Source organism: Telmatherina bonti (genome assembly GCF_933228915.1).
Source record: "Telmatherina bonti genome assembly, chromosome: 23".
Taxonomy (NCBI): Eukaryota; Metazoa; Chordata; class Actinopteri; order Atheriniformes; family Telmatherinidae; genus Telmatherina; species Telmatherina bonti.
This window is the reverse complement of record NC_136632.1, coordinates 13083370-13155458: the sequence shown is the minus strand read 5'-3', so window position 1 is coordinate 13155458 and position 72089 is coordinate 13083370. Positions and strand designations below refer to the sequence as shown.

Genomic DNA, 72089 nt, shown 5'->3' with positions numbered 1-72089 from the left:
TGTGTTTGGTAATTATTTAGTTGCTGTAACAATTCCTCCTGACAATAAATCTGACATGGTCATAAAGCGTCTTTATTTACCTTTTTAAATGGGGCCTCATTTATATGGAAAATGCATTTGACATTGAATAAAATATGTCCTTTTGCCACTGCTGCAGTGTTTCCATCCATCTGAATATTATACAGAACTACTAATGGTAGGTTTTCTTGTAGAATTTTGTCCAGTGACACCTCAGGGCCACCATACTTTCATGGTTATACTGTTACTTATTATGTTTAAAACATCCAGAAGTCAGCCTAGCTTTAAAAAATCAGGATCTGTATTGAAATCAGCCAGTGAGTTGCCAAAATGGGATTTTTGGAACATGTACATTTTTTAAACAGCAACATTAAAATAATTTTAAATGTAATATATTCCAACAGCCTGAAATGATAGAAGGTGATTATATTATCCAGCATGTGTTTTGATGCAGTTTGAATATAACTGGAAAAATAGGAGCCATGTGTCCACACATCACCTGCTGCTCACCTGCTGCTGCACACACACACACACACAAAAAGGATGGCGGTGCACTCATGCAATTTAATATAACAACACAAACAGTGTTGGGAATTTAAATTTCAGTCACCTTTTAGAGGTTTGTGCTGCTGTAAATAATATAAACTTACATGGGAAACATACTCTTGGTCTGGAACAGAAACTACCACAAAGTGTTTATTAATGACCACAGATGATAAGCTACTAGTTTGTAGCATGCTGTGTTCACCATGAAACATATTTGCCAGCAGTGAGCAATAGTCTAAGTAGAGCACACTCAGTGGAGTATTACATAACACATCACTTCATCGTTTCCACCTTCAATTACCATCATTGTTACCTGAATGGTCCCACGAGGGCTTTCTATATTACACCGAGCTATGATTTAAGCAGAGTCGTTATCACAGCAGTTTATTCTACTGACAAGAAGTCAAGGAAGAGTGGTTTAAATTCAGTCATTGCTGGTTGTAATGATGGATCTCCTCTCTGCTGTCCTGCAGCTCCCTCTCTCCACCTGCCACCCCTCACCATGAGTAATCCTGATGAACAGATGGGTGGAGGAGGAAAAAAAAGGGGCATGCCAGCTTGTTGCGCTGCTATAACACTGTCAATCAGCCCCCTCCCCCTCTCACCTTCTGCCCCCCTTTCCCATCATTCTTTTTTTCTATTCCAGTCAGCATTTCTGCCTGCTCTGCCTCAGTCTTTCTTCCTGTTCTGTATCTGTCATATTGCTTGGATAGCTGCTGCAACGATATTGTCGGTCCGTATGAAGAACATGACGATGCCCCTTTCCATCTTTCCATCAATCAGCACCACAACTACCAGATATGCACTGATTTTAGCCATACTTTTAACAGTGCTGCCATGAAGTGAAGCACAAACACACATCACACACAATAATATGCCTAGCAAAGCTCAGTCACAGACCAAGGCCACGTGCATCTCCCAGCTCATCAATACCTTTTACTTTGCAAAACCACTCAGGAATACCAATGAGACTTGGCTCATCTACAAGCCCAGATAGATTTACAATGTTTCTACAGTCATGCTGCGTTTGAATGGAACTGATATTGATTGCTTTTATCCAACATTAAATGCATAATTTCTACCTTTTCAGTTCATACAGTCGCACCAGGGAATGCACACACATACACACAGCTGCAATCTTCCTCAGTTTGCTTCTTATAGAACAGCAGAGTGCAACGTAGAGTGGATTGCTGGCAGTGCTTGACATTGGCAGTAATGGATGCTAAACTGTGATATCATTATGGAGAATTTTTTATAGCAGCCATTTCCATTCATGGACGATATATAGATGCATTGAGCAAATTCAAACAAGCTTTCACATCTGAAAAAAAAAGCATTTTCATGCTGATGTTGCAAGCCTAGATCATTTTTAGGGGTGAGTTTCTGTCATTCTACCTGTCACTTAAGGTTAAAAGAAAAGACATAAAAAAAGAAATGAACCAACTAAAAACAGGTTATAGACTGAGTTACTAAAAATTTTGATAAGATGACCTCAGAGACATGCACTTTTGCCAGCATCTACATTCTGCCAATGGAAACTCATCAAAACAAGCTGCAGGCAACTTGCAGACTGGTCCAATGGAAGTTACCAGCAAAGTTCTGGACTTTAGTTTAACAAAATGACCACGTTACAAGCCGTTCAAGATGAACTATATAGCTTTGGTAAGACAAAATTATCCTTTGGAATAATATAAATGGTATATTGTATGCTTGCAAACAGATTCCTTTCTTATATCCTGTTCTTCCAGTCTAATATTTTTTGCATTTTTACTTTGGCCATCCCTATAAACTTTAATTTGGCACAAACATAAAGAAACTCCATTTAAAATAAATACTCAGAGGTGTGGTTCCAATACTCAATGACTGATGCTTGGTAAATGGACGTGCAGCCTCTAGCTGCCTCCAGTGAAAGTGCATGACACTGAAGTACAGTTCTCCATTGACCTCTTGAAGGTTTACCTCATGTTTTATCCAGTACGTAACAGGATGTCTGGTAACTGCCTACAGCTCATAAACAGAATAAACTACATTATGCACAAATTCTTTGTAAAATGGTCACAGCTTCAATTGAGCTATGTGTTTTGAAATTTCAGAGAGCAGGGAGTATGTACAGGCTGCATGCAAATATGCAGGGCTGCATGGTGGTGTGGTCGTTGGAGGTCTTTTTGAGTTTGCACGCTCTTCTCAGGTACTGACCTGTCCAGTGTGCACCCTGCCTCTCACATGTTGCTGCTAGGATAGACTCCAGCAACCCTGAGTTGGAATAAAACTGTATAGACAATGGAAAGATGCAAATATCCAGTCTGTATTATTTGCAGCCTTTCTCTGCTTGAGTGTCAGTATTCAGAAGGTATTTGACAGAAGTATATCAGCGTGTGTAGCAGAAAATACTGATTTGGTATTCATTTTATGCAATGGAAATGCATCTGTACTTCCTTACATCCCCTAAATTACAAGAATGTAAAAAAAAAATATAACAGTGAAAGTTTTTTCTCTTGTTTGAGCTATCATGGTTAAATTGTAAAGTGGTTTTAGAGTAGGGATCAACAAATCTGTAGCTTATGCCCCTTTGATGCAGGCCCCACATTTATAAATAATTAATAAAGACCTTGCCCTCACCTTTAAATGTCAGTGGTACAAAGATGCTTAAAGGTCAGTACATGTGTTTTAATCAAATGAATATTATTCTAAATCAAAGAGCACTCTAAGCTATCACTTGCTTCAGCAGCTAAAGAGCCCAGAACATTTAATGGATACTTAAGTGATCAAATTTTAATGCCTTTTTAGTGATCAGTTATGCCACTATATGGCATTTTGTAGCTTTTAGACACAATAAATATACTGCTAGTTCTTTTAAAACCTTAAAACTGTTTATGAGAAAGCTATTTGACAGTATGTAGTGGTGCTGTGTTCTTTTTTTTTTTTTTGCCCAGTGGTGTCACCTTGTGCCCTGAAACACCCCTGCCATTTCAGCATTATCCCAGTGGTAAACAGTGTGGAAGGACAATAGCTCCCATTGGCTAGTATTAGAGGAGTGGATGGGACAGGCAGGGCCTGCTGCATGCTGACTATCAGCACTTCGTAAAGCCTTAGAGAAAAGCGGGCGCTTGGGGATTCTGCGGATGATGCTGGAATGACTGACCCTAAAAGCTAAGGCCCTGTGAGAGTATGTGCATGTGTAAAAGAGGCTGAGATAGTTTGTTTTGATTAGGTGGCTGAGTGTGATCCGGTCTGTGTCAATCAGAGACAAAGGGCCTACCGGCTTGCTCTTTCACAGTGAAGAAGTGGTGTTAGTGGAATGAAAGGTCCTCTGCATTTAACTTCCAAAGGCGGACAGTGTCTCATTAGGTCAGCAGATTATCCATAAGGCTGAAAGACAAATGTACAAACTGGTTTATAGGATCTGTCTTTGCTGCACTAGAAAAAAGGATACACAAGCATCACTAGTAGACATTACCTCATCTAAATCATTGTGTTTTTGCAATAAACTCAGCCAATGACTTGTGCAGTTCCTAGTCGAACTCCATGGATATCTTGTCAATAAGTGCTTTATTTCCATTGTTCATCTTTGGTGTTCCCTTACCATCCAAGGTAAGAAATATGCAATGTTATCCATTTATTATGTAAACCATAATTATGCTTGACGGCTGACACAAAAATGACATGCATTAGTCAGGCAGTAGCACCTGTTGTTTTGCTGATTAGAGTGAGTTTGTCAAAAAGGTAAATGAGAAGAACTGAGTGGGTTGGTGTTTTTGAACCCTCGATGAGATTGATCCCCAGGTTTTCTCCAGATCCTCACACTGAGAACTCACAGATTAGTAAGTTTGGTTGTCCTGTTGTCTGAGATAGCCTACGTCTCTGTGGCATCCACTAGCTATCAGCAACGTACTGCCAAGTCTGTCTCGCAAGAACATATTAAATGTAGCACCTTAATAGTCAAATGACATGTCTACCCTTAGAGGTCTTTGAGACTTGTGGAGGAAACTTAGCTACAAGGAAAGTTTTCTTCTTGGGGTGGGGGGGGCAAAATCAGTTTTATTTCTTAAATTATAGAAAAAATCATAGTGTTGATTTATCCTCAACTAGTCCAGACTAAACATGGAGAAGCAGCATTTAGTTGTTTAAGCTGCAAATGAGTGGCACAAACTGCCAGTGGAGATTAAACTCTCACCAAATGTAGATACTTTTAAATCAATCTTATACTTCTTTACACCATCTGTAATGCTGTTAATGTTTAATGTAAAGCACTTGAATTGTCTGGTACATGAAAGGTGCTTTACATATAAGCTTGCCTTGCCTTGTTGCATGACTTTTTAACCCTGATTGCAGGATAATTTTATACTGAAAGCCACTGAGGTAAAGTTCTTACCTCAGGCTCTGGATGTACAAAGGCAGTTGTTTGGCATGTGAGCATTGGTCTTTGTTCTCTGTACTCTTTTTTTTTTTTTCCTTCTTTTTTCTACATTGCTTACAGGATGCCATCTCTGTCCTTTTCTTCAGCAGTACATTAACTTGAGTTTGGAGTTTCATTTCAGCTTCTTCAATGTTTTGCAAAAGTGCCATTTGTGTTTTGATAGAAGTCCAGAATGGATTCACTTTCCCTCCTCTGGTATCTGATGATGGCACAACTAAATACAAAGTCTGTTTTTTCAAACGTCAGCACTTAATAATTAATGATGTGGCATTTACTGTCAAGCAGAAGCTCCTTCTCACAGTGCATGACAGCCTGGATTCTGGACACTGATGTAAAATCCCTGCCTGAAAAGTTTCACCTTAACAATTAAGGATTGTGTTACCATGGTATCAGTAATGTACACATGGTGATGTATCCATGCACTGAAAAACAGATTAGACAACTTCCACTTCAGTCCATTTTCGCTTAAAGCAGTCTGACTTTACTGTCTCATAAATGTCTCTGTCTCTATGATTCAGTGTGACTCTACATGATTGTGTTTGCCTTTAATTATCTTTCTCCTTGCCTTTGCTTCCCTTTATGTTTACTCAGGCTGTCACTCTTGCAGTGTGACTGAAGGCTGTGTAGTGACCAACTTAGCAAGCTGCTGCAGGCTTCTCAAACTGAGGGGCAGGGGGACTTTTGAGTTTGTGTCAGCATATTTCATGTCATCTTTTGTTGTTAGATGTTTTTATTCTGGGTGATTTCAGTAACAGCAAATAGGGAAGAAGAGTCTTGGTTAAAGAGACTAGGTCAACATAAATGACTGCCAATTTAAATGGGTTTAATCCTTTTACTGACAGTCCAGCCAGAAAGATAAGATAATAAATTGGGTTTTTGAGGCCTCAATTATGTATTTATACTGAATATTAAGTTATTCTCAGATACCTAAAATTGAAAACCTCAAATCTGTACATTTAAGTCATCTTAAAACAAAACAAAAAAAAAAAAAAAAAAAACACAAATAGCAGTAAGACCCAACATGGATGGTTTATTTTACAGCTGATAGTAAGCTATACATCAGTAAGTGCAAAGAGCAAAGTGTGGAGCAAAAAAGCAGAAATTACAAAAGTGTTTTCAACTTCATAAAATTAATTTATTTAGTAACTTCTGTGGGCTAAATGCACAGGTTGAAACTGAAAGTAGTTTGAAAGCCGTGAGTAATTTTTTGGATAAAAGATGAAGCAGTGTTGCCAACTTTTTCAGATGCTAAAATCTTATGTAATCTTGGGTCATGTAATGCTAAATGGTGCTGACTTCATACTCTAATTATAATGTTCACAATGTTGTTGCATCCAACTTTGCTTGGCTCAGCCCTTAACATATTTTTTTCCCTCCTGTTCTGTGTTATCTTCAACTTCAGCAGAGCCTTCACTGGGGCTGCTCTCCAAAACATTTCTGCATGAGCTTTAGTTCCAAAACCTGGTGGCTGCGTTCAGCATTTTTAGAAAATCTGTGTGTTGTACTGTTCTGGCATATTGACGCTTTGTATGTATTTGTGGAATTCTAGTTTGTAGAAGAAGACTCATCATGTTGCATTGCAAAGAAAGAAAACTACATTTGTAAGGATAACAATGTGTAGACATCTTTTGGTGGATTGCACATAGATTTTGTTTTTGAAGGACAAACAAGATATCCTGGCATAAATGGCATTTCCTAAGATACTGAACCGTTTTGAGCTCCATTTGCAGAATTTCCAACTACCCAGTCCTCCTTGTAAATGCTTAAAATATATATTAAAAGATAAACTTACCATGATTGATGTGACGATTGACTCCATTATGCTTATTGGTTTGTTTCTAAAACCTATTTAAATGTTACAAAAAAGTTATGATAGTAGATGAAAAGTGGAAAAATTGATTGATCAAAAGGGACAGACAACCATATCTAATCAACACATAATCTTTGACCCTCTCAGTCAGTAAGAAGATGAAAGGAGGAGACAAAAGATGACCCCAACACAAGCCAGTCATTACCACTCATCCTTTCTGTTATTATTGTCTTTGTATTACTAATTTATTTGCTGCCTGTGAGAATAAAAGAAATGAAAACTTAAGTTTACTCATTTAGCTGGAGGACAAATGTCAGTTTTTGTTTGTGTGTGTATTTATGCCGTTCTGTGGAGAATATTGTTGCCAGAGAAATGTCTTCCACCCCGCTGCACAAGTACAGCCCTGTGGCAAATGACTTTTCATGGTAAAAGAGTCACATAAATATTTCCATAAGCATGTTAATGTAACTGGGTGTGCAGCATACTGGTATGCAGTATTGTCCTTGTCCCTCAGAAATTAAAAGTTCAGTTTTAGGTTGTGTGATCATGCAATGCACAAGCAAGCAATATTCCAGTTAACAGCGAGTGACACTCCAGCTGTTGGAAAGGTTGACATTTCCACATCGTATCTTGGTATGAAAGACTTTCTGTGGCAAAGCTTAGGGAGTCATCTGTGTTTTATGATTTACTGTAATTGCTAAGGGGGTGTCCTCATTGTTCAAACAAAGAAAAGCACAACTGTTACAGATAAAAAGCAGTGATTATTCATTTTTAGGGAATTTAGCTGGAACTGATTTGTGCGGAAATGATCATTTGACAAACAATATGCTATTTCATTAGGGATGATAGGAAACTATATCACTGTCCTCTGACGATGTAGCTAAAGTTTGCAACTTTCCCTGACTTTAAGCCTGGCAAAAGGGATTAAATTAAAATGGTGTAACCTGTCTAAGGATAAAAAAAAATCCACCTGCTACCATAAACTGAGCTCGGTAAATCCTTTTTCAGATACTTCTACGTCTGTCTGTTGTGTAAGACACGTCATTTCTTCTGGAAATGCTCCCGAATAGCATCTGCATCCTATGAATTAGCTGACCTTAACTTTTCTGTGGGAAAACCCCCTCATAGCAGCTTAATACAGCCACTCTCGCTGTGGGGTAAAGCCATATCTGCTTCAGCTGCATGGAGCATTATTGTAATTAATCCGAAAATGGGATATTGCATTTGCGTGATCATATTGGCATTTTTCACAATGAGATTAAGAGATTTAGCATGCATGGACTACATCTGATGAATTCAGGAATGTGGCTCTATCTCTCCGCCTTTTCCATCCCCTAGCGAGAGTAACATGCAATGGGATGTGTCAGCGTAATTAGCTGTGTCCTGGGGTTGTATCGGCTCACACTCACTGCCGAGCTCAGCTGGATAAAATCTTAGTGAGTATTCATTACCTCACTCTTCCTCTCTAGGCCATCAGACACGCGTCTTCTCCTGCAGAGTTGTAACTGGCCTGAGTCAAGCAGTCGCCTGATAGTTTCACCTTCAGATGCCTTTGAACACTGAAGTAACTCTATGTGTGTATGCAGCTGTGCTTGTGTGTCTATATTATGTGAATGTGCATGTGTTGGTTATAAGTAATGAAGATGTCAGCGTGCACCTAAACACTTTCCTGATAGCAAGCCAACAAATTTCAACAGAAGCTGTTGATGCGCTCCAGCTATGCAAATTCCATCTCATACGGGGGTGGGAGGGAAACAAAAACAAACAAGTAAAACAGATAAAAAGCACAGAATGAGGATTACTTAGTTCTGTAATATCTGCTGCACCTCTCATCCAGGACTGCTTTATTCAGTTGCAGCAACAGTTCTGCAGGCTTACATTATGTCCCCACTTAAACACATCTGACTCGAATGAAATGGATCCAACAGCCTAGTAAGTTGTGCACAATGGCTCATTAATTTGAGTCGGGTGTACTGGAGGAGGGGTACACCTGGGGTACCCGATTTAAAATTCTGGTCCAGTCTTTGTCATATTATGTAAAATCTAAAAACTTAAATGCTTAATGGTTTGTGAGACACAATTTCTCATGGCAGTTATGCAGTAATATAAAATTAATTGAACCATGCACATGAATGTTTACACACTGTAAGCAGAAGAGATAAATGCGAGCCCAAACACAGAGTTTAATCTTCTAACAATGCAGTTTACAAGAGGCCATTATTGCAAACATGATTTTGCACATTTGTGATGCATCAGTCGGTCTCACTTTGTGATCCACTACATAGCAGAATCTCGCAGTTGTGGGTCTGCAATCATGTCTGACTTGATCCTGCACTAGTCTGTGTGCAGCTGTATCTTTAACAGAGCTTTGACTTTTTTTTTTTTTTTTTTTTTTTCCAGCTGAGTGCACTCACGTGTTCTGTGTTTACAGGCAAACACGTGGTAAACGGGGCATCTCAGATGTGCTCAGGGGATGAATGAGTGACTGCTTGTTCTGGAGAGCACAGTAAAAAGCCAATTAGCTGTAGAAACTGGTCTTGGTATTTTTTTAAAGTATTTATGACCCAACTGATGGAGTTTGCCATCACCAACGCTATTATGAACAAAATAAAGTGAGTGCTATGACTATGTATGTTAAGAAACTGTGCCTTGCTTTCCTCTTAATCATCAGTAAATGTAAATAACAGGAAAGAGGACAGACATGCACAGTTCTTGAATTGTTTAAGTTACAAGAATCAATGTCGTTTCAGCTTCCCATCTTGCCACAGTCTTAATGTTGGCAGAATGACATTTGCAGTGCTTGACTTAAAACATGCCACACAGAGCACTGAGCCATGAGAACACTCAGACTAAATATTTACACCTGAACTGCAGTTTCATTTCATAAACAAATCATATATAAATGACAATTTACACCATTTGCCTTTCAAGATCTTTGTTGCCTTTATGTGTATATATTTATGCAATATATTAATTGTTTTTAACTATTTTTACTTAAAGGCAAAATATTTCATGTTTTATATGGCAAAATAACTGAGCTTCCTTTTTAAACTTAAATCACTGTGTAAACAGATATATAATCTGCTAGTATTACAGTTGTAGCAAGGTATCATATTGTGATATCATTGATATCATATGCTATTCTATGCTATGCTATAGTAGGTTTTGCTAATTGCTTATGTTAAGCTAAGCTCTTCCATGCTAGGCAGTGCTATGTTATGATACTTTATCATGTTATCCACCATAAAATAATGTGTTAAACATTTAATACATTGATTATTTTCACTAAAATAGAAAAGAAGTTGTACTTTGTTTGGCTAGCAAAAGAATTTTGCCATACTATTGACAGCGCCATACATAATTGATGAATTGATTAATTGATCACTTTCAAGTATATATGACTAAACTTAGACTTGAATGAAAACTTTTGGAGAGATTTTATTATTTGAACACATACTAAAATATGATGAAACAAATACTGGATAATAACATTCTTACAGCTGATGCTAACATTTTACGCACATGCTAACATACTTTTTTGCTCAAAAGCTGAAATTGAAGATGTTTAAACATTTAGAAAAGCACAATAAAGAATGAGGACAATAAACAAAAAAGAGTTTTAGTTTAACTTTTTTGGGGAAAACAAAGTGGGGGAGGGGTGACTTGTTTTCACTTTTTTAGCAAAAGAGTATCTTTTTCATTTAAATATCAAAGATTATTTCTGTGACGCTAATGGACATGTTTATGTCTGTGAATGATAATGTCACAGGATAACAGAAACATTTAATGTAAAGGTGTATTTTGTAGTCATGTTGATGCTATATATAATAAGAATATTGCCAAAAATTAGATTATGTACAGGTTAATAAATATTATATTCTCCTTTCTTTTGTTTCTCTGTGTAGAGTGTTTTTTTTCCCACCCTGTCAACCCTGACTCTGCTGTTGAACCTGGGAGAAAGATCATCATTGTGACTCAGTATCACCCTTACCATGGACAGAAACAGGAAGGGGAGTCCAGACTTTGGAGCTTTGCTATTGATACTCTTCAGTCACATGACTTCAGCGCTTGAAGTGCCTCTTGATCGTAAGTATTATTCATGGATGTAAATTTTACATGCATACGTGATCATAATGGGAATAATAATTCACTTTATTTGAAGAATTGTATATCATGGTTTGAGGATGATGGTCAGTTCATTTCAATATGTTCTTATTACAGTTTAAAATGAAAATGTTTACTTTGACTGGCCAGGCAGAACGGGTGTCCCTCTATTTCTTATTTGCATGTTTCGGCATGGGTTATGTCTATTTTTTTTTCCATTTACAAAATATAAAGATATTTGGGGAAAAAAATTAAACAAAACAGACTTGATCAAAATTATTAAGTTCACCTGTTTTTCCTCAACCTTCTTCTTCTCCTCCAAACTAACCCCTTCCCTTAATATTCTAATACTGTGGTACGGCTTGTCATGATGGACAAAAAGCTAAAGTACTGGAAGGATGTAAGTTTGCCCAATTACTGCCGTGACCTCCAGTGTGCACTTTTTGCTTTTGAAATGTAATAACTTGCTTCAGTGTGATTTTAAGCTACGATGTGCATGCAGTGATGTCAGCTATATATTAACTGTGATGAGTGCTTTGCTTGGCTTGGAGTGTTAGTAGATGTCAATTCATGTTATGGTAAGTGTGCAGCTCAAGGTGTTTTCGGTGTGTTTCAGCTTCGCAATTCTTTTTTGTTGCGTTTGGTTGAACTTGTTGCATGTTGCTTGCTTAATTATGCTGTACTTGTACACGTATCCTCTGCAACACGCCTGCATTGTGCTGTTTATTATTTTGTGTGTTTGAATTACACTTCTCTTCATATTTCTTCATAGTGCCTCAACCACCTACTATAACACTGCAGTCCCCAAAGGATTACATATTTGATCCACGGGAGAACATTGTCATCCACTGTGAGGCCAAGGGGAAGCCTCAGCCCGGGTGAGACCATGAATACTTGTTGAATTTTTACACCCAGTGCTGCTGTTCCCTGTTAAATTATAGCTATGTTTCTGAACGCAACTTAACCTGGAGCAAAGTGGAAATACAAAATGCCATAGCAACTGTTGTCCTGGAGACTAGGCGCTTGAGAAACACCTAGAGGAATAAATTAGCTGCTTCCAGGCTGTCCATCAGATGAGTTAGGTTATAATTAAAGCAGTAATTCAAACGCATTAAGACACCTAAACCCATTTAGATTGTCAGTGAATTTCTTCTTTGATACGTTTCCTTCCTGCTTCAAACCTGGGAAGTCGTATTTATTGCTTTTGTTGATGCAGTTTTTCATGGACAAGAAATGGGACCCACTTTGATGTGGAGACGGACCCCAAAGTCCTAATGAAACCCGGTTCAGGAACTCTGGTCATCGACATCAGTGGGGAAAAAGCTGAGGCTTATGAGGGAACGTACCAGTGCACAGCTCACAATGAGCATGGCACAGCTTTGTCCAACAACATTGTCATCAGGCAGTCCAGTAAGACATCTCAATACTTTATGTCAAAATATTTTTGAAATTTGCTTGTTTTTTCTTTGTTTTTTATGTCAATTAATCCGATAAGTGTTGAGTGTTGTAGATGTTGAGGAAACCTTGCATTCTCTTTTTGTGCTGATTGTGACTCACAGGGTCCCCCTTATGGTCAAAGGAGAGAAATGAAGCCATCGTGGTGCAGAAAGGGGTCTCCCTTGTGCTGCAGTGCAGACCCCCTGCTGGACTGCCCCCTCCTGTCATCTTCTGGATGGATAACAGTGAGTTATTTGCATGCAGATACTGCTGAATGCTTATCAAAAACATAACAAGATAAATAAGCAGCTGTATTCATGTCTCCTCTTACAGACTTTCAGAGGCTGCCGTTGGATCAACGGGTGTCCCAGGCCCTGAACGGAGACTTGTACTTTTCCAATGTTCTACCAACAGACACCAGGAACGACTACATTTGCTATGCTCGCTTCCCCCATACACAAACGATCCAGCAAAAGCAGCCCATCTCAGTCACTGTGCTGGACAGTAAGTTGAGACACTCAAACAGCTTGAAATAACAAATGATGTCACTAAAAAGAAAGTTTTCATCAGTCATGTTTGGACGAAGGTCAACAGCAGCTCTAGTATGTCATTATCTGTTATACAAGCACTAACCCACATTTGTAGATGTTTGTTTTTTCCATGTGTTCTAGTCTTATGCTGCTTAAAACTAACTTCTAATGCTTTTGTCTTCTATTGGCCACACCTCAGTGACACAGTGATGTTAGTCTAGAGCTACACAATATTGAAAAAAAGTTACATTGTGATATTTTCAAACCCTGAGACATATATTGTGATTTGGAAAAAAAATAGAGGAATTTTCAAGAGGTGCCTTGAATAGAACTTTAATTCCTGCTGCCCTCCTGGCATCTTGTTGACATTAACCTGTACTGATCTTCCCTCTAATTGTGAGTCTGACAAGTATGATTTTATGTATTTGACAGTTATTTTTTATTGAGCTAGGCAAATGTTTCATTTTATATTTTTCAAAGGTGAATTTTGTTTTACCATAAAGCTTTTTTTTCTCTTGAAATTGACAAAAGCCCATTCAGTTATTTGTCTTCTACACTGAGTGACCTGTGATGTGACTATTGCACACATGTGCATTGCAATGATGCTCAAGCGAGCAACTCTGGTAGTCTGCATAATATATCGATGCACTTCTTGTGCGTCCAAATGTGTGCAACAACACACTTATTAAAGTATATTTTAAAAGCTGACAAGGACACAATGAAGTCAAACGTTCACCTGCTGATTTCCTAGTTTTGCATGCTTCTGATTTTCTGTTATATTACAGTGGAAACAATGAATGAGACTGTGGCTGCTTTGTACAATATCACTGATTTCTATAGTGGTGAGTGATACTGGTTTATTCCCATCTAGCCCGTCAGTGTAAATCTTACCCTGTTTCGATCCCCTGGCATAAGTGCTCACCTTTAACTTGGCCTCAGCCCCTCCTGTGATTGAATTAACATGGACTTTTCACCAGGTTTTTCCTGTTTTCATCCATTTGCAAATTCAATGTAAAAGGGAAGAGAATATCAGAAAATCTTGTGATTTTGGACAGAAAGGATAAACCTTTGATAAAAGATTGATTTCTTGACAAAAGCTGAATTTTTAGCCTAACATGGATGGTTTGCCATCAACTAACTCCAGCTCCTGGGTTGTTCTGTGCATAGAACTCCAACATTTACATAGCAACAAGTGGATTGTTACCGCTCTCAGGGAGGCTGCTCTTGCCCCCTCCTCATTTTGACCATTCGGTATTGAATGCGATTCAGCAGAAAACACTAGCAATTTTTTTCTACATTGTGGCAGTTCACCACTAACTCATCTTCTATCCTGTCTCACCATTTTAGCAAATCATCCTTACCTCCTTCCTGATCCCTGTAAACTTTGTGCCGAGTCTCTAAGTGAGCTTTTTTAGTCTGTCTCTGAGTTGTATCTTCATGTGTTCAGACAACCCAGAGGGAGAGCGCCTGCCTAGTTTTATGTTGCCTCTCGACGCCACCAGCACCAAAATGGTTCTGAGAGGGGAAACTCTGGAGCTGGAATGCATTGCAGAAGGACTGTAAGTTTGCAGTTGCCACAAGTAGTTAACATCTCTCGGATAACTGTAATTTTAAAATGTCAAAAATAAGATAAAGCATTGTTTCTGTGACAGGCCGACTCCGGACATTTCCTGGCAGAAGGATGGGGGAGAGCTGCCAAGCAACAGGATGTCCTTCCACAACTTGAAGAAAACACTGAAGATTTCTGACGTGAATGAAGCTGATGCTGGCGACTACCGCTGCACTGCTGCCAACAAGCTGGGCACCGTGCACCACATCATCAAGGTCACCGTCAAAGGTACAGGCTCCAAAAAACTACGACACAAACCAATAATTACACTAAATATGTCATTTAACTACTAATGATGCACTGTGGAGAAAGAAAGATACTTTAGTTTTAAAATTAGGCAAAATGCGAAGATTTTTCTGCTTGAATCTTTTTATCCTGTACACTCACTCTTGTTCATTGTCCCCAGCTGCTCCTTTCTGGGTCAGTGCTCCCAGGAACCTGATCCTCGCTCCAAATGAGACTGGTATCTTAACTTGTCGTGTTAATGGAGAACCGAAACCAGACATTCACTGGTTTGTCAATGGTGTTCCCATAGAGAGTAAGTTATAAAGAAAGTGAACTATTTTTTTTTAAAGAAAGTTTTATGTAAAGATGACTACAAAACGTACTAAATTATACAATAAGAAATAATTAGTTTCTTTTTTTCTTTTTTTTTAATAAAGTGTAAATTTTGTTTTCCCCTTTGGCATAACGGCATGTTACAAAGGTTGCTGATATTGTGTGGTTAAAAGAATACAAGATGACAAAATTCTGTTAAATATATATAAATATTTGGTTTCTTCCTGTGGCAGATGCTCCTGAGGATCACAGCCGCAAAGTGGACGATGACACTGTGATTCTCAGCAGCGTACCATCAGGGTCCAGTGCCGTCTACCAATGTAATGCATCCAATGAGTTTGGCTACCTGATGGCGAACGCATTTGTCAGCGTTCTTGGTGAGTTTATTTAGAAGCAATGTGGGTGATCCCAAATCTGCTTCAGTTCTAGTCTTTTTATTAACTGTTTTTTTTTACACCTAATTTTACACCAGTTTGAACACACCGGCTTGTGTGTGGTGAAATAAAACAACTGATTCAAATATTCATTTTTGTTTCCAATAGCGGAGCCACCAAGAGTGCTCACTCCACCCAACCAGGTGTACATGGTGATCACTAATCACCCTGCTTTACTTCACTGTGCCTCTTTTGGTTCACCAATCCCAACTATCACATGGTAAGATTCAAAACCCAATTTCACCAGCAGGTCTTAAACTAAATTGATCTCAGTAAGATCCAATATTTGGTCCGGTTCTTGCAAAGATCCGGCATAAATTTTGTGTTTGATCAGGAGCAGGAATACAATAAAATGTAATCCTTTTTATGTAGCTGTAATTAAAAGTAATGTTACAGCTTATTCAAAACAATCAGATTCATACAACAGAATAGATAATTGAGCTTACTACATTTTTATAGCATTTTTAAAAAATGTTTTACAGCATTCAGTCTTTCCTTGCAAGTCCACTTTATTTTTATTTGTTTTAGTGCTAAACATGGTTTTTATTTGTTTTGTTTTTTTTACAGTAAGATATAGTCAAAATTATGTCCTAGCAGCAGCAATGAATTATGTTGGCATTCAGATGAACACATAGATATTTTAATAAGCAATCATTGTTAAGACATGACTAAATTTTGGTTAGTGAAACAGACATCAGGTCCATTTTAAAGTCCTCTTTTAACCACTGACAAATATAAAGTCGGTGTTAAATTCTAAATTTGAGGCCTCAAAATATCACAATGATGTATAAAAAGTCCATGCTCTTAACACAGATCTATTTTGAGACTAGATTCAGGCTTAATGATCTTCGCAAAGCTTTATAGTCTTATCTTCTGCTTTGCAGAAGTAAAAGCCTCTTTTCTTTTAAAAATCAAGTATTGATTATCCAACCATTTAGCTGGGACATTGAGAGCTATTTAAATAGCTGGATAACCACCAAAACTTCATATAGAAAAAAGGGCACTTGAACTCGTGCAAGAATGAAAAACCAAATGGAAATTGTAGCTAAAGAGAGAAAATGAGATCATGCCTTTAAATCAGTGGGATTTTATAACAACAACAACAAAAAAGGTTTGTTGGATTTTGATTCGAATATTCACCGAATTACAAAGCGGAAACCACTATATCACTGTCATGTATTTTATTTCTCTGCAGGTTCAAAGACAGGAAGATCAGTATTAAAAGTGTTGATCCATATGTGATCCATGAGAATGGTACACTTGAAATAAATGTGGCCCAGCCTGCAAATAGTGGAATGTACACCTGCATTGCCACCAACAACCTGGGGATTAAAGAGAATCATGTTTACCTGGAAGTTAAAGGTTAATGTGACAACCCATGTTATACCACTCATCTTGTTACACCACTCGTTATTTTTAGCTTTAAGGTAAACAAGCAGTATTATTTGTCAAAAATAACTCATTTTGTTCTGTATTACAGAGCCCACCCGAATCCTGAAGCAGCCAGAATATAAGGTGGTGCAGAGAGGAATGAGTGCTGTGTTTGAGTGCAAAGTCAAACACGATCCTTCCCTCATTCCCACCATGACATGGCTGAAAGATAAAGGAGAACTGCCAGATGATGAAAGGTGCAACAAAGCCTGAAATCACTCTGCAGATGAATGTGTTTTAATCTTTATTCTGTGTTAAATTTGATCTGATTTAACCCTATGATGCACCATATACACTACAGTAGTCAGCTATTTAAAGACTGTGTTCTAGTATATTCATATGTGAGGATGGTATATTTGCCATTTTGGCACTTTAGTGGACAAGTCACTACACTGCCACTCACTAAAGAATAAACTAATTTAATCTAAAATGTCATATATACACATATGTGTAATTACCAACTTTACTTCAGTGATAAACAGGACAAGAAAATGATATTAGCTAGTTTTTATACAATATTTTAATATGACCATATCTTTCATAAATATTTTTATAGAATAGATACAATAAAAAAACAAAATAAAAAGTCAAATTATTTTAAAGACAAAGATAAGTGTCTCTGTACATGTCTGTAGAAGTAAAATATTGTATGTGAAAAAAACGTGGTATTAATTTATTTTTTATAATTCATCCATCATAAGGTTTAAAAAAAAAAAAAAATCATGTTTTTCCTCTGCAAACACTGTAGGTTTGAAGTGGACATAGACAGCCTGAAAATCAAAGACGTGACTGAAGATGACGAGGGCACTTACACCTGCATCATGAACACCAATCTGGATCAGGACTCGGCTAGCGCCATGCTGACTGTCGTTGGTATGTTCGCATCTTAGCATCTTAAATCTTGTCAGTCCACTAATACAGGGACTTTTTCACTTCTTCTTCTTGTTTATTTGCTCTGATATGAAAAGCTTTCTTTCCAATTCTACTGAAATCATAGTTCTTTAATCAGTAACAAACAAGGTTCAAACATATCCTTAAAAACTTATTACTTTAGTGTTTTTTTTCTGCTATTTCTCTATTGTCTGTCTGTCACTAACATTTAATCCTCTTCTCACACTTTACTCTTTCTTCTCGCTGTCAGAGGCAACTCCTACTCCAGCAATTGTCTACGGTAAACAAGCCACGGTGTAGCTTTCACTCTGTTCAGTCACTCCATGTTGCTCCCACTTTGTATACAGTTTTATTTTGTGTTGACTGAGTCTTGTCCTGTCATTGAAGCAGTTTAGTTTTGTTTATTATGGAGTTAATGCTTGAATTTAAATGACGTGGACTCACTGTTGATCACCAGAGTTTGAAAAACATGAATCGGCATGTCATGGTGGTCTCGCATCACCTGGCTGATAGCAACTATGTGGGTGTAGGCAGATGGCTTTGATTGATATCTTGTTTTTTATCTGGTGTTTTTGCCACAATGACTTCCTGAGGTTTAATCAGCCAGAAGTGAAACACTTCTGTTGGTGTGCGCTCTCCTAAAAGCTGCAGACATCAGAATTATCCGTTTGTTTTAGATTGGAAAGGATGTTGCATTATTGTTAAACTTTCTCCTGACACAGTAGCAATAACTGATTGTATTCTTGTTGGGTTTGCAGAGAAACCTGACCCACCGACTGACCTGGAGCTCACTGACCAGAGCGAGAGAAGTGTTCAGCTCACCTGGATTCCCGGAGATGAACACAACAGTCAGATACAGAGTATGACGTGCTCAAAACTGCTGCCTGCTTTTACAGCAGCATCTTTTTACTGTTTTTCCCTGTTTAACCATCAAATTTTAGCATTTTAACTAATTAGAACAATATGATTTTTACGTCATTTTTGACCCAGTCCCCCATATCCCCTACATAAATGCACAGGGGTGTCCAGCTATGGTCCTCGAGGGCCACAGTCCTGCAGGTTTTACATGTATCCTGTTCCAACACACTTGACTCAAACTAATCAACCATTGTGCAAAACTTCAGTGACTTTTCGGTCCATTTAAAGTAAGCTAGCTGGGATGGAACAGGACGCATGGACAAATTGTAGAACAGCAGCCCTTGAGGACCGACTTTGAACACCCCTTAATTAGGGTAAAAAATAGAGAAGGTAAACCTTTTGCAGGAGTCTCAATTTGCACTGTATTACTGAAATGATCACCAAGAAATAGAAGGATTTTTCTCTTTCTTGCTTAAAGGCAGAGTATGTAAGATTTCAAGGCGATTCTTTCCACCACCAGGTGGCAAACACCAGGTCGTGAGCAAAACCACAAAACTGATTCCTCCACAAACGACCACAGGTTGGCAGTAATGAGCAAAACTCAGCCCTCACCCCTCCTCCTTGCCAGCTCCAATGAGGGCAGGAGTCGCTTGTGAGCTGTAGCTCAGAGCCGCTCTGCAATAAATGGGCTTATACTCACCCTACTGGTGGAAAAAAAGTACTTTTTTTTGTACTGGTCAGAAAACATTCAAGAAGGGTCTTAGTCATTAATTAAACTTGTAATTTAATAACACATCAAATATGGACTTACTGGAACCTACATGTTTAAAAAACTATCGAATTATGATTGTAGTTATTTTTTTTAGTTAATTTATTTTGAAAATATTGAAAATCTTATATACTCTACCTTTAAAGCTTTGACCGTTATGTAAAACTAATCTTGATCCCTTCATCTTACCCAGATTTTTTGATTCAATATGAGGATCTGCGCCATCAGCCAGGAGTGTGGATCAACCTTACAGAAGTTGCGGGTACCAGCACAACAACCCAGCTCGAGCTTTCTCCATACGTGTACTACTCTTTCAGAGTGCTGGCTCGGAATGACGTCGGCTACAGCGATCCCAGTGTGCCTTCAAGTCAATACAGGACTAACCCTGCAGGTAAAATGAAGGGAATAATGCAATGCTATGTCAAAAGCTTCTGAAGATAAAAAAAAAAGCTTTATTTTGTTTCTTTTCCAGCTCCAGATGTAAATCCAACAGATGTTAAAGGAGTAGGAACAGAGCCGAACAACCTGGTCATCTCCTGGACGGTAAGAAGGCTTTAACTGTCTGACTTCTGGTCACTGGTGGCTGACTGTGAACTTTGTGTAATGTGTGGATAAAATATATTCAGGACACTCCATACAACACAAGATTCTCTGTCATATTTGGAAAAAACAATAAGATGTAGAAAATAATTATCTTCAAAGAGATCCATGAACTTCTCCTCTCTGCAGCCTCTGACAGGATTCCAGTCTAATGGTCCCGGTCTGGAGTACAAAGTACTGTGGAGACTGAAGGATGTGGAAAAGGAATGGTCCTCAAAAAACGTGGCCAATGAATCTCAGTATGTCATTTCTGGAACTCAGACCTACGTTCCTTATGAAATTAAAGTTCAGGCTTTCAATGACTATGGGAATGGCCCGGATCCTGAAGTGGTGATTGGCTACTCCGGAGAAGATGGTGAGTAAATTTTGTAGTGAATTCAATGGTTTTATTTTGGTTTACACCATGAATATTGAGGCTGGTAAAGGAAACTTAGGCAAATTTGTTATTTGAAAGTTTTTAAAAAAAAATTATTTTTGGTAAAGTGACACCACACCCCAGTTTATATGTTTTATTACTGAATCACATTTTGGCATCTTTGCTTGGCAGTGCCGTTGTCTGCTCCCGATAGTGTGGAAGTCATGTCTCATAACAGCACACTGGCAGAAGTCCACTGGGAGCCTGTATCTTTAGACTCTGTCCAGGGGAAGCTACAAGGATACAAGGTACCATTTGATAAACAGTCATTGTTTCTTGCTGCCACTGACTCTCCTTTCAGATCACTTGAGTGATAAAAAAAAAATTTGCAGTGAATTGAATATGTTATTTTGTAAGTTTGTAAAACCCTTGTAAGTCCGTAAAACCCTTGTTTTATCTTTGTTTCTACACATCTGTTGTGAACAATAGCCTAGAAATACCAGTAACTGCATACAAACTATAAGAACTCCCCACAAACATTTTCATAGTGTCTCTCTAATAAATGTATGCTAATCAAATACTGGAGTGAGCAACCTTTCCCAGTTTTAGAAACTTTTTTTTTTTTTTAGCTTTTTCTACTCACAATTAAAACTTTAGTTTTAATATTTTTTGTCAGTGTTTAATGTTGATATAACCTGCATTAAATGTATTAAAAATTAAATACCATGGGTATTTTCTGTTTTCACCAGCGCAGTGTAATGCTACAGGCAGGTTTATAGTCAGAGAGGTTCGTTCTGAAGTATGGTTGTCTTTTTATTGTAGTTTTGAACCATTTTCCGTTCCAGCTTTTGACGACATCATGGCATTTTCCACTGCAGTGTTGAAGTAACTGACTTGACCTATGGTTTTACTTTCTTTTACTTTAAGTGAAATGCTATGAAAGCAACAAAGCTGAAACTGGAAGAAGTTGTTTTAGTATTTCTCCTCCTTTTTTGTTACTTTAAAACTTCGGTACTACTACTACTACTACTTTGGTATAAGACCATCTAATATGAAGATGTAATTTCCCCCACAGTAGGTTCAGTCTGATTCTGTTATATGTTGTTTTATGGACTAAAGATTTTGTTTCCCTTCATTTTATACCAAGGTTAGGCCAAGAAATTTTAATTTGAATCATTTATTATTATTAATTAATCTTTGTCTAATGAGCTGTTAAACAGATTCTTTTGAAAAACTTGCATTGCTTCGCTCCGCAGAAGACATGTTGACATGGTGAAAAAAATGGAAATTAGCTAATTCATGGTTTTTGGAGACGTATCACATTAACATAGTGTGTTAACTACATGTACATGCATAATATTCTCTTCCTACTTATTTCTGTGAAGGGAAATTACAACATATATCAATGGTACCACTTCATATACAACTGGCTGATCTAAATGCAACACAATAAGGGAATGAAACATAAGATGCCTCTGGGAGTGTTCATATTCCTCCAATGTTGGTGAGGGGGAAAAAGTAAGATACCAGTCCTGTGCTTTTTTTGCTTTTTCTCTAGGTCTACTACCGCCGGCATCATAGCTTGCATGAAACAGAGGAGGATGCAAATCAGCAGGAGCAAGTTCTAACTTTCAGTGGGAACCGTAGTGAGGGCCGGCTGCCAGGCCTTCAACCTTACAGTGTCTACAGCCTCTTTATCAAGGTCCTCAATAACAAAGGAGAGGGGCCTGCTAGCCCCACCAAGACATTTAAGACACCCGAGGGAGGTGTGTATTACTAGTGGCCTTACGCAGCATCAATACCACAGTCCATGCAGATTTAGTATTGTGTCAACTTCACATTTCAAGTCCTTCAATAACCAGTAGAAACACCCACCAAACACATTGTAAATGGCAACCTTGGTACCTTGAACATCTCTGGCAGCTATGAAACTTTATGAAAGACAAAAGATCTAAAATACCCGAAACAATAACAAGGGTCGATGTTCCACTCTACAGACATTCTTTTATACACTTGCATGAAAATGTACCAGTATACTCATTCAGATGAATTCAAGAAGGAGTGACTGTGGATCTGCTTTTACTTTCAGTTCCAGGCCCTCCTTCTTTTCTCCATGTTCTTAAACCTGGTTTGGACTCACTCACTCTCGAATGGGGCCCACCATCTAACAACAATGGACGCCTTGCAGGGTACACACTCAAATACCAACCAGGTGGGTATACCAGTAAAATGGTGGATTATATAACTCAAACATTTTGTTTCCCTTCTGCTTGCAGTCTGTTTTGCTTCCTTAATTTTGACTGCTCCATCTTTGTCCTGACAGTCAATAACACCAATGAACTAGGGCCGCTCAAGGAAATCACCTTTCCGGCCAACGAGACCACCGTTACCCTGAGCAACTTGAATGCCAGCATGCTCTACAAGTTTTACTTGAATGCAAAAACAATCATGGGTCCCGGTCCCATAATCACAGAAGAGGCCTCCACAGCTGTGGACACAAGTAAGTGCTGTGTGTGCACTTAGTTTACCAAAACACGGTGGAAATAACAAGTCAAACTCTTAGATAACCTGTCTTAATGAATCATATTAAGGTTCAGTTTCACATTACTGTGTTGGGATTTCTATAAGAATTCCAACCATGAGGTATCACTAATGAATTCAGGACGGTTTACTGTTTCTCTACTCTGTCTCTCTTTTTCTCTCCTTTAAAGCACGTATTCAGCCCACTGTAGTGACAGGCAAAGGTAAACAATATGTGCAACTAGAAGTATCTGCATGCTAATTTAACACTGAGTCATAAAAACCTAAGTAGACCTTAGAATAGGTCTTACATTTTCATGCATGCCACCATGTTAGCATTTGCAAATTTTGTGTGAACAGATAATACTTAACCATAAAGACTTCCATGGTGATTGCAGGAAACCATCCTCAGCCTATTCTAAAAACATATCTTTCTTGTATTTACTAGGATTTTCTGCATCCTTATTAGCAGTCCATGCCCTTTTTGGTTTTGTCCTCTTAGGTCCAAACTGCAATGCATGTTATTTGTGAATACATGTCTTAATATCTAGCATTCTAATATATTATTTACCTTTGGTACCTTAAAGTAGACACGTATTTTTACTAGAAATGCATGCCTCAGTGTTGTCGTTTAGAGCTGCTTAGTTGAATATGTTTGGATGCTGCTGTGAATCTGGTGTTTGATTTGCCTCTTGATTGTCAGATTTGAGAGGCGTAACGTACTTTTGCTCTGCGTGCCAATACTGTACCTTGTCTTTTGTGGTGTGCACTGTATGTATGTTGTCTCACTATTTTCCATGTCCTTTCAGGCCCCACAGAGCCCCCACACCCAACTTCCCCCATCACTCAGTCTCTGCATCCCCCGTTTTACAAGGGTACAAGCACTCCCTGTGTCCCTAACAATCTCCCTAGATATCGACTTATGAAATCAGTGCAGCAAAAACAGTTTGTCTCACAAAGTGAACATTTTTTAATGCTTTCATATGTTTTGTATTTATAGCTAAATACTTGAACACAAGTCCTAAAAGAAGATACAGAACCCTTTTAAACAAATGGAAAATGTTGGATTTTGGGTTTTGTTCATTGATGAATATTCAGTATCACGTGTCTTTTGACTGGCATGATGGTTTTACAACATGTGCACAAAGGCTAAGTGCTGCTGTTGGATAATTAATTATACCTTTAATTACCTGCTGACATAGCACATGGCAGCATCAGCTCATTTAGAAATAACACACCCTAAAGCATTCTCTTCAGTCTCTGCAGAATCCAGTCACACCTCACTTTGTGCTAAACTGCAACTTTCACTTTTTATTTTATTTGGTCTCGTATTTACTTCTTTTTCCTTTGTAGGTGTCCCGCAGGTTTTCTGTGCTGGAACACACCTGATTTATACAAGATCTGCACATGTCTGCGAAATATACATGGATTTGAATCACGTGTGTTGCAGCAGGGATAACCTGCAGGACACTGGACCCCGAGGACCTGGATTGAGGATCCTTGCATTAGAAATTTAATTACAGATTGTTTAGGTTGATGTGAACCAACTGGGTGTGGCAGATGATTGTATAGACAGGACTTTATATATAGAGAGAAAAACACTATTGCATCATTATCACCTGATCACATTTCTGTAACATTAATTCTGATCACTCAGGTCAACTGCAAAAATTAAGGATATCTCTGTGAATTAACCATCATTGGTCATTTAACTATAAGAGTAGGCTCAAAATTGTGTAAAAGAGACCTTTCGTAACCCTGAGTTTATTTTGTGACCTCAGGGACTAGTTTGTTTTTTGAGTGGTCTGTATCACTTGACTTTATTCTGGATTTCTCCTGTTTGTACAATGCCCATGTATGTGACTGTATAGTAATGGGTTCCAGACTCTTGAAGGATTTTATTTTAGTTAATCAAAGACTAACAGAAGTCTTTTTTTATGTCATGATGTGTTCATTCCCACCTGACTACCAGAAATTAAAACACCTAATTCTAACGTAACCTTTAATATACTGCTAATTATAAAGATTTTTTTCAGTTAGAGATATCTAATATTAAATTATTATCCTAAAAACAGATCACAGTCTTCAATATCTGTTATTAATATCTGTTTAATGGGGTTCTTGTTGTCTAATTTGCAAATCTACTTTTAGGACTTAAAAAAAATCTAATTTTTTAGGTCAAATTGAGGGGAAAAAAAATCAACCTGAAAGATTACTGGAACTAAATATTCTGAACCTGTTTTATGAAAACTTAGAAATCCAGAGCATGCTGGTTGTCCAATTCCATTTTTGGATGTCATGAATGGACATTTTTGCTGCAAATCACTGATATGTTTATGTTGAGACAACAGTATCTTATATTTGAATTCTTGACATCTCAAGAAAGATTTGAGTAGACATAAAAAGAGTAAAATTTAGACATCAAAACTAAATTAAGTGGACTGAACCACTGTTGTTCAGTTTATTATGACACTGATACAGAAATGGAAAGGTTGGAATCCAGATTACTTTATTAAATGTGTTGGAACTTTTAAATAACTTTGCAAGTTGGTACTTTTATTTCCATTATGAATTAAAAACACATTTTTTGTCTCCCTTGTGCGCTCAGTGCCCCCTGCTGGCCCTACATTTGGCACAGTTAACACATCTGTATCAGAGGAAGGTGCAGTGATCAGTTGGGAATACTTTGGACACCATAAGAATGTATTTGTGGAATATAAATTAGAACACAGTAAGGCTCCTCTTTGTATTTGTACTTTAAAGCATGTCTTTTTAATTTAGCCTTGAACTCTACTATTTAAATACAAATTTTTTAATAGTTATTTCTTCTGAATCTAATCCCTCTCCATCCATTGCACCAATTCTAGATGATGAGAGCTGGCAAAGGGAGTTGGTAAACGGTACAAACTCGCATACAATAAAAGGTTTAAAGCCAGGGATGTCCTATTTGGTACGTGTGATAGCTAAAGATGGAGGCGATGAGAACGTCCACCGCACACATGAAGTGTCGGTAACGGTGCCAGGTGAGGCAGCATGCCTCAGGATGAATGGCCTTTGTGTTTATTTCTGCCAGTTCCATGTCAGCATTGTCCATCAGACGTCCAGCCTTGCATTCAGACATGAATGTACAGTAGTTTTCCAGTCTGTGTAAAGCATGTCAGAGGTTTTCAGTGGTTACCTTTGGTTCATTCCATGTCAACTCAATGAGGGGTTTTCATTGTGAATTTGAGTTTTTTTTTCTGTGGCAAGATGAATCAATATGTTGATTCTGTAATTTGATAATCTAAAAGATAATGGGTCAGATTTTCATTTTCTGCAGGGATTATGAGCAAATTGACAAGCAAAGAAAGTTGTTTCCTGCAATTGTTAGTTTGAGATTTTTACTTATATGTTTCCATACATGTATCTTTTATGGGACTGTTGAAAAGAAAATATCCAGACACACATTATATTCCTTTTACGACACACAATTTATTTCAGTTAATTTAATTTGCAGCAGTTGTTAACATAAATTAAATCGTAAAAATTACACTGAAATTAAATACAAGTCAAAATAAAAACAATTGATTCAGATTGTAATCCATTTAGTTTAGTTATCCGAAATGTTCTTTAAGCAAATCACCACAAAATTTATTAAATGACAATTTTGATGTTATTATATAACAGAACACTTGCAAGAAATGCTTGTCACTTGAGTTATGAGTTGAAGTATTCTCTGTAGTGTTTCACATTTAAAAAAAATTCCTTATTTTTAACAATTTAACTGAGTGATAACAATAATCCTTTTCATATTTTCAGGAGGATTCATTTGGAAATTTTAAAAATTAAACTGATATTAAACTTTTTTGTGAGCTTTTGGCCATAAAAATCACTTTTGAAAATGAATTTTATAAATATAAATCTAAAGTTATTATAAAGTTTGACATGTTAGTCATTATATATCTTTTGTTGTCATTCAGTAAAATGGATGCCTTATGGTGGTTTTTTTATTTGTTTCTTTTTCTATGCAAGATTTCAACTTACTTTGCTCGTTATTAAGAATAATACTTGAAATGTTTATGACTCCATTTTTGTTACTTAACATTTTGATTCATCTTCCACCAGAAAAAAAAAAGACTAAAAAGAAAATTCCCAAAACCCAAAACCACCTCAGAGGTCTGCACGTCACCTGAGATCTTCACTAGAAAATCCATTATTTTGTGACTTATTTTCCCTTTCTTTTGTCATATTTCAGTGCTGAGTAATCACTCATATTAACCCCCTTTTTAAAACCCCATTTCAGTGTTTGCAGCTGTCTTTCATTAGTGTTGCAGCTTGACATAAACAGTTCCACCATTTTAGCAGCTTGGATTTACATTTGGACTCACCACCATGTCTTTCCTGTCGGCGCTGTGTTTCTGTGTGTGTCCAGCTGTACCCAGCCGGCAGGTAGACATCGCCACCCAGGGCTGGTTCATTGGACTGATGTGTGCCATCGCTCTCCTCATTTTGGTTCTTCTCATTGCCTGCTTCATCAAGAGAAACAAGGGCGGTAAATATCCAGGTAATGCAAATCTAACAGTTTACGTTACAAGCGCAAGTAACTTGACTTAGATAGGCGTGGAGTTAAAGGAGAAACTTTTCTAAATTCACAGTAAAAGAGAAAGAAGATGCTCACCATGACCCTGAGATCCAGCCCATGAAGGAGGATGATGGAACATTTGGAGAGTACAGGTAGGAGACAAAGGACAACAGACATTGCCAGATAAGATTTTTATAACATAAATTTTTTTCATGACTTGGTATCTGTATGTAGAATATATTACCAGGCTGATGAGACAATCTCCACAGCAGAATCCATTTCCAAACAGAAGCAAAAAAAAAAAAAAAAAAAAAAAAAAAAAAAAAACACAAAAAACAAAGCAATACTCATGTGTTTGCTGACTCACTTTCAGTACATATTTATTAAATCAAGCTTGCTATAATTTAATCAAGCTTTTAGTAAGGCCAAAGTTGTCCATTTTTAACAGATTATTTAATCTATTGTCAGATAAATTACCTGCTAACTTTATATTTGGTAACAACAAATTAAAAAACATTCCATGATTAGTTGCCCATTGTTTTCACCTCATTCGGAAACCTCAATTGTGGAACTTCCAGCAATCAATGTTTTTTTTTTTGTTGGTTTTTTTTTGTTTTTTTGTTCTAATTTTCTGGATGTTACCTGGATGTTTGTGTATTCAACATTTTCCATATGCATGCTATATCTTATGGAACTGATGTAAGATAAGATAAAAGATACCCGTAATGGCTCATGAGCTACTTTTCATATGAACTTGCATTTTTATCTTTCTGTTCTGGGGTGTTTAGGTCAATGGAGAGGTAAGACGAGATGTGGTAAAAACCAGCATGTGATCCATGCAACCCATGAAACATCTTTAAGCTCTTTCTGACTTTAGTGACTACAAAGGCAGGGACAAAGCACATCAAGCTATCTCTTTTACTAAGGACATGTTTACACCTGGCATCAACATGCATCGTGTGTGATCTGATCACAAGTGGACAGAGTTAAATATTTCAACTCATACATAGCAGTTTACATGCACCACAATATTATCATAGGTAACCTCAGCACAAGGACTGCTGTCCTGCTGTACAGAGTTTCCCTGCTGCAACGCACCTGACTTAGATCAATCAATGACATCGAGCTCCGCACAAGTTTGCTATATAAGCCTGTTGTGTGTTAGGTGTGTTGCAGCAGTAAAAGTCCTAACACCAGGACTGCGGCCCCTCAAGGACTGGAGTTGCCCAATGTTGCCTTCCTACAACTGCAGTGAAATGTTTTGACACTGAAGCCAGAAAATCAAAGTGATTAATAATTCGGAAGGCTCTTTCAAAGCCATTAACATACAACTGTAACACACAATTAAACTTACAGTATTCATAACCACCACAGTTAAATACAGTTATTGAAATTTGTAAGTAAAATTAGGATGAAAAATGACCATACTGACAAAGTTAAAATTGTCTCTCTTGTTCCATTCAAATTAGGTTTCCTCTTTTTCAATTTTGCCTCATACCAGGATTTTATGTGTATACTCCTGAGTTCAGGTGTTTTTAGTGTTAATATATCTTCAATGTGAACTTGCACCTTTACATAAGAATGTCCGCTTGAAATCAGAGTTGTGGCGAGTTCTCATGAGTAGTCAACAGGCAGTGGTCAGATCATTTCCAACAATTCCAGATGAAAGATGGGCAGCATCTTGAAACATTGGAATATCTTATAAGTTTAAAAAAAAATTCTCCATTGTAAAAAAAAATCTGAGCGTTCCATAGGTAACCCTTGTTTTAGTCTTTGTGACCAAAGAAAGGAGGGGCCAAATTTCTGACAGTGTAGGACAGTTTCAATGATGATCTATCAGTGTGAATGTGAGCATATTTAACTTATTGCTTCCACCAAGGAGGTGGCAGAGGTTACGTTTTTGCCAGCACTTGTCTGTTTGTTAGCAACTTTATGCACAACCACTGGATTACTGTATTTTTCTGTTTTTTGTTTTTTTGTTTTAGTTTTTTTTTTTTTTTTTTTTTTTAACTTTAATAAAGGGTCTTGGTCTTACTTGGATTCCATTAATGTTTAGAAGTGATCCAGATCACTATTTGGATCCATAAATCTTTTTTCAAGATTCTTTACCACTGCAAGATAGGGCCGTTTTCAGCATGCATAACCTTACAATAAATGCTCATGGTGCTTGTCCAAAAATTACAGAAGTTCCAAACAGGTTTTACAAAGCTAGATCTGGATCCCTGGCAAATTCTGGATACTACGAACCAGAACATAAAAAAATAGGAGATCTTGGGTATTATCACTGCAAGATAACAAATGCAGATATAAATGTGCAACAAAAAACCCAAAACAGCTAAGATGGTGTGGATTCATCATCACTGTATCCAGGAATTTAATAGTGGCTTCATATAAAATGATTGTAGGATTATATTATTTATTCATTCATTATCCAAACTGCTTAGTCTGATTAAGGGTTGTGGGTCGCTGAAGAAAATCTGTATTTCTCACCTCATTGCAAGACAGCAATTTCTTGTCGCATAGCTTACAGCTGGGTATTATTTTGGTAAAAATCTAAAAGAAGGCAAATACTTCAGCATTTCTAGGAATTTCCCTCATCTTTTCAGATGTTTAGTTGTCACATCAGGATTAGACCAGTAGAGTTGTAAATCATTTTTTAAATAGGAAAGATTTGTCTTTAAAAAAAAAACCGCAGATTCTTTGAAGGGAATGTTCTGACCTCTGTTTAATGTCGTTGATGCACTGACTTTTCATGTGTACTTCACACAACCACACTTTAACAAAGACAACACACTGTGCTACTTTAATATCAGGTGTAAACTGTCGACGTTGTGTCAACACATAGCGCTAAAATTTAACATCTTATTTCACTGCTTTTACTGACTTTAGCTTCCTTCGTTTAATTTCTTTGATAATTATTTTTTTATCAATGATTCTTGTGAATGCAAATTCCCTGAAGTTAAAATTAAAATATTGCATTAGCTTGACAATAGACTTGTGCTAAAAATGGATAAATAGTAAGTGGGATTAAAATGGGAGTAAGGGCTTTGTGGTTGCATATTTGATTCCTGCATGTAAGCTAGAAGCATTCTGACGGAAATTATTTCAGAAACTACATTCTAGTGCAGATATGTGCATAGGACTGAACAGCACGCATTTGCAAAATCCTTTACAGCAGTGCACCCAGGCTTGAAGCACCACAGCACTAACACTATAGACAATAACATATATGTAGCAGTATATATGTAGCTGAGCTGCTCCACTGTATAAGCAGTAACATTAAGTGTAAAAGTACAACACTTGCCCCTTCTTAAACTGCATTGAAACTATGTTCAGTTTTGGTCTGAATGTGAAAATTTGTGTATATATTTTATTATATATGTTAAAAGAAAGCATTGAGATCTTGTTCAAAGTATTTGATCCTTGTGCAGTGGAGAAGCCAGTCTGCTAACGTGTAAAATGCTTGGAAAGCCTGTGAGAACTGACAGATAATAAATAAACTTCATGAATTATTTCTCAATGAATCCTACTTCCAACATCTTTCTACCCCTCGCAGTGACACAGAGGACCACAAACCCCTGAAGGGCAGCCGGACACCATCCAATGGGACAGTGCGCCGTGACGAGAGCGACGATAGCTTGGTGGACTACGGGGAGGGCGGGGACGGACAGTTCAATGAGGACGGCTCCTTCATCGGTCAATACAGTGGCAAGAAAGAGAAAGACACTCATGAAGGCAACGAGAGTTCAGAGGCTCCATCGCCTGTCAATGCCATGAACTCATTTGTCTAGCGAAGGGCCAAGACCTTGCTGCAGCGGTCGCTACGGCCACCCTTTGTCACCTTGGTAAATGTGGCCATCCCTGTGGTGACAGTTGCTAAGGTGACAAGTCGTGAACACCTACTTTTACCCTTTGGTGGCTGCCGCTCTGGTGGCTAAGGCTACCTGTCACAAAAACTGCTGACATGTCCTCATATCCACACCTGTCAGCCCCAAGTCACACTGTGACCTTCTGATGAACACACACTCAACAATCCCCCACAACCATTGCAAGAAGGTGTGAAGTGAGGGATGTTAGGAGGAAAGGAGAGGGCGAGCAATACAGAAAGCAGATGGAATGTACCAGAAGGGGTGTACCACTCAGACTGAGCATGAGTGTGACCAAGTGTGTGTGTGTGTGTGTGTGTTGGTGACATTTGATCTCCTTTGCAAACATACAAAAATATGGCATATCCAAATATATGAATATATATATTTTATGAAAATATGATTAATGACCCACAGGCAGGCAAATATGCATTGAGTCACATTCATGAGCATCTGCATGAGTAAACCATGAGTCTGTTAAGCATTTTACCACCTTTGTGTCAGTTGTTGCAGAGGTGAGCAGTGTCTCAAAAATGTATTTGGTGCACGCCTATGAGCAGCTGAGAAAATGCCCATTTAGTTTTTGTTTCCAGAAAGTGCTGAATGATATATAGAGGCTAAAATGGCAGCAGGTTGTTTGTTGACACAGTTATAAAATGTGGCTCAAAATAGACGCTAGTTTGTGTTTCAAGTTTATTTTTATTTTTTCCCAGAACAGTGAGACTGCTTGTATATATGTAATAGAATGAGGAAAGAACTATATTTCCAAGTCAGGTTTGTCTACTTCTTGCGTCTGGAATCCGGTCAAGATATGAACTCTGCACCACCGCAGCCAGCCAGAAGTCCCCAACTTAAATCTAATGAGCCTGTTTGTAGCCTCATGTTTTCTAAAGCTTGTTTTTCTTCTTGCATTTCTTTCACATTGTGTTTCTTTGCATCAAACTCTCAAAAGGCATGATCAATCCTGTGTCACTGGCAGGTGCTTCAACTCCGAGTCTCGGTGCCTGTTCAGACGTACACTAGCGTTTCTTGTCCACTTGCATATTCGCGATATATATGAAAATACACACACATTGGTAGGAAAGACATTAATTGTATGTGTTTACTGGAAGTACACAATAGTTTCTGGATATTCGTTTATTAGTTGATGATCAAGAAGCTCTCAGTATGGTTTCTAGTGCCTTTGTAGAGACCACAGTTACGTCCCTCTTTATGCAGAAACCAGACCAGGACTCATAACAGTTCCAGCAGTCCACGATCTCACTCTAATGATTTCTCATGATTTTACTGACCTTACTATGACAGCTTTAAAAAAAAAAAAAAAAACTATTAGATTTCAATACTCCATTGTGAGGGAATACCATGAACTCTTAATCTCTACAATAAGGGGATTATATGATTTAATTATGAACAGAAGAGAAGGAAGGGATGGTCTATTATTTGGTTACATCGAGAATTAGAGATGGTAAATATCAAAAAGTCACTGTGAGTCGAATTTTAGGAGATTTTTAGGTTCCTGCACATGGCTAAAATCTGTTCATACTTATACAGTAGCACCAGTTACAGTATGAAGACTTAATTTTCAATTGAATTCAGCTTTATTTGGATAGCGCCACTTCACAACAATGTTGTCACAGGGCACTTTACATACACATCATTTCAAGCCAATTCATACATAGCCAATAATAAAAACCAACTGATTGCATCGAGTCATGACTTTGATCCAATCCCCCATCGAGAGCATGCATGAGGCGACAGTGGGAAGGTAAAAACTCCCTTTTAACAGGAAGAAAACCTCCGGCAGAACCGGGCTCATGGAGGGCAGAATCTCACTGCAGAATGTGAAACAGTAAAGTTGGCCTACAATCCAAGTGTTCGTATAGCCACAAAAACTTCCAAGTAAAGAGTAGGTGGAAGGTCCACCCTCATGCAAGAGAACACCAGTTTGAGTCTCGTCATGTGGTACTCTCAGTTCGTAACTTCTCTTCTGTGTTGTTGTCCCATAAATGGTTAGGTTAGAGGTAAAAGTACATGGTTATGGTCCGGATTATGTGAGTACATGATTAGACTGTTGTCAAAAGAGTTAACTTTCAGTTTAAACATTTTACTATCCGTATTTCTGTCTTTTTGAATGCTACAACCTGGATATGTTGGCATCTCATAATCCACAACCATAGACTGTAACACTCATTTTGAACCAAATGTACCATTTACATGTTTTCTGGTGACACTGGGCTTAAGAGATAGATAGTTATGGCTGAGTTGACAATCATAACATTCAGCTCCAATCAGCTCATATGTTACATAGACACTGAAAAAAAAACAGCATCCAGCAAAGAGTTCAAATATATTAAAAAGAAAAAAAAAGATGGAAACCTGATGTCATGCATTCACTTCAAGCACTCTCCACCTCAAGTTCATTTTGAGGAGGAGACGCTGCTTAGCAGCACTAAACTACTGCCAACCTGCTCACCAGGTAACTGCCAATGGGAAACAGACTCACTGCAGTGTAGTCTCAGTGTTAATGGTAGCTATTTGAAATGAAGAAGTCAGAAAATAATGATACTGAATGTGGATACAAGTGTATCTGTTGATGTGAATGAAAATGTTGCTCGTTTCACTGCAATTGGTAAACACACTGGTGACTTTGGTTTATGCATTTAACCTTCTACAGTATATGTTGTCTTGCTCTGAGCGCAGCACTCAAGTGAGTTTTATATTAATGTAAATGAATGGAGCTTTGTGTGAATGTTTGGGTGGGTGCATGAATCGTGTGTGTGTGTGTGTGTGTGTGTGTGTGTGTGTGTGTGTGTGTGTGTGTGTGTGTGTGTGTACGAGTGTGTGTGGCAGCACATGCATGCTACTTTGTATTGCGTGTGTGATGTATACTTTTGCATTCTATTTCCATTTATAACAGCCTACATTCTGTCAAGCAGTCTTTTTTTTCAAGAAATATTTCAATGTCTTATCATAACTTGCATCAAGTTTTTAGGTTGCAATGTGTCAGCTTTCCACTTGTAGATACTTTTGATTTGTTTATTGTAAATACCAGCTTGACTTGAGCAGAGAAGTAGGGAGGTCAGGTGAGAGCCTGACCTCGAAACAGCGTTACGTGAAATGAGACTATTTACAGTTTTCTTTCTTTCTTTTATTTGGTGTGAATTTTGAATTATTTTCTTTTTATCTCGTCAGGTGAATTTGCTAGGTCTGCTGTTTTAGCCTATCAGGTATCAAAGGAGATTATTTAACCTGTGACTGAGCTCTTGTGACACCTGTATCATTTTTGTCTGACAGTTCATTCACATTTTATGTTTTTTTAGTTTGTTTTGTTGTTTTTTTCTTTTTTTTTCTTTTTTTAATAATAAAGAAGGCACACGTTTAAACAGGATGTATTACTTCAAACATATCCTGCTTTAGGCCAACACATGCGATCAGGATGCTATCCTACAGTAGGCTTCTAATTGAAATTACATCCTTTTTAAAAGTGTACACTCAAAAAAATAAATAAAAAACACAAAACACAAGTCATTTGGAGCATAGGATGGCCAGCATGGACACTTACGCGGACTGGCAAATTGGAGTGTATATCTTGGAAACATGTTTTAGTTGCTGGTGAACATACAGTACGGTAGGATATTACAGTATATGGTATAATATGACATTCTGGTTAATGTTGAAGCTACACAAGAAGCATGAAAGGCTGTCAAAATGGTTTACTCTATAATATTGCAAAATATTTTGTATTTTAAATGAAGTTTAAAAAGAATAAATAAATGTTGCTTTCAGGATTTCATGTCACATGTTTTTTTTTCTGTCATGCAGTGTGACACAGTGTGTGCTCTGGCTCCACCTAGTGTGTAACCTTTGTTTTCTTCAGCCAGTAAACAACAATCATAACCCTCTGGAAAGTTAATCCTTTGATAGATTAACATGAACTGCATGTATGTTGTTTAGATAATATATACTCTGGAAGAAATATTTTTATATAGTTAGATTTGACTGAGATGGTCATACAAGTCCTATGGCAGCATGAAGTGAGAAATTAAATTTCTAATTGCATATGCAGCAATGCATATCAGAAATAATAATATAGCCTAATAATAAAAGAAATATAAAAAGGTTATAGGCAGAGGAGTAGAGTCTGCCATTAAAGATTATGGTGAAGGTCATTTATGATGCACAGCACATGGTTGCATGAAATATGGGGAAAATTTTACTTTTTAAATGTTATTTATTTCAATGAATTTCATTCATTATACCAGTTGCATGTTTTCATATATATTATTTACATCTTAAGAGAGTTGTAGTAAGTTTAGTGAGCCTACGCCATTGTTGACCTCCTTGTTGTTTTTATTGATCCCTTCAAGTATTAAATTAATGCAATATTACTACTTGTAATTTAACCAAATTCATTTTCCATGATGCCTTCAATGCTTCATGCTGCTGAGCATCCCAGAAGACTGATGCCCGCATCCCTCCCATCCTCCCTTCCCTCACGGACCAATCACAGCCGCATCCTCGCCACCGCCATGACGTAGCGCTCATCCTCCTTCATCCAATAGAAAAAGTTCATCTTGAACGGGACGCTCCGGCGGGTGGGCTGTTGGGAGCGATGCGGTTCGGGTCCAGGTGTGTCTTGAGGACGGTGCACTGAACGTGTTCCCATCCCGTCACGGAGGTAAGAACCGTCTTGAGAGGTTGCGTGCGTGCACGGCTCTCGTCCAAGGCAGAGATGCCAAATCTCGGGATGTTTTTTTTGGGGCGCTGCGGTGCTGAAGTGGACCCGGCACTGGAGTACCGCAATGCAGAGCAACGAATTACCGGTGCCTCTCAGTCGTCATTGGGGTGAAGTGATGTAAGGGAGCTGCGCAGCTACTTTGAATGGCTGCAACAGAGTCTGGGGTGTCCGAGAGAGAGAGATAAAGAGAAAAGGGGAGGGAGAGAAAAGCCAGGTTTGCCAGCTCGCTCTCTGCAGTTTGGGCCAGTAGTTTATGACAAGCTAAAACAAGAAAGTGGACGCAGGCAGGAGATGCAAGGTGAAAAATGTCAGATATCCAACTGTATGCGTCAAGGGCGCACAGGCTGGATGCGTCATGGCATCAGGGAAATGTTTACCTGGACAATATTGCGGGCTGTTTTGCAATAACATAGTTTATTTTAAAAGCAACTCAAGCTTTTAACACAAAGATACTGGATAAGACTAAAGAATAAATATGTAATCACCCCTCTCTATTTTTCTTGTTTCCCTCCTTCGCTGGACTGAAACAAAAATTAAGAATCAGTTTATTCAATTAATTTGGCTGTAAGCTTATTAGAGCAAAGATCTATATTTAAACTCTTGTGATCCAATTAGAAATCAAGAAATAACCAGTAAAATTTTCCGATTGCTCGAGGCCATAAAGCAGTCAACATGGTCAGCCAGTCACTATAGGCACCGAGCTTATGCATGTGCTGACCTAAATTCCCCCAGGCTGTCCAAAGAGGATCTGTGATGGGATTATTGCCAGGGAAACGCATGAAAACACTCAAATGAATTGTTTAGAATAAGCAACAAGGCAGATTGCTGCAACTGTAAAGCTGTATGGAAATGTAAGTGCATTGGAAGCTTGCATGGATTGAGTTTGACCTGTGATGCCAGTAATGTAAATGTGGAGATCTAATAAGAGGAGGTTTTGCTTCTTTTCGGGAATTGCTCCATCTCAAAGATAGACAATGTGCAGTTTTGCAATGGCACAACAAATGCAGCCAGCTGCTGTGTAATGTGGTGATGTTGAGTCATCAGGATTGCCCATGAGGAGTCAGTGCTGCAGTCTCTGCATGTGGATGAGCTCTACACTAATTTTGCTTCCTGTTCCTTAGTTCAATTACTTGACTAGAATGAAGAACATTTCTTTACAGAGTCGACAAAAAGCTATTTAGCATGACCATTGTTTAATTTGTAGTATTTGTGTGAAAATGTATAGTTTAAACATTCAAAAACACAATTATTTTAATCTTCTGCTGAAAATGTTCAGTTTAGTCCCTCCCGTTTTGATAAAATACTTTGTGGCATAAATCAGTAGAAAGCCCATTTCTACTAATAAAATCTGATTGATAAATGCTTTGCGATAAGTCCTGTGCAGCATCAAAGCAAGGCGTCCTCAAAAGCATCTAAGCACTGTTACATTTGTGACTGCACTGTGTGCTACACTGTGAAATGTAGACTGTATACATGCACTGAAGCTGAGGCCACAGATACCGGCTAATATTTTATGGCTTGTCAGACTTATAAATCCCAGTAAAAATGAAGGGAAACAAGCACTATAAAGCAATTTTCTTGTGCAGTAAAGTCAAAATATGCTGTTACACATTTCTAATCCATGCTGCCTGATTGCAGTTTATAGCATTGTTATGAACATTGACATTTGTAGCTTGGGCTTTAAGCTATTACAATGGTTTTTAAAGATTTGTGATGCATTATTAGTTCAATTGAACTTGTACCTTTAATATGTTTTGAGTATATAACTGACGAAGATGTGTATTTAATGTCTTTTGCAACAGCGGTCCAAAATGTACATTTAGCCACTGAGCTGTTATTTAAAAGACAGTACAGAGTGAACAATTTCACAAATTCATAATGAGTTCAGGTTAGGCATGCTAGGGTGCCAAGAGATTCCTGAACATCTCGATGACTTATAAAGTGGAATGTAGCTTTACTTAAGTACTGTACTTATGGTCAAATTTAAGGTAATCACACTCTTCACTGCTTCACATCAGAAGGAAATATTGCACTTTTTCAATACTGTATAGTTATTTTAAGCTTTATGCTCATCAGAGGTGGAGAAAATAAACAGACCTTTAATACATGAATTTTAATTTGTTTCAATGTTGAACAAAATCCTTTAAAATGATTGAAATTAAAAGAATGTTAAGCAAAATATAACAATTTGCCTGGTATTTTTTTTTAATTTTTTTTTTTAATGTACTTTGGCATATTCTATTCTAATAGAACAGCCTGCACTTTGTGAGCATGCTTCTTTGGAAGAACCTACATCTTTTTCTTTTCTTCATTAGTTTACAAATAGCAGCATGGGACTTTTATGTTCCACCATCCCCCACCCTGCCACACCCTGTTGGTGCATCTTGTTAAATATATATTTCTATTCATGCTGCTCTCTAACTTCCACTTAAGCCTATTGTATGACTTATCTTTGCTGATTTTACCTTCACATTTTGTGTGGCTGAGACTTTCCCTATTGCTGTTGCATGCAACTGTGCTGCCTCTCATCCTGCAGAGGTGAAGTGTAAACCTTTGTGACACCACAGCAGGAAAGAGGAAGTTACTGCAGAGATATTGCATGTTTATCGACAGCTCAGGGGTTTGGGGGCTTGAGTAGCAGTAGAGGTCTTCATATGTCTCCCTGTATCAGCGTATTCTTCTGAATGTGCAAGGACTTGGCTCACGCTGCCTTTTTCTGCTGAGTCACTCACATCCTGAATCATTTACATGCAGAGGAAGCTCTCCACGTAGCTCAGCACACACTGTTTTTACTCTGGGAAGTCATGCAGATTACATGCATATTGTAGGCATCAGCCAGCACGTACCTGCTTCATATAGATGTGCAAATTAAATTATTGACCATAACTAGGGCAAATTATTTCTGTCTTAATGATTAATCAAATTAATACCTCAAACCAAACATAGACATTTTTTTTTCTTTTGTCTCCCTCAGCCCTCTCCAGTTCATCCCCTGTCCATCCACTTTTTGTTTGTGCCCCTCCGTCCATCCGTCTGATTCGTGTGGCTGCAGTAAGTCAGTCTGCTGACTGTCATGGCTTCCACTGCTTTATTGCTGCTGGCCGTATCCTCCTCTGTCTCTGTCACAGGTAAGAACAAACTACCTGCTTTCTCAAAGTGATGACAAGGTATTTTCATGCTTCTGTATGACAAGAAATGACAAGAAAATACCATTATTCTTTTCCAGTGGCAGTCTTGTTTGGTGAACCCAGAATCTTTGGAGGTGAGTTTGATTCTTTTGAAGGGGAAAAGTGACAACAACAAGGCACATTCAGTATGATTTCATAACAAACTACCACTTGTATTTCTCAGAGGATGCGACTGGTTATGGTCCCATATTTGAGGAGGAGCCTGTGGATGTTGTCTACATTGAAGACTCGCCTGATAAAAGAATCTCTATGAATTGCAGGGCACGTGCAAACCCACCAGCTACATACAGGTTAGGGAAATAGTCCCAAACATTAAAATCCATTGCATCCATATGGCATGTACAGATTTCATGTCACAGCTGCTGTATTTGCATTTCAGGTGGCGCCGTGATAACTGGGAAATCAAGCTGATGGAGCAACCAGATGAGCACTACAGTCTGGTTGGGGGGAACCTGGTTATCACTAATCCTACTCAGAAGAAACACGCCGGGACATATATATGTGTGGCCAAGAATATCTATGGCACCGTCATCAGCAAAGAGGCCAGGGTCAAGTTTGGATGTAAGCACCTCAGACTGCATGGCAGATCATGACAGTTTACAATAGCAAGACCTGCAAAAACAGAGAGCATTTAAAGGCAGAGTATGTAAGATTTCAAGGCAATTCTTTCCACCACCAGGTGGCAAACACCAGGTCGTGAGCAAAACCACAAAACTGCTACCTCCACAAACGACCACAGGTTGGCAGTAACGAGCAAAACTCAGCCCTCACCCCTCCTCCTTGTCAGCTCCAATGAGGGCAGGAGTCGCTTGTGAGCTGTAGCTCAGAGCCGCTCTGCAATAAATGGGCTTATACTCACCCTGCTGGTGGTAAAAAAGTACTTTTTTTTGTAATGGTCAGAAAACATTCAAGAAGGGTCTTAGTCATTAATTAAACTTGTAATTTAATAACGCATCAAATATGGACTGACTGGAACCTACATGTTTAAAAAACTATCTAATTATGATTGTAGTTATTTTTTAGTTAATTTATTTTGAAAATATTGAAAATCTTACATACTCTACCTTTAACTCCAAGGTTTATTATAGCAAAGCAAAGTAGCTCACTGTTAAAAATGGGTAAATATGCTTTCAGTTGGCATATTACACTGCAGCATTATTCATTTAAAAACCTTCAACCAACACAGAAATGGTGGCAAAACTAAGCACACCTCAACTGCTTCCAGATGAACAGAGAGGGTAAATACTAGTCAAACAGCTAATCAGATCCCTTTGATTAATTGATCATTATCACGTCATCAGCAAGTATGGACACCTTGAAGATAGCAGAAGTTTTGTGAAATTGCTTGTCTGTAGAATAAAGGTGTGTTTCCATGCAATTCTAAGACGAAAGACATTAAAATCAAAGAAGCAGTTGCCGCTGTGCATTCGTCTGGGAAGGTTCATAAGGCTGGTTGCAGAAGTTTAATTTAACAAAAAGAGAACGCTTCAGACAGCTGTCAGTCTTCCCAGAAGTGGATATGCCAGCAAGCTCACCCCTAAGTCAAGTTGTGCAACATTCAGTAAAACTGTGAGATGATTAAATCTATGCATTCTACAGAAAACAGTTAGCATGCTAACTGTCATGGTTCATAACAGTAAAAATAGGAGGAAACGGCTTGTTTGGAGAAGTTGCCAGGAGAATGACTCTTTAAAATAAGTACTGTGCTTCACAGTAAGGTATCATTAAAATTAGAATAATTCAAATAGTACTGAGAGATACATAGAGAGACACGTTATATACATATAAAAACATGTCATAAAAACCCACATCTACCTAAAAGGCTGTTTGAACTAAAGTGTCTTCAGCTGTTTTTTTTTAAAGACTCAAAGCTTAAAGAGTGCAAAGATGGTGACAGATCGTTCCACAGTTGGACAGATCAGACTAAAGTGGAGATTTTTGCGCCACATTCAAATATTAAATGCAGCACTAATATCTTTTGTAGTTCAACAGACCATTTGTCAAGTATGGTGAAGGTAGTCGAGGACCAATGATGAGGACTTGGACACCTTGCAGTCACATAGTCATAAACCAGTAACACCTTTATTTACCAAAGCACGCATGCAGGTACAACATCTAGAGTGTAAATGAGGTCATCTGTCTGACTAAAGCTTGGCTGAAACTGGGTCATGCAGCAGCACAATGATACAAAGAGTAGCAGCAAATCTACAAAATAAAAAGAGAAGAATCAAGGCATCACAGTGATCAATTTCAGTGTGTTTGAAATGCTATATTGTGATTTTAAGAGAGCTGTACATAAACACAAAGCTTGAAAGCTTAGAAACACAGAAGCAACATTGTAAAGTTGTCGCTAAAATGTCTGCACCATGACAAGAAGGACTGATAAACTCACACAGAAAACAAGGACTTACAAGTTATCACTGTTGGATGTGGCTCAAGTTTAGAGTGAGTTGTTTTCTTCTATAGTAAATTTTGTTTTCTTCCTCCATAAATCAATATTCCTGTTTATTCTAGTTCTAGAGGAGTTTCCTGATGAAGAGAGAGACCCCGTGCAAGTGAAAGAAGGACAGGGAGCAGTTCTGTTGTGTGCCCCTCCAAAAGCATGGCCAGGTCTGAACAGATTTCTTTATCTGTCCTTGGAAATTGATATTTTCATGTCTTTCATAAGCAGTTAATTATTGTTATGTTATTTCTTTCCTCTCTTTTCCAGAGGAAGTGACTTACCGCTGGATTTACAATGAGTTCCCAGTTTTCCTGCACACAGACCGTCGTCGGTTTGTGTCACAGAGGACGGGGAACTTGTACATCTCCAAGGTGGAAGCTCAAGATGCTGGAAACTACTCCTGCTTCGTATCTAGTCCCATCCTCGGGAAGAGCGTTTACTCCAAGTTCATCCCTCTCATCCCATTACCCCCTGATGATGGTTAGTCATTTGTTAGGTTGAAAACAAATCTAAACTTTTTTTTTTCTCATTTTCTATATATTTATGTTTTTTTGTTTGCTTTTAAATATGTATAATTTTCTCAGGTGAAGAGAGAAAATATCCAGCTGACATCAGGGTGAAATTTCCAGATACCACCACCATGCTGGCCTCCAACATTACCTTGGAATGCTTTGCACTAGGAAAGTAAGTTTCACTGAATGTTTGGTCAGTGAAGCCATGAAAGTAACAAAAAAAAAACAAAGCTTATCCATGCAGCCAACCCATTCAAATGCAATGGAAGCATTTCACACATGCAATACATTATGAAAAGCATTAATTTACTGTGCAAATGGGGGAATTTTGCAGAGAAATATGGCAAAGACTTCAGCAAGCTTATGCAGTTATAATGGCTTTTAAAAAAAAGGTATTTCAGCAAGTTAATAGCACTAGTTTAGTAGTAGTGATGTTTTATGCCCTCTATTTACTTTCTAGCCAAATATGTCAAAGACAAAGTGAACAATATGTTATAATGGAAGTTGTAAGTTTAATACAACCAACTGTTGTTGTGTCTGCTTAGTCCTGTCCCGCATATTGTGTGGAGGAAGGTAGATGCAACAGACCTCCCTGCAAACCATGAAATCAGCGAATCAGGAGCTGTACTTCATCTCTACAATATTCAGTATGAAGATGTGGGAGCGTACGACTGTGAAGCCATCAACACAAAAGGAAAAGACTGGCATAAGGCCTGGCTTTATGTGGAATGTAAGTTTGATTAATGGTGTGTGTACTCCAAAAGATTTCAATCCAATTCAACTTTAATTCAACTTTATTTGTATTGCGCCACTTCACAACAATGTTGTCACAGGGCACTTTACGTACACGAATCAACATACACATCATTTTGAGCCAATTCACACATTTCCTATAATAGAAACCAACTGATTGCATCGAGTCATGACTTCGATCCAACCCCCCATCGAGAGCATGCACGCGGCGACAGTGGGAAGGAAAAACCTCCCCTTTAACAGGAAGAAAACCTCCGGCAGAACCCGGCTTAGGGAGGGCAGCCATCTGCCTCGACTGGTTGGGGTGGAAAGGACAGGAAAGACAGAACAACATGTACAACTGCACTTATTCAGGAAGACCTGCGGGAAAAAGGAGAAATAAGTTAGAGACGGCAATATTGGCATATATTTATACATTAATATATTAGAGAAACAGAGCGAGGTACATCTCAGTGCATCAGGTAACATCCCCATTGCTACATAAGTAAAGGTTGGCTAGACTACCCATAACTATAAGAACAATGAGCATAACCTGAACAGTTGGGTCCCGTACATGCAGACTCCAACTCAGGAGACGCTCATATCCTAACTATAAGAATCGTGGAAAAGGAAGGTTTTCAGCTCGATCTTAAAGGTCTGGAGGGAGTCTGCCTCCTGAACCCACGGTGTGAGCTGGAGCCTGATAGCTAAAGGCACTTCCTCCTATAGTACTCTTTGAGACTCTTGGAACCACCAGTAAACCTGCAGTCTGAGAGCAAAGTGCTCTATTTGGAATATATGGAACTATAAGAAATTTTATTTACAATGGAGCTTGTGGATTTGACACAGTAATAATTACTCTGAACTTTCAGCTGCACCAGAGTGGGCAGAGACCATTAACAACACTCAGATGGACATCGGCTCGGAGCACACAATGCGCTGTGTGGCATCAGGGAAACCATTCCCTTTCATTCGCTGGTATAAAGATGGATATATGGTAAAAAGCGCAAATTTAGTCATCTTAAAATGAAGAAATGAAGGTTTTTCTACATCATTTAAGCTGTAGTTGTGTGTGTACATGTTCTCTACCAAATTATAGTCAGATTTATGTGTACATTCTCTAGTATGGGAAAGGGGAGCTGAAGTTCTCCAGTCTGACATTTGATGACTCTGGGATGTATCAGTGTATCGCTGAGAACTACTGGGGCATAAAATATGCCAACGCTGAACTGCGAGTCATCGGTAAGCACCTTCTAAATACAGAAATGTTTTGTAAAACAGCTGGTAAAATGTAGATCACACTTAGATTTTCCTTGCAGCCTGTGCTCCGACGTTCGAGCTCAACCCTGTGAAGAGGCAGCTTCTCGGAGCAAAAGATGGGCGAGTGGTGATCGAGTGTAAACCGAGAGCCGCTCCGAGACCTCGATTCACTTGGACGAAGGGCAAAGAACTCCTCTTCAACAATTCACGGTCAGTTTAATAAATGCCAAAACAGCAGCAAATGAGACCCCAATAACAGATTGCTGCACATTATTTGATTGGCTCATTGTAGTTTTGTTTAAGTTTAAAATATATGGTAATTTTAAACAGTTGTAGCTCTGGAAAGCCTTTGATATCTCCGTTTGTGTCAGGACAATTTAGCTAATCTAATTCTATTAATTTTTAGTATTTCCATCATGTTCGATGGGAGTCTGGAAATCCGAAATGCCACCAAAAATGACGAGGGTCTTTACACCTGCTTTGCTGAGAATGACAGAGGAAAGGCTGATAGCTCTGGATTTCTTACCATCACAGGTCAGTGTGGGTACAAATGTGAGTGGATGTGGACAATAACATGGGAGAAGAATGAGGAAATTGTTGCTTTTTTCAAACCTTTGTCTTGCAAAATGCACAAACTTGTCCTCTCAACATTAAGTATTGTATAATTTGCCTGATTTATTGATCCTAAAACTGGTTGTAGCTTGTTTAACCTTGAATCTATCGCCCTGAATTCAGTGTTTCTCAATCTTGGTTCCCATGGACCAGTTCCCTGCATGTTTGACTTCTTACGTAGGCAAGGCAAGTTTATTTAATGTACAAGATGATTCAAGTGCTTCACAAATAAACAAATGAAAGGATGACAGAAAGATGCAATAAAAACAAACTTTAAAAAGAAATTCAAGAAATGAAATAAAAAGAGAAAAGATAAAGTAGATAACATTCATGAAATAAAAGGTAGTCTTTGATAAAAGTAAATTAAGAGTACTATCAGTAGCACAACGTGGAAAGAACTGGATTTTGCCAATGCAAAGTCTCCTTTTCCTCTAATTGTGTTCACATACAGCTTCATCATTCAGTCAGATTCCCAATGAAGTTATTTTCAGTTATGTGTTTGTCTGTTTCTGGTGTCAGACATCAAAATAAGTCCAAAAATGAAACTGCATCACAAGAAAGCTGCGGTCCTGAGCTTCGACAGATTTTCACACATTGGCATCATGAGGGTTATTTCAGCAACCATCTTTCACCCTGTCTCTTATCTGAGCTCTCTCTGACCAGTAAAAGTCACTTCCATATTGACCTTTGTTTTTTCTCTTGTTCCATCCCTTTTTTATTTTATTTTCCTTGTGTTCTTTGATAACAACATCCTATTGGTCTCTTTGTTCAATTAGCTATGGCCTGCATTTAAAACAATGTGTTGATGTTCAGTTGCTGGTCTGTGGTGCAGAGCCACAGGTCCCATTTCCCATAATGCTCCAGGATGGAAAATACAGATTATAAAGTGTGGTTTCTCAGCTTCAGGACTCTGCAGGGCTGCTATAGCTCAATGAATGTGCTAAATGAAGGTCAGCATGCCATCAAAATGAGTCTGGAGTTGCAAGATCGGAAGGTTGGATGGTATGAAACGACATGGGATTAGTTTCTTACTAGTTTTTATTGGTCTTTATCAGACTCAGATTGTTTTGCATTTTGTAGATTTCTACTTGTTAGATTCAGTTTTGTATGAAAAGTGCGACAAAGGAAGAGTGATTGGTGGAATCGTGGTAGTGTTGATGATATTTAATGATATTAACCTCTGGATGTTTTTCTTTTTGCTAGAGGCAACCAGCCTTACAGTTGTACCGGAAGACTCTGAGGTTCAAGTTGGTGACGAGGTGATTCTGAGGTGTGCTGCATCATATGACCCCATGCTGGACATCACGTTCATCTGGGCAATAGACTTTCGAGTTATTGACTTTGACTCTGAATGGCAACACTACGAGCGTGTTCTGGTAAGTTGAAACTTTTCATGCCTCACTAAAGATGTAATTATATTTCTTGTAAATGTTGTAATAGCTCTATCCTGTGCTCTCTGTACCTTTCTACCTAATAAGAGCGAAGATGGTGTTGGTGATCTGAGAATAAAAAATGCCCAGATTTGGCATGAAGGTCGCTACACCTGCACAGCTCAAACTGTAGTGGACAATGACACCGCTTATGCTGACCTCAAAGTTGTAGGTCAGTCTAGTCACATTATGTCAAACAAATCCAAATTTAGCTTATTTTTAATTGTCTTTAGTTCTCATTCATTAAAAAAAAAAAAAAAAAAAAGCACAAAATTAAAGTGATTAAACATTTCACAATTTTATTCACATGCTGTCATCATACACCAGGTGTTCCTGGGCCTCCCGGTGTGATCCGAGTGGAGGAGATTGGTGATACATGGGTGAAGCTGTTGTGGACTAAAGGAGCTGAACATAATAGTCCCATTCTGTCCTACACCATTCAGACCAGACACTTCTGGGCTCTCTATGAGGATGACTGGAGGAATGCCAGCACATGTTAGTACTGCCTTTTGCCAGCAGAGGGCAATCTTGAGCCATAGAAATGATAGTGGGAGCATCTTTGTCTCTGTGCACAACTTTTTATGTTTAGTTAGGTTTTGGATTTGTCATTACTGAGAGAGTAGACATTAAACTATTTAAATGACATTTAAGCAGAGTTTTCTGCAACCTTCTTTGTGTTTCCCAGCTCCAACCTTTCTTGATGGAACTATGGAGAAAGCAGAGGTAACAGATTTGTATCCTTGGATGGAGTATCAGTTTAGGATCATTGCTACCAACGAGTATGGATCAGGAGAAGCCAGTATTCCTTCCCTCAAGATTAAAACCTGGGATGCTGGTAAGGACATCGAGAAAAGTTATTTTATTCTTTGATCATGTCGCAGATGCAAGAAAGAATAATTATAAAACATTTCCACTGCAGCTCCAATGGTTTCCCCCACTGATGTGGCAGGATATGGAGGTCGAAATGGCGAGATTGTCATCACATGGACTGTAGGTGTCTCAGTTTAAATCTGTTTTGCAAAAATGAGATCTATTTCATTTTTGCCCAACCTCTTTTTTAACATGTACTTCTTTTCACTTGTGTCCCTTAGCCTGTGCAGCCATGGTTTTTCTATGGCAAGAAATTTGGCTACATTGTAGCATTCAAGCCTCACGATGCCTACGACTGGTGGTACGAAACTATCTCAGATCCCGAGACGAGGCGGTATGTTCACAAGGATACCTACTTCATCCCCACTGAGGAGGACTTCCAGGTACGAGAGTTTCAAGTGAAAATCAAGGCGTTTAATTTGAAAGGAGATGGACCGTACAGCCTCACAAAAGTCATCTACTATCCAAGAGATGGTGAGAATTCTGTTCTGTCTGTACAGTTTGATCTATTTTCAAGCTAGCTGGCATAAATCTTTCTATGAAGTGGATGAAAACATTTGGTTCAGCAATGCAATAGACCAATCTTTTCCTATTTATTTCTTCCCAACTTATGCAGTACCTACAGAATCACCAACAGATGTCTATGCCAGGCCAGTGTCCTCCACTGAAGCTCTGGTTTGGTGGCTACCAGTGGTTGACACCGGGACAGGTCTGCAGCAGTACATTGAAGGATACCAGGTACAGAGCTAGTGATGAGGCTATTAAAAATGTGTTGCTCAGTTTAATTACATTGAACAATAATGATATTATTGCTTAATGCTTTAATAATAGTTCTTTGTCTTAAAATGGAAGCAAAATAAACTTGTAATAAATAATGATTATAAAACCATCTGACATATAATATGTAATGGTTAAATGTGCAGTCGCAAAATATAATCAAATATGTAAACTATTAAAATAGCTAAGATTTTAATTTTAATTTAAAAAACAAATCACTGTATGTCTAAAAGTATTATTCACAGTTAAATGGATTAACTTGCAGTCATATGGCTAAAATTGTGTGTCACCAACACATTAACCCCAACTTGTTAGCATAACTTCTTTCTCAGCCAGACGGACAGAAAAGCTACTCACAAACTAAATTATAGGAAATGATGGATCATTGCTGGAAGCTATGAGTATTTACTAGTGTAAAGGTAAAATTCCAGTAAGTTGAGCTTTACATGTTAAAATGCGGCATGGCCAACAAGACCATGAAATCAGAACTTACAGATGTAGTGGAGATATGTTGTCATGACACTGATGTCTGAGTCAATACATTTTGGGAGGGAATGACCCTATCTTTTGAAAAAGCTGGACATTTTCTTTGTTTTTTATTAAATTTGGATGAAGACTTTGAAAGGCATGATGCTATGCTTCCTGTGAAAATATTGATTTTATTCCTGCCCAATTTATAGTGTGTCTAATAATATAAATAAAAAAAAGACATTAGCAAAGAAAAAGAATATGAAAATCTACAAAAGGTTTTTGTGCAGTGACTATTGTATGACTTGTTAAAGTCCAGGACTCCTGCTCATCTCTGACTTTCACCAGTGTGACTTAAAAACACGTTTTTATTTTATATTACTTAAACAGTAACAAAATTTTAAAAGCAAATCTTGATAAATAACTTGCAGTAATTCAGTAAAATTCTCTTTGTCCTGAGTTTTGTACTTTATAAGAGGAACATGAATTTAGAAAAAACTGATGAATATAATCAGTTATAATAATCTTGTGTCTGTCAAACCAGGTCAAATACTGGAGAAAGTATGATGACCCAGAGCCAGGAGCCAATCGTATATTTGTTCCAGCCACAGTCAATCAGACCAGGCTGGAAAACATGCTGCCAGATTCACACTACCTCATAGAGGTCCGTGCCTTCAATGGAGCAGGTCTTGGACCCCCTGGTGAACACTGTGAGATGTTCACAAAGAGGCCACGTAAGATCAGACTGAACACAGACAGTGAAATATGTGGTCATATGTAAAAAAAAAAAAAAAATCATATGCTGATGTGAATATTTCTTTACAGCACCACCAGAGCCTCCCAGGATGTGGCGCTATATCAGCTGGACAGGGAAATGGTTGTATGTGTGGTGGGACCACATCGAGTACGACTGGTTTGGCAATATTTCCTTCCCCCTCTACTACAAGGTAGATACAAGCAGCTCTCCAATGCTTTGCTGTGTAAAACTGAATAAAAAGTAATATTTTGTAAGTCTGTCAAATATGGTTGCAAATCTTTCTTGTTTTTGTGTGACAGGTCATGTTCAGAAAGACCGGCTACATTTATGGGAAAGTCTACGTCACTGGCTGGCACTTCATGGACTTCCCCATGCCTCAGGTTGGAGACTATGAGCTGATGGTACGCGGTCGTTATGAAGGAGGAGATGGTCCAGTCAGGAAGATAAGGATTCAGGGTAAGGCCAAGTAAAACTAGTCATTTTAGTAACGATATATTTAATCCCCTTTTCCCCGTTCATGTTATGCCGGTTTCTCTTTTTCAGGTAAAGCATCCATCATTGCACCCACTCTCAACTTGGTGTCATTGATGCTGCTTGTGTTGTGCATTTTGGAACTAGAAATTTAAGCCTGCAGCAAGATTCATGTGTATATAACGGACTCTGGGAAGCAAATACACGGACTGAATGGAAGATGCAGCCCTCATAAATCAGTCTTCACATAAATGGTCACTGATTAAAATCACAAAATACATCATTACTGTAATTCTGATGTTACTGCACACTGAAAATTGTTTTTGAAAAAATTAAACTTTGATGTAAACTAGACTTTTTGCTATCTTCAACAATTTCCCACTCAAGAGAATGAAGACAGATGATGAGTGGATGGTGTAGTTAAGGCACTCAATTCTCTAATTATACACAGTTTAGTTAGAGTTTAATGCATTTAGAGAATCCACTTTTAAAGATTTTGAAAAATTGCTGTCTCTGCACTGAACCCATTCTGCTATTTCTATAACATTATTTTCTCATAATTTTATCCTAGTTCTTCATTTAAATGAATATATGTTTATTTAACAAATACTATTATTCCTTTTTAATCAATTAAATTAATGTCAAAAGTGATTCAACTTCAGTTTTCACTTATTTTGTCCTAGAGGCACACAGTTATGAAAACTTTGGGAGACATTTTTGTTAAAAAAAAAAAAAAAAAAAAAAAAAAAAAAAAAAAAAAAAAGAAAGGAACTGTAATAATAATCACCAAACAGATAATTTTTATATTTGTTCACAAATTAGCACAGTATCACTTTGACATATTTCTCTAAAATATTCAAAAGACTTAAGCTTAATGCTCTGTGGGGCCAGGACTGGACTGATTTACAGACCTGCCACTTTGTTTCCATGCTAACTTATTTTAAGCCATCCAGAAAAAAACAAACAAAAAAAAAAACCATTAAAAAGAATACAATAAAATGTTAAAATGCAATATTATACTTCACCCTTGATGTTATTTTTCAACACTGGCTGAGGAAATGCATGAATCTATCATGCACTTCATTAGGGACTCTTCTTGCTTTGCTTGTTTACACAGCTTATTGTGTTTTAGTATGTAGACATGGTCAAGACAACTTGTACAAGTTTACATCAAACTTAAGAATGGGAAAGGGGGGTTAGGAAATGCGGGGTGATTATTGGTTTAAGATGAGCAAGTCTGAATATCTAAGAAACTGCATTTACTGGCTTTTTCACACAACCATCTGTTGCGTTTACATTGAATGGTATGGAAAAGAGAAAATATCAGATAAGTGGCAGCTCTCCGGAAGAAAATGCCTTGCTGATATCAGAGGAGAATGTGCAGACTCGTTAGAGATGATGGAAAGGCAATAGTAACTCAAATAACCACGGCTTCCAAATATTGTATGCAGATACCATCTCTAAATGCGCAACTTGGCCAGTAATGAAGGAGATGGACTCCAGCTGCAAAAGACCACACCAGGTCCTGCTCGTCAGCTAAGAACCTGTTAGTACAGTTTCTTGCCAGCAGAGGGCACTCTTGATCCATAAAAATAAACAAATTACATATTTATGTTCGTGAAACCTCTGATGTTTTTCTGCAGTGAAAATTGTTTCTTAAACAACAAAATTTTTATAAACCACTTGAAGACAGCTGAATATGTGTAGGGAAAATAAATAATCTTTAAGTGGCTGTACTTCTGGCGCTCTGAAACAGAAAATCAAAACTGTGTTGCAACTTGCATGTACATTAATTAATCTTTGAATGTACAACATGACAAACTTTGATGCAGACTGGCTACAGTAGACTAACCAGGGTTTCACTCCTTTCTGCTAAGAAAAGGAAACAGGCTACAATTTACACATGCTTCTCAAAACTCCAATAGAAGATGTTGTCTTGGTCTGACTCTTAATTTCAGCTGCAAAATTGAGGACTGGTCAAAATTTGGTCTAAGTAAGATAAAAGAAAGGATCGATCCTGCCTTGTATCAAGGTTTCTGGTTGGTAGTGACATAATGGTGTGATATGTATTTTCTCTTAACACCAATTTGAGAAATGTTTAAAATCCACAGCCTGAGTTTCATTGCCGACTACACTCATCCCTTTACCACATTGTACCCATCCTCTGATGGCTACAATACTTCCAGCACTATGTCACAAAGTGTAAAACGATTTCCCATTTATTTCATGAACATGACAATGAGCTCACGGTACTCCAATGACCTCCACAGTCACCAGAGCTCAGTCCAACAGAGGACCTTTGGGATGGAACGGGAGATGATCATCATGGATGTACAACCAACAAATCTGCAGCAACTGTGTGAAATCATATGAATATACATAGCAAAATATGTGAGGAATATTGCTGACATTTTGTGCAGTGAAGAGGTAAGGTTGTGTTGGAAATATGTACAAATAAGGTTATGGTTACAGGACTTTTTTTTTTTTTTGTTCTTTTCAAACAGACATAAAACTCGCTTGTTCTTCTCATTCTGCTCCTGATTTAACATCTCTGTCAATTGAAGCGATCTGATTGGTCAAAAGTTTGACAAAGGTTGACATTATCAATCCATCATTACATTTCTTCCTGTAATATATATGTTTGGCCAACACTCACCCTTCTTAATCATAAGCAACCTATAGATTTAAGTAAATTTTCCAAAGAATTGTCACCCACTCTTTCCATTCATTCTCAGTTAAAACATTATGAAAACAATGCACCTACTCAGAAATCATTAGGTCAATAAGTACCAAGGTTTTAAAGTGATTTGCTTTCAACAACTCTGCCTATTTGTTTTCAATGTTACTTTGAGTCTAATTCTTGTAATTATGCACATTTCCCAACAGGTAAGAATGACCCACACAGTCCTTTTTGTAGGACCTCTGTCGCTAAATTCTAATTGGTCCATTAAGGTGTGGAGCTGTGGAATAAAACAGAATCATGTTCCTGTTTAAATAAATTTTATACCGATCCAAATCTTTTTATGATTTTATGTGTGCAAGTGCAAATAATGATGAACAACAAACATAGTGGTGGTAATTAATTTTTAACGTCATTACAAAAATGTGATAAATAATTGTGTTATTAGCATATCTATTAGCATAGATGTCAAACTCTGGTTGTCAATGACCACTGTATTACAGGATTTATATCGGTGGTTGTCAACTCCGGTCCTCCAGAGCTGCAGTCCTGCAACTGTTGGAAGTTTCCCTGCTGATAACACACCTGACTTAAATCATCAGCTAATTATCAGACTTGTGCAGATTTTTTTTTTTTTTTTTATTAGAATTTATTTTGACCTGTGTTGATTATTCTTTTATCTGTCTTATCATTTTGTACCTTGGCAGAGCGTCCTTTTTCTTATTCGCATCAATCCAAATTCTGGAATCATCAATAACTGATCCACAATTCCCTTTCTGATCAACTTGTAAAAATATTAACAATCAATGTGTCACTTTTTTTTGTTATACGAGTTGGTCTTGCTATTGTTGGATATAAACTTATGATATGTACTGTTAATGAAATCATCAGTGGGTTTTTGAGTTCCTGTGGATTTTATGAATGAATGAAATGAAATGAAAAGAAAAATACTTTATTAATCTCCAAAGGGAAATTCAATATTGTAGTATATAATAATTAATTTGAGGAGGTCTTGTTCCGGAGGCTGATGGCTGCTGGCAGGAATGATCTTCTGTATCTTTCAGTCTTGCATCGGACCTGAAGAAGCCTCTCACTGAACACACTTTGTTGTGATCAATATTAAAATAGCCACAGAGAAATAACAATTTCTTGTGGATATAAAGGTCTGCGCAAGTCTGCTGATTAAGTCTGATGTGAGTCAGGTGTGTTGCAGCAGTGAAACTCCCAACACCTGCAGGACTGCAGCTCTGGAGCTGTGTGATGTGTGATTTCACTCAACAGATGGCAGTACATCTACGCAGTACGGACCGGGGTGTAAATTAGCCATCACTCCAGTCTCGTCACAACAACAGTTTTGTTTGTAGCTACAATGCAGGCACACCCATTTTTATCTACATCAGTTACTGATTGATACAACATTTTATCATTCTTAAATTGCTTTTATTTGCATTTGCTCAGCATCACATTAATAAATTCACACATCCTATAATTCTACACAAATACTGCAATATGGCTTCGCCCATTTAGCATTGAGTAACAGGAGTGCATTGGAAGCTTCTGCAGATGCTGTTAGGGTGTTCAAGAGAGAAAATAGGTGTTTTTGTTTTGTTTTTGTCCCTTTGCATACTTTTACTGGTGCTTTAAAGAAAGCTTGCTTGCATACAGTAGTGCTGTCTCTGTGTAGGAGGCTCTTATCTCTGTTTTTTTTTTTACCTCCATTACCAGCTTTTTTTCTCTCCAATTTGACCTCCTTCCCCATAATACAAATTACATGGACAGAGAAAAATCTCATGTGAGGCTCAAATCAATGCTGCCATCATTTACAAACAATCACAGCAGACACACAGAGGTGAGTCTTCCACGGCAGTGGAGTGAGAGTCCCTACAGAGGAGAATACTAAAAAGCCTCTTAGTTCTCTCTGTTTTTATGAACATGCTCAGTGTGGCTCTCTTCTGGACAATAAACAGGAATATATTGTTTATAGCAGTCTGTATGTATGCCTTGGATGGCAACAACTCCTACATGTTATATAATTGTTGACCTTAAATTTAAAATGTTCAGATAATATTGTAGCTGCGGCTGATTAGTGGAGATCAGTGCCTTGATGCATTCATGTTGATAGATGTTCATGGACAGAATTTCAGCCTGTAGAAAGAGTCTGAAAATGCAACACTAATGCTAAATTATCACTGTAGATGTGTTTTGTTGTGGTGTCTGTAATATTGTGCTAAGTTATGTGCAGGAAGCGCCACAATCCCCTGGATTGTAGCCATACATAGGAAAGGTGACTTGGTTACTCAACTGATGAAGGATGCATATGCAAACTGAACCCCATCTCTGGGCGATGCTGTCAAAACAGGAAGCACTGGGATGTTGGGACAATGGCATGACATGTTTCACAGGAAATTCATTTCAGCATTTTATTTATGTTAATAATATGGTAGATGAGACTGTGACACAATGATGATGGTGATCATTTAGCATGAAAACTATTCTCTTTGTAACTTCAAGAAAAAGACAATAAATATTGTGGAAAAACTGAAATAGCTTCAGCTGTAACCCTGTATGTTTGCTTGCTGGCTTTGCTGGTTTATAACCTCAAACAAAATATGCTTGATTTGCTTTATTGGAGAATATATCTTGTGTCATTTAAAATAAACAGAAAAAAATAGCAGATATTACCACAAAATCACAGATATTACAATTACTTGGGTTAAGAGCTGAAAATAAGTTTTAAATTTTTGCTTTTAGTGTTTTGTTTTTTTTTGTTTCAGATTGAGTGGAATAAAAACGGAAGTAAATGAAATAACACTGAAAAAAAACTAAAAAGAAAAGAAAATGTTATGTGCTTTGAATTTTCTGTTATGGTTCTTTTGTTTCGTCCTTGGTCAGTATGTTTTCTTTGTTTTGCACTTTCACAAAATGATGAACACAGCTGAATGACATTAATCAACCTCCTTTTCCTCATTCTGGGTCAAATTATCTGCTGGAAAGAACTTTAAAAATATTCTCAAATATTTCAACAAGGAAGCACTCCTGTTGAAGCGTTGACTCCCATCAATCAGCCAGGTGCAGCTCACAAAGCTCTGCCAACACTGTGCTTTCATTTGCATATTGAAACTTGTACATGCACTTGCTTTAGAAATGCTAATTACATTCTGTATAGATAATGTTTTTTTTTTTTGTTTTTTGTTTTTTATTACGATTCCATCATTTTTCTTCTAATGATCTGAAAAAGATAAAAAATTACAGCAGCTTTTGAAAGAAACAGTTTTATATATTAAACATAATTGCCTCATATCATACAGGGGTTGTATATACACCATTCTTCTTTTTTTTTTTTTTTTTTTGCCCAGCATTGATCTATTATGATTATTCGATTACCTTTCTCTATGAAGTCGTCGTGAAACTGAGTTAGTATTTATTTATTTATTTTCCAATATTAGGAATTATTTAAAATAGACAATGATCAGATAAATAGATAAATATATTGGGGAATAAGTTAACTACAGTAGTTGGTTACAAATCAAATAGTTTAAGACTATTTTTAAGCATTTGTAATTTATTCCTGCCGAGGTAATTTTGTTCATGTTTACTCACATTTCCATCAAACTATTCTTTGCTTTCTGATAAAATAATGACTTATTAGATAATATTAAAAGATTATATCGTCTTTTTTATTATTTTTTTTTATTTTTTTTTTTAGTTAATTGATTTAACTCTTCAGCTTTTCATAAAGCAGCAGGTGAAAGTAGATTTACTTTGATGAGATTCAAAACACCTGGTGGGAAAAGCACACCTGATTGCCGAATTGGCAACAGGTTGATCATAGGAAGGCATAAAAGGAGACGCAAGCGTGCGCAAGGTTTCTAAAAAGAGATTCTGTAAGAACCTCCCATCCACAAATGAGATAAATGCAATTGTTTTGGGAACACATCATGAAGCAGCATCATTTAAACCTGAGCTGGTTTGAGGAAAAGCTGAAAGAAAGTGGAACATTTTTATAATGGCTTTGAAAATTTCACATGTTGTCACATAGGAAGCACAGAGCAGCTGGAATCTGACATGGATAAATCAGTTTCCATTCAGTGTTATTACGTTGGCAGCTTCTTACAATAATGGACTTTTTCCCCAAACTTTTCTTAAAATTGCAAAAAAAAAAATTGAGCCAAATATTTACAAGAAGGTCTTTTGTGTTTTTTGTTGACAGGCACTAAAAGCATTACAGAAATACTGAGAAACCTGCATACTGTAAATAAGATCCCATCATCCAGTGGAAATGCACCTGATTCTGTAACTACAGTAAAAGATATTCCCTTTATTTGATCAGAGAAAATTGTCGCATTCATCCAATGATGGGATGGGGACATTAATGGATTTTGTAATGGAACTGGGGCCCCTTTAGTGTTTAAAGTGTGCTTTTATTTTTTTATGCTTTTGTCCATGCACTCTTTGCATCATTATCAAATCCTCTCAACCCTTTCATCCATATACTCCCTTCTGCAAGTAATTTCTTTATCCACACAGACTTTAGTTTTGCACAATACCAAACCGAAAAAAATAGAAATGAAGAATTTTCTACAATTTTCCTATCAAAGCCAGAGAAGAAGTTGTGCAAAGGCTTGAAATCTGTAGCTCCAACAAAGAGCCAAACAGGGACATATGCAGAGCACTTTGTATTAGCCTTTGCACTGGTCCATAAATCACATACATGAGGCAGGCCCCCTGGCTTGCTAGCTAGTTAGCCCAGACTAGATTGGCTTGGCACCACAGAGCCAAGTACTGAGCAACATCAGATGGCTCCTGGGGCTTGGTGAGAGCTCCAGTAAATCTCCTAGAATAATTCAACCAGGCAGAGCTGATCTGTATTAGTGGCGTGTTTAACCTGGTTAGCTGCCTATAAGGCCATGTTTGCTTCTTTTTTTTCCTGCTGTTTGATTGGCTGAAATGGGTTGCTCTGTCAGGTATGGAAGTAATTGCCTCCTCTATGGATAGTTTATGACCCTGTTTACCCTGTGAAAAATAGCTCCTACACGTACCCCTTTTTTCCTGATGGTGATACTTTGTCAGGCATGATGCTGGATGGAGGCCCTTTCTCACTATTAGAGAACAGAAAAATGTGCACGTGAGGCTGAAGGGGATCATTTTAACTGTATTGTGTGGTAACGGGAGAGAATTGATTGCATACTGAGTATTATACTCTCTCACAGAAAACCTGTTTTCCTGTCCACTGGCTGTGTGAGGAAACTTCTTTTTGTGGATATTTTCCCCCAGACACCTAATACCCAGGAACACCATTTAAATTCTCAAATAACACATAAGATGTAGAACTGTGAGACTTGGTTTTGTGTAGCTCATCAGTCCCCTGCCAGATATGTGCTCACTCTGCACCAGGACCCCCCATCCGTCTTTGGCAGAAACCCTAAATCCCCTCTCTTGTCTGTGTTTTGTGCTGGCAGACCTGATGCTTCCCAGTGCTGATGCCAGAGGAACTGCTCCCAATCCTCTTTGAGTCCAATTAAAGATTAACAGCAGTGCATCCACAGAGCCAAGAACCTTTTCTCACTGTAAATGCCTTTTTCTGCTTTTGTTTAGGAGATGTTCTTTTTGTGCTATTACACAAATGAATGAGCAGACCACAAAAGCACCATGAAAGCGGTAATTATTTGACTTGCAGTACTTTAAACAGGCAGGGTAAGAATGCAGGAAGCTGCAAGAGATGAGAGTCAATGCTTCATTCAAGTAGCGGGTAGAGAGGCACCCATTAAGCCTGAAAATGGTCCTTGGTTTGATATTTCAACAATGCAAACAACTGGCCAATGAGTTTTAATGCTTTTAGGTCCACAACAATTTTTGCAGTAATTTTTTTTTCTGAATATTGGTTCATCTTATACAGGTGTAGATATTAATGGAGCCCATAAGACTTGTCACAGGAGGGTTTCACAGTTGGCACAGCTGAAGAAGAAAACACATGACCTTCCTGACTGGAACAACCTTGCTTCCTCAATGCATTAATGTCTTGCGACATGGTGACATATTTCTGTGCCAAGATGGACAAGATTTTCTAACCAGCATGCATTGCTTCAAGACCAGCCTAAACTTAATCTGCACCGCATCTCATCAAGTCAAGCATCTAAGATTTTTTTTTCATTTGTTGCTGGGAACAAACCTCCCTTCTTCAAATGTCTTATTATTTATTGACAGTAATTATAGGAAACTGTCAAGACTAGAAGAAATAAAATGGACTGATTCAGCTTTCCCAGTAGTCTTTGTCAGAAATCATGGATCTTGAAATATTTATAACAGCATCATCCTTATTTTGCAAAATGCCTCCATAAGACTGGATAGCTTGCAATGAAATGTACACAGATACAGGACCCATTGTTGATCAAAACAAGTCTGTGTTCTTCTGAATCTTAAACATTTTTACAGGTTTTAGCATCCCCTGACTTTCCATGTCAATATGACAGGGATCGGCTCAAACCAGAACAGCATAATTTCTGCCACTTTGTTGCCAAAATTAACTTTAAACCCTGCAAATTGTCCAAATTGTTTGTTTGTTCAGTTCAAACGTACGTTGTATTTGCTGATGAGGATATGTCACACTTGCTGTCACACTTATGATGAAATTTAAAGGTTGTTTTCCTCTGAGCGAGCATCTGTTCAGTGTGCTTGTGTGTTCCCTATAGACTGGATGTAAATTAAATGTGTAATCCTGAGACAACTGATTAGTCTTTAACCCTTTGATGGAAAGTAGTCTGCACAGTTTTTTTTTTTTTTGTTTAAGCAAAGGAAACAGGAATTGTAAGTACTTTTGGTTGCAAAGAATGTGAAATGTTCCCCATGTAACTGAGCAATGTATGAGCTGTGAAAATGATACACCCTGTAATGTGCTGTAACTAGAGTGCACATGTCCTATGCTCGTAATGGCAACATATAACTTAACCCACAAAACATTAGGGCATCAACATTGTCATATTATGGATATTAAGCCATTTTGTTTGACTTTTTTTTCATCATGTTAAACACTTGGCACATGGTGTATTATATATTTGTTTATAGACCCAGTATGTACCTTTTCAGTCAATTGAAGGTTTAACATGCTCAGCTGCACGTATTTGTCAGTTTAGAATAATGAATTACCCATACATATCTTTGAAATGCGGGAGGAAGACAGATCACCTGAGAAAAGTCCAAAACCTACCTTCTAGTTTTGTGGGGACAGGATTTACTATGACCCATATAGCTAATTTTACTCATAAAGCTTCAAAATCAAAGTTGTAAACTTCTTTTTAAAAAAAAAAGAAAAACAATACTATTTTTTATTTTTTTATTTATTTATTTTTTTTGGAAAAGTTGCTGTGCATCTACTCATAGTCGCCCCCCCCCTATTTTTTTCGCCACTGTGAAAAGGAAAAAAACCCCTTAGTGAATCAGTGTGGAACACTGTCGTCACACAGGAGGCCAAGCAGTGAAGGATGGCTGTCAGATTGATAAAAGGAATGTGATACCTGCACTGTCAGTAAAGAGAGGTTATAGATATGGGAGCAAAGGTAGCTAGGGAACAAGCAGGTGTGTACAGAAACACTAAAAGCAAAAAAAAAAAAAAAAAAATTACAAGGGCAAAACTGTACTATGCATCCCTCCTCACAACCTCGGAGTAATGACTAGATTTCTCACCCTTTCCTTTCACTTGGTAGCTTTCCCCACAGGGGGGATGACATGAAAGTAGAAATCAAGTTAAGAGTTTGGAGACAGTTCAAAGGAGATACAACCTCCAAAAATGTCCTGTTCGCTTTCCTGACCGTGCTGAATCTGTCTGAGCAATGATGAAAATGTCAACTTCAAAAGTCAAAAATATTATCTTTATCTGAAGCCGAAGTGGGAAAAGATGCACAGCAAGTCGGGGCGTCAGCAATCTTTTGTATGGCTGCATCTTCTTTGGTCCTTTGTTTTTCTTTTATAAAAGCTCTGTTGGGGGGTTTAACCTTTTTTTTTTTTTTTTTTTTTCTCCTTTTTAATTCCCTGACAGCAAGCAACATGAAATCCTATTAATGCTCAGACTCTCATCATCCCAGACTAGCATTAACACGGCTTTCAGATCGCATCAGGTTTTATGGGCTCAGGTTCAGTCGCAGAAACAGCCTGTCGACACTGTTACATGCAGTCATTAGTGTTGCTTTAAGAAAAAGGTTGTCTTGAATCACCTACAAAAGGTACCGTCCACCTGAAGAAATATTGTCCTCTGACAGTTACAAAATTTTATCTCCACAGAAAATGAACAGCTTGCTACTCCCTCTAAAGGACTACTGCATTAGGCAAATCTTAACATGCTGACAATGGTTAACACATTTTTAATGTAGGTGACACCAACTGTGAACCTACATAAGCATATGACTGTGTCCGAGTTCAGGGTCTGCACACTTTGAAGTGCGGATTCATTGACTACAGACATCATAGTGATGCGCCAAGTGCAAAGGTTCCTTGAAATCTGTACTTTGTTTGGCTCCAGATTAGTTTGAAACGAAGGATCAAGTGATGCTTCCTTTACAGCCTGATAGAATAGAATGGGCAGCAGAGGACTGACGAGGACATTTTCTTTAGGGTGCATTCACATTAGGATAGTCCGCTTTACTCGGTCGGGGTGTATCCATATGGACCAAGATTGCGTTCACACTGCACTTTGGTCAAATAAACCAAACCATTAGAATAATATATCCCCATTCCCACCAAAGGTGGCGCTGCACTAGTATTTATCAAGAGAGGTCAAGACCCGCGTGAAGAAAACTGTTTACTCCACTAGCGAGCTAAACATGGAGCAAGAAACTATTGCTATATTTTTTTTTTTTTTTAAATTTTTTTTATTACTGCAGAAATACACTGCAACAATGGGTGCAGTATGGAAAACAGACAAGGCAGAAGACTGAGCGCGATTGCTATGTATGTACCCATAATGCAATGCTACGTCAAATGCAGGAAGTGGCAATGCAGCGGCATTGTGTCCACATAACCGCATATCAATTTAATTACATGTGTCTATCCAGGATTATTTTTCACTTCTCATGTAAAAGCCATTGGAGACTACTTCTGACTTATGCAATTGTTGAGTCCCATTTCGTAGGGGTTGACTTTCAGCACTATCGCTTGTAGCAAGTGGCAAATGGTAGGGTTAAAAAGAAAAAAAAATTGGATTTGGCCAAAGTCTCTCTGCTTGAGTATCACAGCTGACACTGCTGAACTTCCTTGGATGTCAAACTTGTAATATTCTTACCTTTTGTCAACTTTCACCTGAGCAACTGGAACTCTTTTCTTGAAGTGCTCCCTGTGAGTAAAAATTTAAACATTTAACAAATTATCTCTCTACCGAAGTTCACATAGCAACATAATTACCCATAATATACACATAATCTCAATGAAATTACGTCAAATATACTCGTTACTACTCAGAGGTAATTATGCACATGAATAAAAGTAAAAACAAAAAGATGAGAAGGCTTCGCGTTGAAATGACCTTTAATAGAGATTGATGCATTTTTAATGACTGGTTCTAGTTCAAAGCCAGAGAAGCATCAAATTATGCCAAGTAAGTGAAAAATACTAATGGCCCTGCTATGCTTCAGGCTGCAGCTGAAAGATGAAACTTTGCGGTTTTATTAATATCCTTCCTGCTTGGCAGTATCTTTCAAATACATTTGTATTGTTCCTGAAAAGCACAAATTAAGTAGGTAGCATGAATGAATGAATAGTTTTTATTCATTGTCATACATTTGTGTGTCCAGCATATGACAGTATTAACATTCAGAGCAAGAAAAAAAACTCATCCCAGTAGCAGTTACACACAATATCCTTTTTAGACAACTGATTTTGAATCCAGAACTAAGTTTCCAAGTCTTTTCTAAGAATCTGACCAAACTCTTCTCCCATTTGCGACAATCCCCATAGCGCTGACTTTAGGCTTCTGTCTGTCTTTTATTTTTGTCTAATCTGTTCCATTCTGGAGCTCAAATGTCCAACTTTCACATCCAAAGTGTGATGCATTTCCTTTTACAGCCTGAAACACCACAATTAAGTTTCTCCATGAAGATTTTCCATTTTATCATCCATTTGTTTTGCAGTTGTCTGCATAGCATCCATTTTTGCGCTAAGCACATGCGGTTTATTCATCAAAGCTGAGTGGCCACTTTCTATGTCTTTATTTACCGTGTCGAGGATTATGAGCGATAATGCTTTTCAAACAACTCAACTGTTCAATGTTGAAATGGAAACTCCAAACTGCAAAACCACAGCTTAAGCTTAGAAGCAGCATTGTCACGTCTATTAAAGATAGATCCCCTTCTAATAAGGATCATTTTAAGATTAAAAAAATTGTCGATGGTTTGTCGACACATTTAAGTGGCCATCTTCCAATTGGCCATTTTCCAGAAATTACTTTTTTTTCTTAAACAAGTTTATTCTTATCATTTAAAATAAAAAGGCAAAAGGGTTACGACAAAGTTTTTTATAATGAAACAAAGTCTGTGGACATTTCTATTAAAGTTCAGCTTCAGATGCAGTTGGAAAGATGCTAGTGTACTTGAGCATTCAGCTCAACACATTGTTTTCTGTCAAAAATGCATGGTTGGTATGCACAATTTCTAACTATCAGGTACATCTGTTTCCATGCTAGTTCAGCTGTGCTGCATGGACAAGTTGTTGGATGCAAATGTGCAGACAAGACACGGATTGTTTGTCAAATGCAAAGAGAACTGTTCAAATACACATGAAGGACGATGGGGATAGAAATACACAGTGCTTTCCTTGGCTGCCATCTGTCAGTTGTCAAAACATCAGGAGGTTCAGTGGACTGCAGACTGTGCCACAGTTGGATGCTAAAATGAACAACGTAGCAGATGTTCACTGCTTGTGCATGTCTTATCGCCACTAAAATGCCACCAGTTTCATTCATGAGAATACTTAGTGGGCTGTTATGTAATAATCACTTATTAAATGACCTCAGCAAAGTCTGCTGCTTAAAACAATAAAGTGAAACACTGAAACACCTCCATTTTAGATCTTGATGTTTGAAAATTTCCAGTTGAATATAAATATATTCACTACATGTGTTTTGAAGAAATGGCAAGAATGATCAAAGTCATTAACACAGGCTGATGCAGCTTCTGTGGAAATTCCTCAATATAATTAAAAATGCTATTTGGTACTGTGTGTAGCCTCCATGTGCATGTATGCACTCCCTACGTCGTCTGGGGATGTCACTGATGAAATGACTAATGTTCTCCTGAGGGACCTCCTCCTCCTGGATTCAGGTATTAGTCAACCCCTAGACTAGGGTTACTCAACGTGTTACGAGAGCAGCAATCAGCAGGTGTCCCTGCTCCAACATTCCTGACTCAAATCAATGAGTCTTTGTGCAGAATTTGATAAGCTGTTAAATTAATTCAGGGTGATTCAGATGTGTTGAAGCAGTGATATATTAAGTCTGGATTGCAGCCCTCATAGAACCGGAATGCCAGGCTACGTGTCCAGCTACGTTGCCAAATCAATAACATTCAGCTTTTGAGCAAGGAATGGTTATCCTAAATATTGCACGGAGTAATGGCATTCTTATGCAACAGTATATGGTTAAAATACAATAATGCCTCTGGAATGTGGGTGTTTCTTTTTCAATATTTATACGGAGCTACCGATGGAGCAGCTGAAATCAGCCAGAACTGGCAACTCTGAACAGGGTCAACGACAGCAAAGTTTCAGCAAGCAGCCTGCAGCTCTTGTTTGTGGAGAGAACTGCACCATTGAGGATAATTATGACTTGTTTAGATAGCATTTTCAGAAAGATAGTGGCTGCTTCACGAGCCGCAAGTGAGCCGCATGCATGAACACTGTCGTAGGGCATCTCATCCCCGTGTCTGGGTTCACCACAGAAATCCTCCAAGAGCTGCAGCTGATTGCTCTGATTGGTTGACGCCCTACGTCAAGCGGCAAAGTTCAGATATTCCATCTCTGGCTTTTGACGCTCGTAGAGCTTAAAAAAAACTTCTTAAATTTCCGACACTCAAAACGCAACGCGAGAAAGCTCACACCCCCTTGTCGCGCCTCCACATAGACTTTACATGGAAACCTACCGTTCAAAATGCGTTTGGTCTGAACACACCGTTAAGCTCTTGCTGGGTCGGTGTTGACACAATCAGTTGACACAGGAATACTGGAGCTACTTGATAATATGGATGGGCTAGACAGGGAAGGATGAGGCATTTTCATTATGTCAACTGTATTTGCATCTGAAACTGCTCCGATCATCAGTTTTACACAGCTGAATAGCGCACACAAAAGATTGGAACAGTAGTTAACAGCAGGCAACCTCCCCAAGAAAAAAAAAACAAAAAACAAAAACAACTAAAACATAAGCACTGTGTTTTGTTTTTTTTTTAATAATTTTTTTCCGCTTGTATCTTTAACTTTATATATACAATTAGCTTGTTGTTTTGTTGGTGGATTATATTTGCGAAATCTTATTAAATATAATATTTTTGGAGTTTTCTTGTGTACACTACTGGTAAGTCACCGAGGTAAAGTTAGTTTGATGTTTGATATTCAACAGATATTCGGACACCCAGTCTCCCGACCCGAAGCCACCAGTCTCCCGACCTCGTCGTGGGGTTAAGATGCACGATGCAACGGTCTTCTTAACTTCATACCTTCCATCTATATATGAACACCCAGTCTCCTCGTAATGAATTGCCGACCCTAAGCTGCTTTGTCGTGGGGTTGTGACAGCAAATTTCACCGCAGCGGTCTTCACCACCGGCGGATAGTTAGGGACCGTCAACAAATTAACCATGGCAGAATTTAAACATAACTATCTCCGCAACCACTGGGGCTATGAATGTCAAAACAATTTTAAACAGTTTACGATTTATCTGTGAGTGATGCACTGCCTTTATTTTCTCCATTTTCATCTAGTCCTATTTTATATGAATTTTTAATCAATTCAAACATCAATAGGTTTTTACTCACTTTACTTACACACCTAAAATCACTGCCTAATTACTAGTCCAGTCCTGCCACACATTGCACAGCCTTTTATTTTCCTCGTTTTCATCTTGTGGGATTTTATATGAATTTTTTAAGATTTCAAAGTTCAATAGCTTTTTAGTCATGTGACCTACACACTTCAAACACTGCCTAATGGTTCAGCTAGTCCTGCCACATGTTGCACAGCCTTTATTTTCTCCATTTTCATCTTGGGTTATTTTATATGAATGTTTTAAGATTTCAAAGTTCAATAGCTTTTTAGTCATGTGACCTACACACTTCAAACACTGCCTAATGGTTCAGCTAGTCCTGCCACATGTTGCACAGCCTTTATTTTCTCTATTTTCATCTCGGGTTATTTTATATGAATTTTTTAAGATTTCAAAGTTCAATAGCTTTTTAGTCATGTGACCTACACACTTCAAACACTGCCTAATAGTTCAGCTAGTCCTGCCACATGTTGCACAGCCTTTATTTTCTCCATTTTCATCTCGGGTTATTTTATATGAATTTTTTAAGATTTCAAAGTTCAATAGCTTTTTAGTCATGTGACCTACACACTTCAAACACTGCCTAATGGTTCAGCTAGTCCTGCCACATGTTGCACAGCCTTTATTTTCCTTGTTTTCATCCTGTAGTATTTTATATGAATTTTTTAAGATTCCAAAGTTCAATAGCTTTTTAGTCATGTGACCTACACACTTCAAACACTGCCTAATTGCTCATCTAGTCCTGCCACATGTTGCACAGCCTTTATTTTCTCCATTTTCACCTCGGGTTATTTTATATGAATTTTTTAAGATTTCAAAGTTCAATAGCTTTTTAGTCATGTGACCTACACACTTCAAACACTGCCTAATGGTTCAGCTAGTCCTGCCACATGTTGCACAGCCTTTATTTTCTCCATTTTCATCTTGGGTTATTTTATATGAATTTTCTAAGATTTCAAAGTTCAATAGCTTTTTAGTCATGTGACCTAAACACCTCAAAACACTGCCTAATTGCTCATCTAGTCCTGCCACATGTTGCACAGCCTTTATTTTCCTTGTTTTCATCCTGTGGTATTTTATATGAATTTTTTAAGATTTCAAAGTTCAATAGTTTTTTAGTCATGTGACCTACACACTTCAAACACTGCCTAATGGTTCAGCTAGTCCTGCCACATGTTGCACAGCCTTTATTTTCCTTGTTTTCATCCTGTAGTATTTTATATGAATTTTTTAAGATTCCAAAGTTCAATAGCTTTTTAGTCATGTGACCTAAACACCTCAAAACACTGCCTAATGGCTCATCCAGTTCTTCCACATGTTGCACAGCCATTACTTTTTCCATTATCATCTTATGTCATTTCATATGAATTTTTATATTGAACAAGAGAATAGCTTTTTATTAAAAAAAAAAAAATTGTTTAAGTTTTTTATTGATGAGCATGTACATGCATTTCCGAACATACAAACCAAAATACAACCGTATGAAAAAACAACAAATTATAAAAAAAAAAAACAAAAAAAAAAAAACAGCAAACAGCATATGGAACAACAAAAAGAGGAACAAGAACATCACATGCTTTGCAACTCCCTTGGTTTTCTGAGGAAAAAGGATTGATCAACATTTCAGATTTTCATATGGACCATTTCAAATATATGTGTCAGTTGTGAAAAGTAAAATACAATCTCAAATTTTTCTTTTAAAATAAAATATATTTTTGAGACTTACACGTCATCAGCAACAGAGACAACACCTCCAAACGCCTTTCTTTAACTTTTTGAGGAGTGTTGTGGTCATCCCAAGGCACAGTTGGTGGAACCATCTTTTGCATGAGTCACACTGGATCTATAAGGTAATTGACAAACAATAAGAATGACAAAGTCTTACTCATACACTAACTTGGTCCAGTCCTGATAATCTAATATCATCCAAAATCTTAGCTATTCTCTGATAATGCAGGATTTGCATTGTTCATTGAAGATCAAGGTCAGATTAAACCTTGCAGACAGTTTTACTAATGTGCCAACTGTCGACATATTAAAAACAAATACAAAATACTGTTCATGTCTAGCGTTATTTAGATCAATGCGCATTGCATTATATATACACAACTATTTTAGAAAGAGATGTGGTGATAATCACCTTGTTGTATAAAACAAAATAACTAACCCACATTGTCTTTGAGCCACCTCCAGGGGGCTTGTCTGTTGCACACATTGAACAATCTCTGTCTTCATCAAAAACTGCAACAAAAAGCCTGTATATTATCTTTCACTGCAAAGGTTGCAGTGTAATTACATTGATTTTAATATCCTATTTTACTTTTTCTTTTATCTACACACCTGAGCTTTCCAGAATATCAGCTCCCATCTCCTGCCGCTTGGCTGACATTGATTGTTTTGATGTGTCAATGTTAATGTCTTTGGGGATATGGGGGTGGTGTTCCACGATCTTCATGGCCATCTGCTCAGACATACAAAACATATTGTGATTTTCATTAAAAATGTATTATGGACTGAAGTGAAAGAGCATGTGTTTTCTGACTATTTTTATACATGCAATAAACATCTTACTGTATGAACTCACCTGCATCACCAATACACCACAGCTGAATGTGTCGTGTTGTATGGTATGGTTAATGACCCCACCTATCCACTTTTTATCCACCCATGGAACACACTTGTATACATATTATATATACACATATATGTATGTATGTATATATATATATATATATATATATATATATAGATATATATATATATATAGATATATATATATAGATATATATATAGATATAGATAGAGAGATAGAGAGATAGAGAGAGAGAGATAGAGAGAGAGAGATAGAGATAGATATAGATAGATATATAGATATCTAGATATAGATAGATATATAGATATCTAGATATCTATATAGATATCTAGATATCTATATATCTATATATATCTAGATATCTATATATCTATCTATATCTATCTATATCTATCTATCTATATATATCTCTATCTATCTCTCTCTCTATCTATCTCTCTCTATCTATCTATATATATATCTATATATATATACACATATATATATATATATATATATATATATATATATATATATATATATATATATCTATATATATATAGATATATATATATATAAAACCGCATAATCCAACCGCTTATTTCAATTAAGGGATCAAAGGTCACCCTGGACAGCTCGCCAGTCCATCACGGGGCATACACACACACACACACACACACACACCTATATGTATGTATATATATATACACACACACACACACACACACACACACACCTATATGTATATGTATGTATGTATATATATATATATATATATATATATATATATATATATATATCAGGTGTGGGCATTCTCATCAGCCCCCAGCTTGGTGCCTGCACGTTGGGGTTTACCCCGGTGGATGAAAGGGTAGTTTCCCTCCGCCTCCGGGTGGGGGGACGGGTCCTGACTGTTGTCTGTGCTTATGCACCGAACAGCAGTTCAGAGTACCCACCCTTTCTGGGGTCCGTGGAGGGACTGCTGGAGGGTGCTCCTTCTGGGGACTCCATTGTTCTGCTGGGGGACTTCAATGCTCACGTGGGCAATGACAGTGAGACCTGGAGGGGAGTGATTGGGAGGCATGGTCCCCCCCCCTCTGAACCCAAATGGTGTTTTGTTATTGGACTTCTGTGCTCGTCATGGATTGTCTATAACGAACACCATGTTCCAGCATAAGAGTGTCCATATGTACACCTGGCATCAGGATTCCCTGGGCCGCAGTTCAATGATCGACTTTGTAGTCGTATCGTCGGACCTGCGGCCACATGCCTTGGACACTCGGGTGAAGAGGGGGGCGGAGCTGTCAACTGATCACCACCTGGTGGTGAGTTGGCTCAGATGGTGGGGGAGGAAGCCGGTCAGAGCTGGCAGGCCCAAACGTGTTGTGAGGGTCTGCTGGGAACGTCTGGCTGAGTCCCCTGTCAGAGCGAGCTTCAACTCTCACCTTCAGCAGAGCTTCGAACATGTCCCGAGTGAAGCGGGGGACATTGAGTCCGAATGGGCTGTGTTCCGTGCCTCTATTGCTGAGGCGGCCAGCCGGAGCTGTGGCTGCAAGGTCGTTGGTGCCTGTCGTGGCGGTAATCCCAGGACTCGTTGGTGGACACCAGCAGTGAGGGATGCCGTCAAGCTGAAGAAGGAGTCCTATCAGGCCTTCTTGGCACTGTGGGACTCTGGAGGCAGCTGATGGGTACCGACGGGCTAAGCGGCATGCGGCTTCGGCTGTTGCCGAGGCAAAAACTCGGGCATGGGAGGAGTTCGGCGAGGCCATGGAGAAAGACTTCCGGACGGCTTCGAGGAGATTCTGCTCCACCATCTGGCGGCTCAGGAGGGGGAAGCAGTGCTCCATCAATACTGTGTACAGTGGAGGTGGGGAGCTGCTGACCTCAACTCGGGACGTTGTGGGTCGGTGGAAGGAATACTTCGAAGACCTCCTCAATCCTACCAACACGTCTTCCCATGAGGGAGCAGAGCTGGTGGACTCAGGGGTGGACTCCCCTATCTCTGGGGCTGAAGTCGCTGAGGTGGTCAAAAAGCTCCTTGGCGGCAAGGCCCCGGGGGTGGATGAGATCCGCCCGGAGTTCCTTAAGGCTCTGGATGCTATAGGGCTGTCCTGGCTGACACGCCTCTGCAGCATCGCGTGGACATCGGGGGCAGTACCGCTGGATTGGCAGACTGGGGTGGTGGTCCCCCTTTTTAAGAAGGGGGACCGGAGGGTGTGTTCCAATTACAGGGGAATCACACTCCTCAGCCTCCCTGATAAGGTCTATTCAGGGGTCCTGGAGAGGAGGGTCCGCCGGATAGTCGAATCCCGGATTGAGGAGGAGCAGTGTGGTTTTCGTCCTGGTCGCGGAACAGTGGACCAGCTCTATACCCTCTCTGGGGTCCTGGAGGGGGCATGGGAGTTTGCCCAACCTGTCTACATGTTCTTTGTGGACCTGGAGAAGGCATTCGACCGTGTCCTCCGGGGGCTCCTGTGGGGGGGTACTCCGGGAGTATGGGGTACCGGACCCCCTTGTACAAGCTGTCCGGTCCCTGTACGACAGGTGTCAGAGCTTGGTCCGCATTGCCGGTAGTAAGTCGGATTCGTTTCCGGTGAGGGTTGGACTCTGCCAAGGCTGCCCTTTATCACCGATTCTGTTCATAACTTATATGGACAGAATTTCTAGGCGCAGCCGAGGTGTTGAGGGGATCCGACTTGGTGGCCTCAGGATTGGGTCCCTGCTATTTGCGGATGACGTGGTCCTGTTGGCTTCGTCTGGTCGTGATCTCCAGCTCTCGCTTGAGCGATTCGCGGCCGAGTGTGAAGCGGCTGGGATGAGAATCAGCACCTCAAAATCTGAGACCATGGTCCTCAGCCGGAATAGGGTGGATTGCCCTCTCCGGGTCGGGAGTCAGGTCCTGCCTCAAGTGGAGGAGTTTAAATATCTCGGGGTCTTGTTCACGAGTGAGGGAAGGATGGAGCGTGAGATGGACAGACGGATCGGTGCGGCGTCTGCAGTAATGCGGGCTCTGCGCCGGTCTGTCGTGGTGAAGAAGGAGCTGAGCTAGAAGGCGAAGCTCTCGATTTACCAGTCGACCTACGTTCCTACCCTCACCTATGGTCATGAGCTGTGGGTCGTGACCGAAAGAACGAGATCTCGTATACAGGCGGCTGAAATGGGTTTCCTCCGCAGGGTGGCCGGGCTCTCCCTTAGAGATAGGGTGAGGAGCTCAGTCATCCGGGAGGGGCTCAGAATAGAGCCGCTGCTCCTTCGCATCGAGAGGAACCAGTTGAGGTGGCTCGGGCATCTGGTCAGGATGCCTCCTGGACGCCTCCCTGGTGAGGTGTTCCAGGCACGTCCCTCTGGGAGGAGACCCCGGGGAAGACCCAGCACACGCTGGAGGGATTACATCTCTCGGCTGGCCTGGGAACGCCTCGGGATCCCCCCCACAGAGTTGGCAAATGTGGCTGGGGAGAGGGAAGTCTGGGCTTCCCTGCTTAGGCTGCTGCCCCCGCGACCCGACCCCGGATAAGCGGCAGAAGATGGATGGATGGATGGACATGCAACATGTGGCAGGACTAGCTGAACCATTAGGCAGTGTTTGAAGTGTGTAGGTCACATGACTAAAAAGCTATTGAACTTTGAAATCTTAAAAAATTCATATAAAATAACCTGAGATGAAAATGGAGAAAATAAAGGCTGTGCAACATGTGGCAGGACTAGCTGAACCATTAGGCAGTGTTTGAAGTGTGTAGGACACATGACTAAAAAGCTATTGAACTTTGGAATCTTAAAAAAATTCATATAAAATACTACAGGATGAAAACAAGGAAAATAAAGGCTGTGCAACATGTGGCAGGACTAGCTGAACCATTAGGCAGTGTTTGAAGTGTGTAGGTCACATGACTAAAAAGCTATTGAACTTTGAAATCTTAAAAAATTCATATAAAATAACACAGGATGAAAATGGAGAAAATAAAGGCTGTGCAACATGTGGCAGGACTAGCTGAACCGTTAGGCAGTGTTTGAAGTGTGTAGGTCACATGACTAAAAAGCTATTGAACTTTGAAATCTTAAAAAATTCATATAAAATAACCTGAGATGAAAATGGAGAAAATAAAGGCTGTACAACATGTGGCAGGACTAGATGAGCAATTAGGCAGTGTTTGAAGTGTGTAGGTCACATGACTAAAAAGCTATTGAACTTTGGAATCTTAAAAAATTCATATAAAATACTACAGGATGAAAACAAGGAAAATAAAGG

At 38.5% G+C, this 72089-nt stretch overlaps 2 protein-coding genes across 2 annotated transcripts; both read left to right on the top strand.

Annotated features, from left to right (window-relative positions):
* Window positions 1-10783: 10783 nt before the first annotated feature.
* On the top strand, window positions 10784-31239 carry nrcama (neuronal cell adhesion molecule a; the record flags this gene model as incomplete). The annotated part of the gene is given in 31 exon segments (XM_079263520.1): window positions 10784-10882; window positions 10884-10896; window positions 11668-11773; window positions 12112-12305; window positions 12455-12577; window positions 12666-12836; window positions 14310-14421; window positions 14515-14699; window positions 14878-15009; window positions 15263-15406; window positions 15572-15683; window positions 16659-16825; window positions 16944-17091; window positions 17643-17767; window positions 18036-18065; window positions 18544-18645; window positions 19606-19803; window positions 19885-19955; window positions 20142-20367; window positions 20560-20675; window positions 21926-22133; window positions 22457-22579; window positions 22691-22867; window positions 23079-23111; window positions 23697-23762; window positions 25496-25618; window positions 25755-25910; window positions 27299-27430; window positions 27522-27600; window positions 28237-28248; window positions 31005-31239. Coding segments are annotated over 31 exon segments (3918 nt in total).
* Window positions 31240-39125: 7886 nt separating this feature from the next.
* On the top strand, window positions 39126-49727 carry cntn1b (contactin 1b; the record flags this gene model as incomplete). The annotated part of the gene is made up of 23 exons (XM_079263479.1): window positions 39126-39180; window positions 39279-39314; window positions 39404-39530; window positions 39620-39801; window positions 41755-41850; window positions 41951-42163; window positions 42268-42367; window positions 42741-42925; window positions 43800-43924; window positions 44052-44169; window positions 44247-44397; window positions 44594-44721; window positions 46003-46175; window positions 46278-46401; window positions 46557-46724; window positions 46915-47064; window positions 47149-47219; window positions 47321-47573; window positions 47716-47837; window positions 48889-49078; window positions 49170-49291; window positions 49401-49557; window positions 49645-49727. 23 exons carry the CDS (start codon window positions 39126-39128, stop codon window positions 49725-49727), a joined length of 3129 nt encoding a protein of 1042 aa, XP_079119605.1.
* Window positions 49728-72089: the final 22362 nt, after the last annotated feature.